Below are 72,089 nucleotides of genomic sequence, written 5' to 3' on the forward strand. Positions count from 1 at the left end.
TAACTTAATAATAAACCTCAAACTTCATTATACATTTCAAAGGATTACGTCCTACATTGCCTTTTGGCATTAACACAGGCTACTTTCTCTCCTCACGCACACAGACAGATCTAATTTTTCTATCTCGTAGAGTGGATATTGCTGTATGAGCACATTTTTTGTCTTGGGGTGGATAGCATTTTTCCAGCTCAGTGCAAGTGCTGTGAATGCCCATGTCTCAGCACTGTAGCATGACTGCAAGCTATTGTTCAAGGTCAAACTGATTATTCCCACTGGGAAGCATCTGTCCCATCAGAGACCAACCATGTGCATGCGTGTACAACATTAAGAGCAGAGAGAACAATGAGAAGGAGGCTTGGATACTGGTGGCTCTTTAATCATGTCTTTATTAGAGCTGTTTGCTTATACTGTACTTTGGGTTAGGGATAAGGGATAATCCCTAAAGGATTAAAATTTTACCTCTGTGCTAAGAACATGAATTCATTGTGCATTCAAGTCATCTTGGAAAGTTCATAATTGTGAGTTGTGAAGTCACAATTATGACATTAGATGTGTTCAACTCACTTTGGTCAGAGCTAAATGGAGATGTAGCAATTTCTATGTAAAACTCAACAAGATTTTTATCTACAAAATTATGAATAAAGAATGCACATCAGGTGTGTGTTTTATTAAATTTATGAAGGTGTACATTGAATTGTTAAATATTCTATTGTGATTGTAGAATACTGTGGTGTTTTGTGCATGCAAACTTAAAATAGTGTTATTGTAAATGAAAACAAATATAATAATTAAATTAATTTTAACACATTTGCCATTGATACAGATGCTGCATCCATAGCGTCCAACGTTTTCTTTACCTGCCCTAAAGAAAGAAAATCCAGTGTTTCCCATGACTAAAACATTAAAAAATTTAAGTTTTGAACCATAGAATGTAAAAAAATTGGACAATGCATCTCTACTTCCTTCCACAGAAAAATGAAGCCAAAATATCCCAGGTATGGCTGCTGTCATCTTGCCCCAATGGCATCATTTGGAGCCCAAGTCTCACAGAAGTGATCATTAGCTGGAGGTGCAGTATTAAAGTCCAGCCCAAACTCTTCAGACCCAGTCACAAAAACAGAAAGAAGAAAAATGTCACAAAAAAACAAACACTTGAATACACATCAGCATGATAATAACAACCTGAAATGATGGGAACCATCTTTGGCAAAATTTTATTTGAAATGTAATTTTTTATTTGTATTTATTTATTTTTTTATTGCCTGCCGAATTTCACCATACAAACATAGGCGCTAAATGTGACCAAACCTTGACCAACCCAAAGAAACTGCATAGCAGAACAACCCTCAACCCACAAGCATCTTTGCCTTAGAATTGAATCAAAATAACATGTCTTAGGAGGCCTACTATTCAGAACAGCCTTTGGAAAATGCCCATAATGACTGACTGAATATACAGTACTATTTGTCACACTATATGTTTTGGAGCACTGCATATATATAATGAGGCCCAGGTGTATGTCACATCATACAGGCCCATGAGATCACCTTGTGCATGCCTGGGGGAAACTGTTCCAGCTAAAGATGAACATGCTGGTTTGATAACAGAAAACACATTTCTATACGCACTATATGTGTATCTCATCACTGTTGTGGCACTTGTCATCTTGACCTCAAGCTACTGTATAAGCATATAATGACTGTGGTGGTCAGAGGCCTGATCTAAGATTTATGGGGAAAGAATCATTCAAGGGAAAGAAAAGAAGCAAATTATGATTGCTGCTTTTTAACTCACCTCAAGCATTTTATTTCTGTAAAATAAAACAGCACATGCTTGCTTGGGAGATGAGTTGGTTTGACAGCTCAGGTTCCTTTTTAATAAGAACAATTAACCTATTACCATAATTTCCCAGTGATGAGTTGATAATTCTACACTTTCAGGATAAAGTGTAGGCTATATATATAGCCTACACTTTATCCTGAGATCAATTTCATTTTGACTGGAGGGGTTTGTGTTTTGAGAATGATTCATGTAAATTAGGGTTGAAAATTTGTTTCACCTTTATTATACCAGCAATAATAGGGCCTCATAACATAGATGATCATCTAGTATTAGAGGTAATGCGTGGGCAAACAAGACGATATTCCTACAATTAGGAGGCTTGCAGAGCAAATCCGACTTAGATTTTTTAATTTCTCTTGTGGAATCATTTGTATAGCGTGGGTGAACAGAGAGGAAGATTATTGTCAAATTGCTTAATAACAACATGAGGCTCAGAGCAAATTTCTTATCATCGATAATTAAAACAACAAAACTGATCTAGCTTTCATCTGTATTAAATATGTGGTGCATGTACTGAGTCAAGTATCATACATTTTGACATTTTACAGTTTATTTCAATGTAGGCTTTCTTCAGCATCCAAATGATTCTAAAAAAAAATCCTATGCTATGAGATTTCAGGAGTAAAAATTCTATATTTTCGTTTTTTTTCAAGGATTTAATCTTATAGCACAAAACAAAGAATGACCTTTCTTACCTTGAATCAAATTGAATTAAATCAACATAGATCAAAGAGAGTGGAACTCAATTGAATAAAACAAAAAGAATAAATAAATAAAAGACTCTTGTGCTTCTTATTTTCACGGCACCCAACAATAATAGTCTACTGATAGATTAGTAATGCTTTTTTCTAATACATGTTTATAAAAATGACTTAAATGTCCTAATTGAACTTTGGCTTAATCCTGGTGTAGGCTAAAACCCTTTCGACCCCCTGTAATAATTCTGCAGGGGGTCGAAATTGGGCACAACACCGGGCCTAGCAGACGTTTGCTGTGGGAGACGCTTTAATTCCACATTATTAGACTGAGCTGCCACCTGCTGGACTGATATCACGTACACATGAGGGGAAAAAATGCCCAGGTTTTCAACTTTAAAAATGATAATCATTTGCTTGATTATATAATTATTATTTCTGAACTGTCACTTTGTCTCTCAGTGTTTTTTAAAGACTTAATTGCCGCTGAATTGTTTTTTTTTTTTCATAAATATATATCTAAATGAATGATTTCTCTAACAATCACAGTTCTTCCAGGCCAGTAGATGGCAGTAATGAAGTCAAAGAGATGCGAGTGTTACACAGGATTCGTAATTTTGAACCGGATCTTTTTGATGTTCCATTAGAGCCGATTCGTAAAGTAAGGGCGTCTATGATAGTATTAGAATCGAAAAGTACGAGACGAAGTGGAAAAACGCAGATACAACATTTGACAAGAAAATTATTTAAAACACATGGAAAATGCAGAGGACATACATAGGGACTTTTGAGCGAATCATGTTGAGCACGTTCACTGTAACGATTCGCCTAAAGGAGCCGAATCGCAAAACGATTCTGATTCCAATTGCAACTGCAGAACGCACACAACAACACCAACTTCATAAGATATGAAACACCAGTGATATTTACCAGAGCGCAAACCAGAAGGTTTTCACTGATGTGATGTTGTGTGTCAAACACTGACACTTTTTAAAATCTGCATACCAACGGCATAAACAGTAAGTGCATTTAAATGTGCAGTTTTTCTTTTGTATGTGCTGCATGTGATGTTTTAAGTAAGCTCTTTCTTGGTCGTATGATGTGTTATAATAATATCACATGAGGTTGTTCTATGTCATTGTATCGATTTGTCTGCAAAATATAAATCTCATAAATCTATCATTTATTTAAAATCCCTCAACCTGTCGATAAACGTAAAATAACAGATTCTCATAGACTATAGTGCATTTCATGTATTCATATACCGTGGTATTTTAATGCCATATTATCCACAAAAAAACCCTATATAGTATTGTTGTTATTACACCTACATCTTTCAAGTAAGGTCACACTTTTACCCATGATTAGTCTCTACAGTAACAAACTGTCTGAAGGGTTGTGTCTGTTTTTAGTTTTAAAGCAGTGTAAAATGTCGAAGTATTTTGTTGGACTTTGATCTCTATCTTGTAAGAGTAGAGATATATACAGTTGGGGTCAAATTTTTACATACACTTTGCAGTATCTGCAAAATGTTAATTATTTTACCAAAATAAAAGCAAAACTCATGTAAATTTATAGTTAGTACTGACCTGAAAAAGATGTTCAGATGTTTACAGTCCATAAGAGAAAAGTCCACAAGAGATAATAGTAGCTGAATTTATAAAAATGAATCCAGTCATTTTCAAACGGACACTGATGATCCAGAAGGAAATATCCCTAAATATCTTTTTATTTTTTTTACTGCCCTTTAGAAGCTACAGAAGATATACTTAAATGTTATCCAGAAGACAAAATAAGTCAAATAAATAAATAAAAAATGTACCCTGATCTTTAAACTCAAAATGTTTTCACCTCCAGGCTCTTAATGTATTGTTTCCTTCTGGATCATCAGTGAGCATTTGATTCTTTAGTAATAGTTATATTTGAGTCCCTCGGTTGTCCTCAGTGATCTCAAAATCATACAGTCATTTTTGGAAGGGGTACAAACACGTGAAAGATGCTGGAAAACCAAAGAATTTGTGGGACCTGAAAGATTTTTCTGAAGAACGGCAGGCAGTTTAACTGTTCAGGACAAACATGGGACTCATGAACAACTGTCACAAAACAAAACAAAAACTGTGGATCATCCAGGTAACAACACCGTATTAAGAATTGAGCATATGTAAACTTTTCAAAGTTTAATTTTTATTAATTCAGCTATTATTTTCTCTTGAAGACTACTGTATATGTAAACGTCTTTTATGTGAATGAAATATCTTATTCAGGCCAATACTAAATAAAAAATACCATGCATTTTGTATGATCCCTCTTATTTTGGTGAAATTAACATTTGCAGTTACTGCATAGTGTATGTAAAATTTTGACCCCAACTGTAGCTTGTCTGTGAATCTAATGCTGAGCTGCTCCATGCAGTTACAGAACATTTGGGCTTCGTCTCAGAACTTGGGAGCTCCCTACAAATATAGCAATTCTGGACAACTGCACATTTGCAAATAGGAGGAGAGCTGAATATTCCTTGGTAGTTTTCCCTCAAATGTTCTTGATTAAAAGACATGTTTTATGAATTAAAAAAAACTTTGTTTGTGAATGCTTGCTTTTTTAAAACTTTGGAAAAAGAGAAAACATCATGAGTCTTTTTTAGCTGAAGAGGTACAGAATGATAATTGGTCTCATTTCCTCTCCAACAGGATGCTTTCTCCAAACTTGCCCACTTCCCTCTCTAGTTCTTCCCCATATCTGCAGTTTCATGTACTTTAGAAAGTTTTCAACTCTGTGTGACATTTGTCACGTGACTTCCAGTGGGATTTAATATTGGCAAATACATCATCCTTATAACTGTGTCCTATAGGGGCTGAAACTGCTGAGAATCCTGCTGATGCATGTAATGTTTTCTTGTTTAGTTTTTATCATTGAGCTGAAAAATTTTCTTAACTGATTCTTAACAGAAGTGTGACGTGACATGTGGCCAAGTATGGTGACCCATAATCGGAATTAGTGCTCTGCATCTATCCCGTCCTCAGTGCACACACACAGCAGTGAACACACACACACACACACCCGGAGCAGTGGACAGCCATTTATGCTGCAGTGCCCGGGGAGCAGTTGGGGTTCGGTGCCTTGCTCAAAGACACCTGTGGTGGCTGGTACGAGACTCGAACCTGCAACCTTTGGGTTATGAGTCTGTGACTATTATTCTGATTTGATAGTATCAATTATACTATCAAATACTTTATTCTGAAATTAGTCTGAATCTTTTATGCTCACCAAGGTTGCATGTATTTGAAAAAAAGTAGTAAAACAGTAATATTGTGAAATAATATTAAACAACTTTCTATTTTAATATTTTTTAAAAACATAATTAATTCCTTTGGTGGAAAAAGCTGAATTTTCAGCATCATTAGTCTCAGTCTCAGTTTCATTAATTTTTTAAAGCACAATTAAAAACGACCACATTTGACCAATGTGCTGTAAAATGTATAATAATTTTTTTATTCGATATTTACCGTAATCTATTTAACTCTCACTTAAAGTTAATATTTTACAGGCTCTCTAATAATTCAGTTACACTGTTAAATGTAATCTTTTATGAAGCTAAGGTCAAAAGGAAATATTGTATTGTACAACTGTGGATTATAATTATAACGCCCAGTTTCACTTGTTGCATTTAAAATGATTGATTTAAATTAATTACATCATTGTATAGAACGTAATAGAAACCAAGCTAATATAAAATAAAATAAATGGCCAGTATAATTCAAGCAACAGTGCTTCTTTGAGAGGTATGAATTAGTCTGATTGCACAAACAAGTTATAAGATTTCATTCTTAGGGTTAGAAGATGTTGTTGCCTTAGTAAATACTCTTAATTATCTTCTTTTTTCTTCATAACCTTAAGTTTGAAATGGTGTCGTACAAGAGACTCACCCCTGAGGAAGTACATTTCTCAGGAGCTGCATTATTGGATGCTGATGAGTCGACGGACACCGATCTGAAGGAAGAACACCCAGAACTGCCCCTGCTGCCCCAGAGTCCTCGCTGCTCCATCACTATTGCCCTGCTGACCTTTGGAGGACTTATTGTGGTTCTCTCTGGTGTCTGGCTGCTTGGAACTATATTTTGGTTACATAAGCCACCCTCCACAGAACCTCATAGGCCCCCTCTTCCAGCTGTGGCTAGAAGCCCAAACGGGGCGTGGTTGCAGCCAGAGTCCTGCTCGCAGATACCAGAAGCTTGGAGGTTTGACTGTTATCCAGAGAGAGGTGTGGTGGTCACAGAGGAGATGTGCCATGCTCGAAACTGCTGCTTCATACAGCACTCACAGGCTAAGACATCAGGACGGAATGGAGTGCCCTGGTGTTTCTACACACCTGACTATCCGTCCTACGAGTTGGTGTCAATTACTAACACTGAGATTGGGAAGGCTGGAAAACTGCTTCGGAACAAAAAAACGTATTATCCTAAAGACATAGATGCACTGCAGCTGGAGGTGCTGTATGAGGAGGACAACAGACTGCATGTGAAGGTGGGAGAACTTTTGGTCTTCCTGTTTCTGGCTGGTTAGGCTCGCCATCTCTATTTATCAAGCAAAATGTGTTCAAAACATTATTTATTCATTACTGTTGACGTCAAAGTCCTGAATACAAAATATATATATATATATATTTTCGTTGGTAAAATTATCCGTTAACATTTATTTACATCACAGACCTCTAGAATTAAATTAGATCTCTGACAAAAAAGGCAAGGCAAGTTTTTTTTATATACCACATTTTGTACACAATGGTAATTCAAAGTGCTTCACATAAAAGAAAGTAAAATAATCATAAAAAATTATAATATTCACAAAAATAAAACAGGGAATTTAAAAACTTTGAAAATTATTTAAAAGTTGATTTAAAATGAATTTTAGACAGTACAGTCATTTTGGATATATATATATATATATATATATATATATATATATATATATATATATATATATATATATAAATATTGTGAAATATATTATTACAATTCAAACAAACTATTTTCTATTTTTGTATTCCTGTATCATGTACAGATAACAGATCCGGCTGAAAAGAGGTATGAGGTGCCTATAGATGTTCCTGTGGTTCAGAAAAGAGCATCATCAAACCCCTCTTACACTGTAGACTTCATCAAAGAACCCTTTGGGCTGATCGTCAAGAGAGCACAAACAGGAGCTGTACTGTAAGTACTGTTTATTTTCAACTAAAATGAAAACACAGACCTGTTAAAAAAAATAAAAATGGAATGATTTAGTTTCTTTTACCATTAGAAGTGATCACCAGTAAACTCTTTGTATCAGTATTGAATTATTAACATCTGTTCATTTGCCATCAGGCTGAATACATCCATAGCTCCTCTCTTCTACGCGGATCAGTTTCTGCAGATGTCCACATCATTACCATCTCGTTTCATATATGGACTGGGTGAACATCGCTCCAACTTTCTGCATGACGTCCAGTGGAACACTCTCACTATGTGGGCTCGAGACGTCCCACCCATGGTACCTTGACATTTGTCTTCTGACGTATGAATCTGTCAGTTCTGTTTCAAATCTAATAACAAGCCTTAAAGAAATGGTTCATGCAAAAATACATTTTCTGAAAATGTGCTCATCCTCTGATCATCTAACATAGAAGTGTTTGTTATTTCATTGGAACAGATTTTGGAAAAATTTAGCATTACATGACTTGCTTACCAATGGATCCACTGCAATGAATGGGTGCCATCAGAATGATAGTCAAAACAGCTGATAAAAACATCACAATATTCCACAAGTAATCCACATGGCTGCAGCCCATCAATTCCTGTCTTGTGAAGTGAAAAGCTGCTTGTTTGTAAGAGACAAAAACAACAAAAAGATGATTTTAACTTCAATCCATTGTTTCTGGCCAAAATACAAGTCCATAATCCACTATTATGCATTGTCCAGGGAAAAAGTCCATCCCCTTGTTGTCCTCTCACATTATAATCCAGCTACATAGTTGTTTAGAAATGTTTTAGACTGTATTTGCTTGTAAATGGTGCTTAGCCTGTGTATATTTCTCTCTTGATTCAGAAAGATTACTTTTTCTCTGGAGGAAGCCATTTTATGGATAGGGGACTCATATTTAAGCCAGAAACAATGGATTTGAAGTAAAAATACTTAATAATGGATTAAAAACAAACACGTCGTAGACATTAATAGATGGACTGCAGTGTTGTGGATTGCTTATGGATTATTTTAATGTTTTTGTCAGCTGTTTGAACTCTCATTCTGACGGCACCCATTTACTGCAGAGGATCCATTGGTGAGCATATTACATTGTACATTATAACTTGACCCCCTTAAAAGCACTTCGAGCATCATTCCAGATTAATATATGTTCCAGATCGCACTGAATGTTCTGCGTTTGTTCATTATCGGTTCTTTCAGGAGCTGACCAACCTCTATGGCGTCCATCCCTTTTATGTTTCCATGGAATCTGATGGAATGGCACATGGGTTTTTCATGCTCAACAGCAATGCAATGGGTAGGCTCACACATATGCACATGTGATTCTAAATTGACATTGAGGTGAATGTGCATTTCATATTCTTCCAATGCAAACCATGTACCACTTCACAAGCAATGAATCTCAGTTTAAATAGTATAGACCTGCTTTGACTGAACTAGGTTGCATGTTATTTTTGCTCTGAGCCTTGTTTGATTTGTCATGTTCATGATAAGCCTTGTATTTGATCATGATAATACACCCAATTATAAGATTAATATTTTGTGTTGTCAGGGACATTCATGTCTATGTTCTTATCAAGAATAATCATATCAGCTTCACATCAGCTTCCTACACGATACTTTGAACTATTAGTTGTGTTAATTTGTAAACCTTTATGAAACACTATTTCTATATATCTAAATGAAACTGCTTTTCGAAAAAAGAAAAATGGCAGAGCAGAATTTTATACCTTATTGATCGGATTGTTGTATCGTTGTTGTTTGCTAATACCTGCGACTCGAGTTACTATATACTATTTATGTATTTATTTATACATTCTTTGTAATTATATTTTTCAATTTACCATATTTGTAAATACTTCATGGCATTACAGTGGTGCATGTCTGAAAAAATGCTATTAAAATGCTAAATAGGGTATTAAACAATGGTAATGCCGCCTTATACTTTTGTAAGTATGTGCTGTCTGAACTTAGTAATGACTTGTGTAAATAATCTTTGTAGATGTGGCTCTGCAGCCTGCTCCTGCTATCACCTGGCGTATGATTGGTGGGATCCTTGACTTTTACATTTTCCTAGGCCCGGATCCCAGCTCTGTGATTGCTCAGTACTTGGATGTTGTAGGTCAGCAAGCATCATGAGCAGTATTTGATAAGTATTTATGACATGAGGTTCATGAACTAATCATTGTATATTTTCTTTTTCACAGGGAAGCCTGCAATGCCCATCTACTGGGCTCTGGGCTATCATCTCTGCCGATGGGGCTACAAGTCAAGTGACAAAACCTGGAATGTTGTAAAAGAAATGCGTAATTTTGGGATACCTCAGGTACTGTAGTTCTTAGATTGGTTGGAATTTTAACTCTTCAGTTGTAACCCTCCAGATTTACGCTTTCGACAGACATCAAGAAAAATGATTAAATTAATTCAGCATGGAAAATGCAAAAAATGTCAAATGCAAAACATGGAAAATTAGCTAAAACTATTAACTAGTTTTGTTTTCAGTAATTGTAATAAAGCTTAAATAAAATAATATATTATAAAAAAATTTTTTTTAATGTTTCCTTGGCTACTAACTGAAAAAAAATAAGTTGAAGTATTAATTTTTTTTTTTTTTAAATAAAAATACAGTAATGCTATATTCTCACATATATGACATGACAAAAGCACATACAATTATTAGAATTGAAACTAAAATTAAAATAAATAAATCTAATCAAAACTATACGTACTGTAATAGTAAATAAATAATAGTAGTATATAACTCAATCAGCAATGCTTGTTTACCCCCAAAGCAAACACTGAGCTGTTGTGATGAACCACAGAAAAACACTGACTTGGCATTATGCATTTAGCATAAGGAATAGAAAGCTTTGCACTAACTGCAAATTGTTCAAATAGCAAACTGATTTTTTTCTGTCTTTCAGGATGTTCAGTGGAATGACATTGACTACATGGATCATGCTTTAGATTTCACTTATGACACTATGAACTTTTCCACCCTTCCTGACCTTGTGAAAGACCTTCATAGACATGATCAACACTACGTCATGATCCTGGTACACACGCACTTTGACACAATTACACAAGAATCATTTGTGAAATGAATGAACTACCCCTGTAGGTACTCTTCCAGAACACCTAAATGGTCTTGAAAGGTAACTGACTTCATACATCCACTAATAATCTCCTTGACACCAGTTCGTTGTCATTGCTCCAAAAAAAAAAAAAAAAAAAAAATTTGTTTCACGCTCAAACGATAGCTCTTGCATCTTTTGTTAGAAGATGCCAGTTGGTTTAATATGTGATGACATTCATTCATGTTCAGTGTGGCCTAAATAATTTTTGGAGACTGTTAATAGATTTATTTATAAATTAAAAATCAAAATGAGAGGAGCTCCTATGTTCTATGGGTTTATAAAATATGTTTCCCCTGCAAAATATCCATTTGACACACTTCCTCTTTTGGCTCTCGTCTTTTTTGTGGAGCAGTAGAATCACACTGACAGTCATGAGGCCGATTTGGCAACTGAATGTTTCACATGACTGCAGTTGAAACCCTCACTGAAGCGTTTGGATGTGTCACTGGATTTACTGTAGCTGAAGTGTGCTTGATGTAAACTGCAGCTTGTGTGTTTGTCTCTTTTGCACTTCCTCATCAGGATCCCGGAATCAGTAACTCTCAGCCTTCTGGCTCCTACTGGCCATTTGATGAGGGGAAGAAGAGGGGCATCTTCATCAATGATTCGAATGGAGACATCCTTACTGGGAAGGTACACTTAAGTATATAAATTATTATATTAATTACTATATTAATTACTATATAATTACTATATTATATTATAAGTATACAATTAAATATATATTTGTCTTATGCTTACCAAGACTGCATTTATTTGATCAAAAATACAGTAATAGTAGTAATATTGTAAAATATAATTAAAATGTAAAGCTATAGGTGTTTGAATATATTTAAAACTGTAATTTATTTCTGTGATGGAAAACTTTTGTTTTCAGTGTCACATGATCCTTCAGAAATCATTTTAATATGATTTGAAACTAAATATTTTGTAACATTTCTTAATTTCTTTTCTATCACCTTTGACAATTTAATGTGGAATTGTTAAATAAAGGTATTAATTTGTGAAATTACTATAAATTTGATCATGGCTGGCATGTAAACCGTGGCTTCGCAACCAATAATAAACTTGTGTAATTCTGCAATAGATGTCAGTATATAAGTAATAATTAATATTATTATACATTTGTTATGTGACTGAGACTTGACTGCAGGTGCTTTTTTTTTTTCTTAGGTCTGGCCAGGACTCACGGCCTTTCCAGATTTCTCCAATCCAGACACACATGAATGGTGGTACCAGAATCTGAAGAGTTTCCATGAAAAAGTGCCTTTTGATGGCGTGTGGATTGTAAGTTGTGCATTTGCATTGTTGCCTATTTGACGGTTTTTATTTGCAGCTACCCAAGCATTGATCATGTTCTCTTCTTTATTTCTCTCCCCCAAGGACATGAATGAACCATCTAATTTTTTTGATGGATCACTGAATGGCTGTCCTGAGAATGAACTGGAAAATCCTCCATACACCCCAGGTATCAGTGTAGTAGCTATTATGTGGAGATCTAATTGTGCCTGCTATGTTTATTCCAACGATGAGACATGGTATTGTCTGCTGTAGGGATTCTGGGTGGGACATTAAAGGCCAAAACTGTGTGTGCATCTGCACGTCAGAAAATCTCCACTCACTACAACATACACAGTCTGTATGGACTCATGGAAGCTAAGGCAACTGAAAGGTACACTCAAACATACAATACACAGACATTACTGTTCAAAAGTTTGGGGTCAGTATTTTTTTAATGCTTTGAAATTAATACTTTTATTCAGCAAGGATGCATTGAATTGATCGAAAGTGACAAAGACATTTATAATGGTTATAATGGTAGTTAGTTTGACATTTGACATTCATAATTTTTTTTTTTTTTTGCCAATTAAACTCTTTGTGGCTGTTATGTTTTGAGCCCAAACTAACTCAGATTGTCATAATTATATGCCCTTTACGTTGCACAAGGCTTAATTTCTAGTAGGGCTGCTCCGATCACGATCGGCTGATCATTAATGCGCATCTTGTCATTAAAGCCGGTTCTCTAATCAGCGGTAAATTCCCTCAGGTGTGTGATTTCACATAGAGCAGCTGTTACTACACGGAGCCATTGTTAACTGAGAAGATGCGCAAATAAACGCTGAAAATGAAGTGGATTTGCGAATCTTCTCAGTTAACAATGGCTCTGTGTAGTAACAGCTGCTCTATGTGAAATCACACACCTGAGGGAATTTACCGCTGATTAGAGAACCGGCTTTACTGACGAGATGCGCATAACGATCGGCCGATCGTGATCGGAGCAGCCCTAATTTCTAGGGCGGAAAATTGTAAACAATTAACCATTTAAATTAATTAAACAATTTAACTATGTGACATTATATTATAAAACCAAAACTTAAATGTTCAGATAAACATCCCTGTTATTGCACAAAGTTCCGTTTTTTTAATTACCGTTTTATGCGTTTTATAATAATTTTAAAATGTTTAATGTATGCAATAATATAAATACATTAAACGACAACACCATTTGATCTAAAGGTATCAAACCAACTGTAAAATATACAGAATATTATTCAGTATAATGCACAAGGCTTAGTTTTTCAGATTATGCCTTTATTGTTTTTATATACAGTATTGAATCCATATTTTTCAATAGTTTTATATACTGTACCCACTTAAATTAATGAAACTGACACCGTTGGAGATAAAGGTATCAAACCAACTGTAATATATTCAGAATATTATTCTTTATAAAAAACTCTATATATTGGTTTTTAAGATTATGCTTTTATTGATTTTATTTTGTTTTATTTTAGTAAAGGATCCTGCAAGCACTTTAATTTATCCCCCTTTACTCATTTTTACTGCACAAAAAGTGGTTTAATAACTTTGAATGTTACAGGGACTGATTATTACAAATGCAGATTCCACTGTGTTCTGGTTAAAGCATTTTTATTTATTTATTTATTGCTAAGGTTTATATGTGGTGGTGTTCTTAATGACAGCTTTCCTTAACAATATATACTATTCCTAATATAAGAAATATCCCAATATATCACATTGCTTACATTATCGCAGTGCATCGCAATATATTGTATTGCAACCCCTGTATCGTGATACGTATCAAATCGCTAGATTCTTGGCAATACACAGCCCTAATAGTTATGAAGAAATGATGCATTAAAAATTAACGCACTCTTCATTTAATGCACCTGCCCCAGACCTACAAAAGTCATTTAATGTTTCATACAGTTGATTGGCAGCACATCATTGTCCGTTTTAGATACATTTTTAACAAAAATATTACAACCGTTTAAATGAATGAAAGTCTCAGTGACTTTGTTAATCGTTAAGACATTTGCTGCCACCTACTTGCAGTTTAAACATTTATTTCATAATTCTGTAAATAAAAAACAATTAAATGAATCAATTTTTAATTCTTTCATAGTTTACTCGCCAACATGTTGTTTCAAATCTGTATGATTTTTTTTTTTTCGACCTAAATTAAGATATTTTGAAGAATGCTGTTAACTAAACTGTTTTGTATTCCATTGGCTTCCATTGTATGGACAAAATAAATTCCTCAAATTATCTTCTTTCATGTTCTACAGTTTGTGTTAGGCCATTGTAGTAAAATAGGTTTGTGTAATAAATTCTGTTGAATCAAGTAAAATATTTCCGTCTAAAGCTACTTTTCACAATGACTATTTGAACTGTTGCCACTAAAATTTTAAGCAGCACAATTGTTTTCAACTGTAATAATAAGAAAAGTTTCTTGAGTATTAAATCGGCACATTAAAATGATTTCTGAATTCTAGAAATACATTTCCATCACAGGAAAAAAACGAAAACGGTTACTTTCAATTGTAAATTTTTTTTTACAATATTACTGTTTTAAATATAATATAAAAAAATATATATATAATTTTCAAAGTAAAAAAAAAAAAACAGTCTTACACTTTCTGGTTATCAAATGTTAGTGGATCACGTCCATCTGTCTCTCTCAGTGCTTTGAGGAAGATCACAGATAAGCGTCCCTTCGTCATTTCCCGCTCTACGTTTCCCAGTCAGGGCAAGTATTCAGGCCACTGGCTCGGAGACAACAGGAGCCAATGGAAAGACCTGGCCACATCCATACCAGGTATAAACACACACACCTGTGCTCTGCTGAGGTCAGAGTTAGTCCCATAGAGTTTTGTATTTACTACAGCTACACTAACCACTTTCTTCCTCTTTCCCAGGTATGCTGACATTTAACATCCTGGGCATTCCTCTTATTGGGGCAGACATCTGTGGCTTTGGAGGCAGCACTACAGAAGAACTGTGTGTCCGATGGACCCAGCTTGGAGCTTTCTACCCCTTTTCAAGAAATCACAACTCCATAGATGAACAGGTGAACTTTCTTCCATCTGTCCTAAACACTCTTACTACAGCTGTTCAGTAATATTTTTTAGCTCTTAATGCTGAAATATGTGCTGTTTTAGAGCCTCTGTATGTTTTTTTATTATTATTATTATCCCATCTGTCAGTTGTTTTGGTAGTACAATATTGTTTTTATAATGTTTTTGTGTGTGTGTGTGTGTGTGTCTGTGTGTGTGTGTGTGTGTGTGTGTGTGTGTGTGTGTGTGTGTGTTTCAAAGACACTTTTCTGAATTAACAGTTTTGTCTTTTCACCACAGGATCAGGAACCAACTGCATTTAGTCCTGCAGCTCGAATAGCAATGAAAGAAGTCATCCTCCTGCGTTATTCCCTGTTCCCACATCTCTACACACTCTTCCATCATGCACACATCAGTGGACAGACAGTCGCCACACCACTGCTCTTCCAGTAAGATGAACACGAAACCTGACTATATGCAAATTTAAATTTTAAGGAATCATTTACTCCCAAACTTGAATGCGTAATCTAGTAGCATATATATATATATACTTTTTTGTGCTGTGTTTAAGGTTCCCAAACGATGAGAAGACATATGGGATAGATAAACAGTTCCTATGGGGAAAGAGTTTGCTGGTCACACCGGTTTTGGAGGCAGGGCAAGATCATGTTGTAGGATATTTCCCTAAAGGTCTCTGGTACGATTTCCACACCGTAAGTCACATCTCTCTGGAATCCTTCTGAGAAACTCACAATTCTCTTACTTTAGAGTCTCTTACAATATTCATATTCATTTGTCTCATATTTAGGGTGACACATTGTTAAGCAGTGGAGAAGAAATCAATCTTAAGGCTCCAATAGACAAAATCAACCTACATCTCAGAGAGGGTTCCATCATACCTACACAGGTGACAGAGACAGAGCACATTATATACATACTCATACATTATGTAACGGATATTTTTATGTATATAAGTATATATATATATATATATATATATATATATATATATATATATATATATATATATATATATATATATATATTTTAGTGCTGTCAATCGATTAAAAACTTTAACTAGATTAATCACACATTTTTTCTGTGATTAATCGCAATTAATCGCAATAAAAAAAGAAATGTTTTTGTACGTTTTTAATATATTTTTTAATGTAATAATTTAAGTTAATCAAATTAATGTAGAAACAACATAAAGACAGTATATTTTAAATACTTGTTTAAATGGCATCTTTTTATGAATGAAGGCCAGTATTACTGATATTAATACAGCTACTGATTTATTTATTTTTTTTACATTTATTATTAGGCTTCAAAAATATAACAGTTTTTAATTTAAGTAAACTTAAAACAATGCTAACATAAACCCATAATAAATGTCATGTTTACTCCTGCCCTTCCTGTCTTAACAGTTAGTTATCAAAGTTATATGCAGTCTGCACTGCATAAACTATAAATTAAATAGTTAATCCTTATTAAAGCTACAAAAGTTATTTAGTCAAGAGCTGCGAGTCATTTTCTCTGTTCCCTTTGTTCTTTAACTTTACTGACAGGAAGCTTTATTGACTGCTGTCCCTTTAAGAGCAGACAGACACGCGGATCTCACCGTTTATCTACTGTCTATGGATCTCGGCTCATTCTCTCACAACTCTTTTTGTTCATTTTAGACTTTATATAAATCATTTAAGATTGCTCTTATGAGGATAATCGACAAAACTGGCACTTTGGGATGTTTATTGTTAGTTCAAGCGCTTAAGAGAACTGAATTCTGGCGCCCTGTCTATGCATTGTGTGTGTGTGTGTGTGTGTGTGTGTACGTGTGTATGTGTCACATAAGGGCATTCACAGACAGCACATTCCCTTTTGTCTTGCCGCGCTTGAAATGTTTAAAAGCATTTAAATGAATAAGAGCGCGATCATATAATGTAAAGCTAGCCAACGGATGGCAGAAAATACAGATGCTGCGTTAATTGCGTTAAATATTTTGACACGTTAAACCAGACAAAAATTAATCGCATGCGTTTACGCGTTAACGTTGACAGCACTAATATATATATATACAGGTCCTTCTCAAAAAATTTGCATATTGTGATAAAGTTCATTATTTTCCATAATTTTATGATAAAAATTAAACTTTCATATATTTTAGATTCAATGCACACCAACTGAAATATTTCAGGTCTTTTATTGTTTTAATACTGATGATTTTGGCATACAGCTCATGAAAACCCAAAATTCTTATCTCAAAAAATTAGCATATCATGAAAAGGTTCTCTAAACGAGCTATTAACCTAATCATCTGAATCAACTAATTAACTCTAAACACCTGCAAAAGATTCCTGAGGCTTTTAAAAACTCCCAGCCTGGTTCATTACTCAAAACCGCAATCATGGGTAAGACTGCTGACCAGAAGGCCATCATTGACACCCTCAAGCAAGAGGGTAAGACACAGAAAGAAATTTCTGAACGAATAGGCTGTTCCCAGAGTGCTGTATCAAGGCACCTCAGTGGGAAGTCTGTGGGAAGGAAAAAGTGTGGCAAAAAACGCTGCACAATGAGAAGAGGTGACCGGACCTTAGGAAGATTGTGGAGAAGGACCGATTCCAGACCTTGGGGGACCTGCGGAAGCAGTGGACTGAGTCTGGAGTAGAAACATCCAGAGCCACCGTGCACAGGCGTGTGCAGGAAATGGGCTACAGGTGCCGCATTCCCCAGGTCAAGCCACTTTTGAACCAGAAACAGCGGCAGAAGCGCCTGGGCTACAGAGAAGCAGCACTGGACTTTTGGACAAATTTTGCATGTCATTCGGAAATCAAGGTGCCAGAGTCTGGAGGAAGACTGGGGAGAAGGAAATGCCAAAATGCCTGAAGTCCAGTGTCAAGTACCCACAGTCAGTGATGGTTTGGGGTGCCATGTCAGCTGTTTGTGTTTGTCCACTGTGTTTTATCAAGGGCAGGGTCAATGCAGCTAGCTATCAGGAGATTTTGGAGCACTTCATGCTTCCATCTGCTGAAAAGCTTTATGGAGATGAAGATTTCATTTTTCAGCACGACCTGGCACCTGCTCACAGTGCCAAAACCACTGGTAAATGGTTTACTGACCATGGTACTACTGTGCTCAATTGGCCTGCCAACTCTCCTGACCTGAACCCCATAGAGAATCCGTGGGATATTGTGAAGAGAAAGTTGAGAGACGCAAGACCCAACACTCTGGATGAGCTTAAGGCCGCTATCGAAGCATCCTGGGCCTCCATAACACCTCAGCAGTGCCACAGGCTGATTGCCTCCATGCCACGCCGCATTGAAGCAGTCATTTCTGCAAAAGGATTCCCGACCAAGTATTGAGTGCATAACTGAACATAATTATTTGAAGGTTGACTTTTTTTTTTTTTTTATTAAAAACACTTTTCTTTTATTGGTCGGATGAAATATGCTACTTTTTTGAGATAGGAATTTTGGGTTTTCATGAGCTGTATGCCAAAATCATCAGTATTAAAACAATAAAAGACCTGAAATATTTCAGTTGGTGTGCAATGAATCTAAAATATATGAAAGTTTAATTTTTATCATTACATTATGGAAAATAATGAACTTTATCACAATATGCTAATTTTTTGAGAAGGACCTGTGTATATATATATATATATATATATATATATAAGTAATTTCTGTATCATTTTATATTATATATACACGTGTATATATATGTATATATAATATACACACACACAATAATAGTTTTGTGAGCTCTGGCGGAGAAGAACATTTTCAGCAAATAATACAAACACACACACACAGTAAGTAAGATATATTTATAGTCTAATGTAATAATAGAGCTATAATTATAGGGCAAACTTTGTTATTCAGATGACATTAACTTTTTGGTAGCATTTGCACATATGCATGTGTATATACCGTCTGATCACTTCTGTCTGTTGCCTTGTTTATTTGAAATTGTTTGTGTTTCAGAGACCTAACACCACCCTGTGGGTGAGCAGCGGTCAGCCCCTTAATCTGATTGTGAGTCTGAGTGAGGACGGCCTGGCCAAGGGTGATTTATTTTGGGATGATGGAGAGACCATTGACACTTACGAGAAAGATCAGTATGCTTACATCTATTTCACAGTAGAACAGGTACAGAAAATGCACAATTTACATCTACTGCAATAAACCAGCATGCTTTTGTTTTCAAAGGGGACATCAGATGCATATTTCCCACAATTATTTGGGGTCTTCATGAAATGTCTGTAACACACTTTTGTTAAAATTCCTCAGTGGTCATGTGAAACAACACCCTTTTTGACTGTCAAAAACAGCTGTGATCACAGCGATCCATTTCAGTGCATGTCTCTTTAAATGATAATGAGCTACTGCTCACCCCACCCCTCTCTTCTGTTTTTCGTGTATTCGGTGGTGGGTTACCATCAAAAATAAAACTAATCCTCTGGCTTTGGTGTCGGGAGAAAATGAAGACTTATGTTCATTTTTACATCCAAATACAAAAAACCTAAATTGCTTATGAGACATTGTCGCTACAGAAGAAAATGGCAGACAGTGTACTACTGGCTGAGGGTGGAAATATGCTAATTAGGGACAGTCCATGAGTCCTGCGCAGGGTCTGAGCAGTTTGACATCATCGTGCACAGAAAATCAAAACCGCTTGATAATAGAGACTGTTTAGGTTTTTTGGGGGGATTAAAAAAAAGGAGTAAATTGATTTTTATCATTGTAATGTGGTTGTTCCCACACACTGCTAAGACAGATTTACATGCAAACACCATGTAAAAGTGAATTTTGCATCTGATGTCCCTTTTAATAAGCATTAATTTGATCCGTATACTATTGGCATGTTATAAAATGATATTTACATCACCTCTGTTAAATCTTTTAATTATTATTCAGTTTATACCCATTTTTATCCAAAAGTATTTTATTAAATGTAACACTTGCTTGTTCTTAAATGTTTCTCTAAATGATCCTGATGTCAACTACTTTGGATAATTTGCATTAGTTATTACCCTGCCTGATATCAGGGATGATGACTATAATCTTCTTTATTTATAATCTCCAGAATACGATGACATCAGAGGTGCTGCATAATCATGAAGAGGCTGCTTACATCACCGTGGAGACCGTTTCCTTTTATGGGGTGAAGGTGGAGCCAGAAAACGTAACTGTGAATTCACAAGAGGCAGCGTTCTCTTACCGTGACAATCAGGTAATACAGTATACTTTAATATTGTTTTAGGAGTGATGGTTTTATACATTTTGTTATCAGGTGAATATTGAAATGTTCCCAGTAAGTTAGAAGGATAAACACTTTCATTCGCAGTCCTCTGAAACAAGCTTTCAATTAGCAGTGGTATCGATCATGATTTTATTTTTTATTTTAAAAAATAAATAGTTAAATACAGTAATCTAAGTACCAAAAAAAAAAAAAAATTTGTTTATGCAAAATGAAATATTTTTCTTGTCTTATGCCCATCTAGGTGCTGACAGTAACAGACTTGGGTCTGAACCTCAGTCGTAACTTCACAATCAACTGGATGTAAATGTGAAAGTCATCACCACTATTTCAAAATTGTAAGTTGCTGCAGAAATCATGACCGTAACATCCCGAATGACTTCATCTCAGTACTTGCACAATGGTGGTTCTGGTTCCAACCTGAAATCAAATATAAACCAGAAAGGATAAGACAGATTATTGATTGTATGTTGAATGTTTGTATTATTGACCCAGTGGTGGTCAGTTGCACTCAAGAGGGAGCAAAACCGAAGGGAAGAATTTTGTTTTTTGATTAATTTAGTTTGTTCTGTTATTGGGTAGATATATATATTTTACCTGCTGTTATTATTACTGCCTTTTATTGCTGACACTTCTTAAGATTGATTCTTCTGACACTCTTTTAAACCTTTTACTGGTGAATAAAGCTTTTCATCTTAAAGTTCATAATGGTTTACACTAAGCCATACCACCAAAAAGGAGGCAAGTTCAAGTTGATTTTGAGTATCTTAAAATAAAATTTTTGTAGTGATGCAGTGCACCATCAGATCCTGCTGAAATCATAACCTTAAAGATTCTTTCAAATTAAGTTGATCATTATTATTTTGATTTGCATATGTGTATATATATATATTGTTTACTAGCATGTTTTACAGGACATTCTGATGCTGCAGGAATGCATGTTTGAGCTTTAGTTTCCATGTACTGACAGGCTTGTAATTTAAATGATCCGATATGTTCAGCCAATCCAAATGTGACAGAAATAGTTTTCGTTCTCATGTATGATTTGTTTTATCGTCCAAAGTGAGTAGTTCTAAAAATTAATAGCCATGAAAATATAACACAAGTAAATCGATGTACATTATTCATCATGGCTTGAAAAGGCTGATGAAGGTAATCTCCTACCACATGCTGTTGATATTAACATTTATATCATAACATGGTGCCTTATAGTTCATCAAAGATGTGATTCAACATTCAGTGGCTTTACTGTGAATGTATAAAACCCTCCTTTCAAAACACTGGGCTTCTTTACAACTTATGAAAACATTCAAATGTATAGATTTGTGTGCCTGAAACTTAATCTAAATAAGGCTTCTTTCCTTTAAATGACCCTGAACAAACTGCTGTACAGTATTTCACAAGAGTTACAGGGTAGTGTGCAATAAAGATTTGAAGTGTTCTTCTTTTTTCTTGTGTTTTTATTTTGACTTAAGGCAGTGATATGCCAACTAGCAATCACTTAGAAACGGTTCAGTATATAAAGAAAACACCAAGAAAACCCTAGAAACATGCTAAAACAACTCTGAACACCCTAGCATTAAGCAAAATGTGTTTCTGTCTTTAAAAAACATTTAATAAACCTGTTTTTGTTGTTTTAAGAAGCACTGTTATAAAACCTGTGCTGATAGTAACACGGCTTCCTCTGGGAGTGTATCTACACGTCTGAACCTTCAGCTTTCATCTCACACTGACACAAGACCTGTTTGAAGATCAAGGCCAGACTTGTGCTTCTGCGTCCAGCATGATATGACAACAAGCTGAAAGCCATATTTTTTATGGGAACACTCCCATATTTCTGTACGGGCCAAGAAATCAAGAAGAAGAAGAAGAGAGACGAATAAAGATAGAATTATGTATGGGGCAGGAAGAATTTCTTGATTAGTGACCGACGTCACTGACCGTATTAACTAGGCAATTAAAAATGATGAAGCTTTAAGAACATCCTGCATGTAGAAAAGTGCTTTTTAAAAAAGCCCCAAAACACATCCTTCCTCTGCCAAGAGATTTCATTTATTTACAACAGAGCCATCATAATTATCTTCAAAACATCCCAAAATACAGCAAACCTAGATAAGACATAATTACTAGAGTGCAAATGTGTTTTTGACAAGTTTATGAATATGAAAAATGTCAAAGCTAGATTCTGTTATTATCCACTTGATTCCTCTTGTAATATTCTGCAGTGAGAAAACATCTGATTCACAAAAGGACTGTTAAAAGACCAATAAACACCCTTCAGCTCGACGCTTTACGTCCCACAATAATAAATGACAATTAGAAAATATGACTTACCCATATGAAGATTTGTTAGCTCTTTACGGTTTTATTTGTGTACGGTGAAAAATATACTGTTCAGAAGTTTGAAGTCAGTAATGCTTTTTATGTTTCTGAAAGAAGTCTCTTATGCTCTATTATATTATATTATATAATAAAGAAATCTTACTGACCCCAAACAGTAGTATATCTGTAAATCCGATAGTTGCAGTTACAATTATATATTACTGGGAAAATATCAAAAATAAGTAAAATAAAATTAGGTGCCAAATAGTCAAATATAATCTAAAAATTACAAAATACCTAAAAGTAGCGAGTTGCATTTTAAGGTCCAGCAACTATGCTTGTTATTGAAGTCTCTGTTTTATGACTCCAAAAACCTAATTTCAATAAAATCAGCTCTGACTGCATAAAGTATTCATAAAGTAAGTTTGCTCTTGAAAGGAACCAAACCTATCAAATGCATAGTAATAAACTTAATGAAAAACACGGTGTACAGTGTGGAATAAAAAAAAAAAGGACTCAACTTCTGGAATATAGCATAATTTAATTCACAGTAAGAGATACAGTGAGATACAATGTAGCTCCAGCTAATTAGAAGTTATTTATTTGTATTGTGTTTATCTCACAATAAAATAATGTCTATTTTGGCTATAAAAACATAATTGCTTTAATTTTAGCCTAGAAGAAAACAGTAACACAATATCACATACTCCCTCTCATTCTCTGTGCATACTGTATTGATTGCTTCCAGATGTTACATCCTCTCACTCTGGCATTGCCTTGCCTTTTGTCAAGCTGCCAAAGATGAGACATTATACCACGAATGGTTGTCTTTAAGTCAGTTTGTCAGTCCATGATAAGGTAACTCACAGGGTTTTGGGGAAGCAGAAATATTGTCACACACAAATACATTCAGTTCAAGTTTGTTAGAAATGGCTCAGTCACACCACATGCTCTTTTAATGAGTTAAATCTCTTGGCAAGCAATCTCAGCATTTCCAAACAAAATTAATTTATTGTTTATCTTAATGTACCAATGAAGAAAAAAGTATGTGTGGTCTGCTACAAGCTATTAATAAAGAACAAGGAACCAACCGTTTTTATACACATTTCAAAATTGTCATACATTACACATGCACACACACACACACAAAGCCATAGGCTTATTTTGTGTGTATGTGTGCGTGCGCGTGCGTGTATATATATATATATATATATATATATATATATATATATATATATTTATATACAGGTGCTGGTCAAATAATTCTTTCAAGTTTCATGGACAAAATGTATTGTCTGTACCACCAATCCCCCAAGAATCAAAGGGAAATGTGAATTAAAAGATTGGCAGAGTCCTAAGTGTAAGGTGGGTGGCCTCATCACACAGAGCAGTGAAGGCAGTGTGGACAATGCATGAGGCGTTTTATGCTCATTTCTGCAAAGCCAGTCATGATGCTGAACGCAGTGCAAATGAGAGATGCATGTTTCAGGGTCTTGCAACAAAGCTCTCATCAGGGGACTTTATAAAGAACATGGGTCTCATGCTTGATGCTTTGGAGGAGCTTAAAGATTTATCGGAAAGTTTGCAGTCAAGGAACATATCGTTATCTCGAGCTGTGCACCTGGTTGAGAGAGAAGTTGATACTTTTTTAGCCAGACAACACAACCCTGGACCATACTATAGACAGGCAGCTGAAGCAGCGGAGACTGGAACATTTTATGGGGTAACACTGCAAAAGGACCCTAGGGTAAAACCAGTTGATCCTAAAAAATGTTATGAAGCTTTGGCTGAAAGTGTGCGCTCAAGAATGGTGACTGAAAGTGAAAAGTCACTTTTTGACAAAATTTATATTCTTGTGCCAGAATTTTGGCCATCACCGTTGCCAGTGTTTTATGGAGAGGATGAGATAAGAGAGCTACAGTATGTGACCTTTTTGACATCAGCTTTTCTGGTGTCAGACAGAGATTCAGAGATTTCAAAGAGCATCCAGAAATTGAAGGGCTGCAAAAACTGCAGCAGGCAGTGAAATCACTTACTGTTAGCAGTGCTGACTGTGAAAGGGGATTCTCTGAAATGAACATCACAATAACACCTCTAAGAGCTCAACTAAAAATCCAAAAGTTGTCAGCACTGATGTTCATTTCTTTTTTTGGGCCAAAGTAAATAAGTATTGTGATACTTGGTGCCACAGTGACACTCTTGTCCCAAAAATTATTCCTATACCACGATACTCAATATGTTGTTCTACGGCGAGTAATTTTTCCCTGTTGCACCTACACAAACTTTGAGGGTTTCCCCACCTGCCAAATCCCATATATATATATATATATATATATATATATATATATATATATATATATATATAAACCATCAGGTACAGGGTTGCCAGGTTATCACAACAAAACCCGCCCAATTGCTGCTCAAAACTAGCACAATTATTTGGGCTGACCAGAACGAAAACGAAATCCTCCGGACAAATCACGTTCTGGGGGGGTAAAATTAGCACTTTTGGCGTTCCAAATAACACGGTTTTGGTGTCGCTTCAACCCGCGGCAACAGTGTTACAGTAACCCAATTCCTCGGGAAAACGACTTGGCTACACTGATCAGGAAGCATATACGACAGTTTTTCTAAGGAAAGTCTTTAAAAACATTTACCTTAAAACTCCACCCATGAAGACGTCATAACTCTTGCCTGGAGTTTCAGGGCTTTCTCAACCTCAGCTGACGGTGAGATCACTTGGTGTGGGTGAGCGTGGAAGCGTGGTTTTGGTTTAAAGCACTAGTCCCGGCTTGAATCGCATTTGCACCATGGCTGCTGTGAAGGCGCTTCAACAGTGGTGCAAAATCCAGTGTGACGGATACCGGGACGTGTCGATCACCAACATGACCACATCTTTCCGGGACGGTCTGGCTTTCTGCGCTCTGATTCACAAACACAGACCGGACTTGATGTAAGTAACAACCCCCAAACTACAGCACGAGAGCGCGGCTCGGAGCTGCATTGTGCTCAGAAACGAACAGCTTCTCTGATCTGAACTTTGGAAGAAAGTTTAAATACTCAACATTCAGACGTAGAGATTGTTTACACTTTATAGCTCGTTTCAGAATTTCTACCATTTAGAACTGAGGTTCAAAACGAAAGACATTTTTGACCGTAGGACGAGGACATTAGATCTTTTAGTAGCCTACTTAAGAACTTGGAGAGCATAGGATGGTATCAGTAAAAGTTTCATAGGCTACTGAAGAAATACTACGAGAACATTAGAACTTTTTAGAGTGAAGAATTTTATAACTTAGAACAAAAAGTGTAAAAGTTTAGAAGTTAGGAAGAAAACGTTGATACGTTTGTAAGGTGAGGTGAGTTAAAATGAGACCATCAAATGTTTATTTGCCTGCTTTATGACTTATAAGAATAACATTTTTTTTTTTAAATTTAGGAACAGAACAGTATAACATTGTTATAATAAAACTTTATTTTGTATGAATATATGAATAATAATATATTGACCAAGAAATTCGAACTAGAAGTTACATGAGGAAGATTTTGGGCAACAGATTTAGTGCTTGAAATACTCCAAATTAAACCAATAACACCATGACTTCGACATTATTGGTTTCTAATTGAACACCTGGAACTTGAGTGTTGACCAGTCTATTATGTTGACATCACAGGCTACATGCTTGTGTTTGTATTCCTGTAAAATTTACATTGTTAATATTTGACGTGGGGAAATCCCTTTTCAGTTTTCTCTCATTGTTTGCTCTCTTGCAGAGATTTTGATTCTTTGAGCAAGGAAAATATCTATGAAAACAATAAACTGGTAAGATTGTTCACTTTATAAAATGATCTCTTTGCTAACTTTTAGGCCTGTCACTCCTTTCTATAGGTGCCATCTCCATGACATTTTGAATTTTGTTTATCCATTTGGTTGTAATTTGAGTTTTTGGTTTTTATGGTTTATATCATACAGTAACTCTCAAAAATAGTTAACCACAGAATTTCCCCCTTATGACAAATTTCTTAGAGGTAAAACAAAACAAAAAAAGTTCTTTAGAGTAGTATTTTGATTTATGGGTTGTTTAAAGCATTCATACATACTTTTTTTTCCTTTTAAAGATAAAAAGTTATCTGTGTAATGTGAAAAAATGCTCTCCTTGGCCTTAGCTTGTAAGTTTTTGGTCCTTTATTTCAGGACAATAGAGCAACACAACTGAATCTGCTTAAAGTTTTCTGGGAAATGGCTTCATTCCGTAAAGATCACAACCCCATCATGTTAACAGTTAGCAAGTTTCCTAGACCTCTCAACAGAGCTATTTGACCTATGTGTGGTTGACCAGGGTTCAGATGTGAGACAGCAGCAAACTCGAGGCCTATTCTAGTGGTTTCTTCTGTTTTTGCAACAGCTGAGTCACATGTTGTGCTGTTGTAGGCCATTAGAAATCATCATCTGCACACTCTTACGTTTCTGTTTCCACCGAAAAGGAATGCTGTCCAAAAGGGCCTTGTTGTGAAAGAGCGCATAGAAAAGCATATTGAAAAGTGCTGCCAAAGAAATTCTTAGAGCTTTGTGAGCTTGTAAGGATAGCTCTCTTTCCAAACAGAGCTAGTGTGAAAATTAAAGTGTTAAGATAAAGTAATGCATGGTTTACTGGATGGAAAATCATCACAAATGACATTTTATTTGCCCAACAACTGTTTATCATTATAACACTGAACTATACATGAGCTAAAAGCTGATGTAGCGACACATCCACACCATTATGAATGGAGTAATACTGATCAGACATCCTACAATGAAAAAAAAAACATTCTCACTTTTGCACCTTGTAGATATCAAACATTTCTTGAAAATCTGGAATGATATTTTCAGGTCTAGGACTCCAATTTCAAGATTTTCAAAAACTCATTCAGGAAATCCTCTTATTGTTCTGCAACACAGATGTTCCAGAGATATTGTACACACATTTACTGAAACGCCTTTATTGCTGAGTGCTAAACCACTCTTGTATAATTCTTATTGTCCCTCACATTAACTTATTTTTAAATGTATTTATTTAATTTTTAACCAGGCTTTCGAGGTTGCAGAGAAGGAGTTGGGTATACCTGCCTTGCTGGATGCTGAAGACATGGTTGCTCTAAAAGTGCCCGATCGCCTCAGCATTCTGACCTATGTGTCCCAGTACTACAATTATTTCCATGGACGCTCTCCTAGTAAGACAAATATCAGTGCTGTCACCGCATATAGCTGTTATCCACCAATTCATAAAAGTTATAATTGTTATCAGACATATGGATATCCAGAGGCCATAAAACAAAACAGAATCTTGTTCAAATCTATGTTAAAAAGATATTGCATAAATAAAGGATAATATAAATGGTAGTATAATGTGAAACCAGCAAAGTGTAGTAAACTACATTCTTGGAAATCCACTTGGACATTTTTTTTTTGTGAATGTGCAGTTGGAGGTATGGGAGGGATTAAAAGACCAGCTGAAGAGACTAATGAAGCGCCATCTGAGAAGAAGAACCAACCTATCACAGCTAAAGTTTCTGCTTCACCTAAACCAGCCACAGAGAACGTGACGACTAAACCAGCAAATGATATTAAGGTACACTACACTACTCTTCTGAGCACACATAGGAAATTTGGCAGTTCTGTGTTACTTGTGGAGTGTGTGTAATGCAAACTCACGGATAGATAACAAACCTTGTCTTAGGTTACATAATTCTAATATGATAACTTATGGTAAATATAGTTTTAGACGTATCCTAAATTGAGTTTTTTTTTTTTTTGCACAGTGTTTCATGAGTAACTGATCTTTTTGTTTCTTTGGTTTTATTTCCAGAGACAAGTTTTGACTGAACGTGCCAATAAATCTACTCTGAGCAGCAGATGTAGTGTGTGCAACCAGCATGTTCACCTTGTGCAGCGCCACCTAGTGGATGGGAAACTGTACCACAGGAACTGCTTTAAGTAAGTACATTTATTTATTTATTTATTTAGTTTTGATCCATTGACCCTTTTGTTCATTTGTTTTTAACATAAAAAAAATATTTAATTGAAATTAAATTATTAATTCATTAACTGGTAAAAAACATTTCCATACTACTGGTCAAAACTTGTAGATAATTAATACATTTTTAATTATTTTTTTTTTTTACGAAGTTAATTATGCTCACCTAGGCTCCAAGTCTTATTTGAACACAAATACAATAAAAACAGTTATATTATGAAATTATTAAATTTTATTATACTTTTATTATACTGTACAAAAGTGACAGTAAAGACATTTATGTTACACAAGATTTCTATTTCTTTCTCAATTTTCTATTCATCAAAGAATCCAGAAGAAATTCCAGAAAAATATTAAACAGCTAAAACAGTTTTCAACATTAATAATAATAATAATTGAATAGTTGTGCACCAATAATAATTGATATAGTAATAATAATACTAATAATTGAATAACTGAGCATGAGAGACTGAAGTAATGGTCGCTGAACACTCAGCTTTGTCATCACAGGAATAGATTACATTTTTAAAACATATTAAAATAGGACACATTTGTTTAAATTATAGCAATATTTCACAATGTAACAGTTTTTACTGTATATTTAATCAAATACATGCAGCCTTGGTTAGCACAAGAGACATTTAAAAAAAAGTATTTTTAAAAAGTATTATTATTCCAAACTTTTGACAGGTAATGTGTACAGTACGTAAATGAACCAGTGGACCAGTGGATCATGGATACAATGTTTGAATTGACATAATAATGATTTAATTTGAGCAGTTTTATTTGGGAAACATTTTTGTAATAGCTGCCTGTTTGTAAATTCCTTTAATTGTTTGCTGTATATGCCAACTATAAAAGAGTTGTTGTTGTTGTTGTTTTCTTTTTGTCACCTGATTATTTAGCATAATACCAGTGAATAATAGCAATGAAAAGTTTTTGCTCTGTCAAGAAGGGAGTAAAGATCAGCATCCATCTCTTGATGTTTTGGAAGGCATTTACACTTTTCATGATCAGATAGTTATTCAGTGTAAATACCCCTTTAGACGTATTTTTTTCTGACTGGTTTGTTAGTTACGATCTATCTATTCAACAGATGCAAAGAGTGTTCCACTATTCTTCTCTCTGGCACCTACAAGCCTGGAAAGGTAGCAGGCTCTTTTATCTGCAAGACACACACAAGCATAGAAAAGCCTCTGACGGCCCTGACCACACACATCACAGTGGCTCCACCAAAAACACCGTCCACTTTTATTAGCAAGATGGACCAGAATGCATCAGGTGGAGGTACTGGAAAAGCTGGTTTAAAACCTAGCACATCTAAACATGGTTGGCTGGCCAATACTAGTGACCGTACACCCACCCGTGAGTTACCTGTCATACACACTCCAGCAGTTCAGCACACGCCAGCACCAAAAACAACTCCAGCACCAGAGACTGCAAACGTGAAAACCTCCTTTAGCTCCAGAATGCCCACAGAGTCTCTTAAACCTGTGTACAGTGTACAGAAGAACCAAGAAGCCAAAAAGAGGTGAATATCTTTCAGTTCAGTATTCTGATATTTTATTGGTACAGTGTTGTTATGGTTAACTAAAACTCTTAAAAAAAAAAAAAAAAAGTAGGAATGTTATCTTGGACAACAAACTGAAATGAATAAGTTTAAGTTAAAGCTAAAATAAAAAAAAAAGCTATATAAATATATATGAAAAATGATAATAAGCACACAATAAAATACAAAGTACACACACATATATATATATATATATAAAACATATCTCTCAGACTTATGTAGTGTATTTCAAAGATTGTTTTTAATGCAAGGTATGTACCATGTCAGCTAATTAATCTTTTATTTTATTGGTATGGCTCAAAATGGGACATATTGGCTAATACTGAATAGCGCATTTTCATTTCCCTGGTTTTAGTTTCTCTTTGCTGTCATCCAGTGCATATTTAAAGTTAATATTTCCGAACTTTAACAATTTAATAACACTACAGAATTCAAAATGAATATCCATTTTTCATACTGTACATTAATGTTGTGATGCCTAAATTCACTGTGTCATTTAAACCGACTGATTTTAGTTTTTAATGTTTTTATATTATCGATTTTTTGTTTAAATGTATTTTTATTTTGAAATTGTTTTTTGTTAATTTATATTATTGTTGTTGTTGTTATTTATTTATAAATTTATTTAGACCAAGTTAAATTTTAATTTTAGCCTTTATGGTGATCAACCATAACAAGACATTGACTAGAACCTTTAAGGTTTTTTTTTTTTCTTTAATAGATTCTTTGAGTCTAGCAGCAATCCCAGCAGTGCTGTGCCTGCCAGTAAGAACACCTCATCATACACCTCAACTATATCTGTTAGTACAGCAAGTGTTAAAACTCCTACACCAGAAAGCACAATACCTAGAGTCCCTGCAGGAGCCACAGCTGCTAAAGGTAGAGTCCTGCTGCGGGTGGGAGACTGGGCAAAAACACAGGACTCGGAAAAAGAGAAGGAGAATGCAAAGGAGAAAGCCAAAGCTGTGATCGGGAAGATGGTGATGGAGGAAAGGAAAAACAACAGCTCGTCTCAGAGTCTAGCTGGGCTGAAAGCAAATAACAGGTGAGTTACATTCACCTGCTTCGAGTGCATTACATAGTTGGCAATTATTTTATAACTTGTTTTTACAGGGTGGAGGTGTACATGGGTCATAAATGAAGCCGATATATAGCCTTTATGTAATCAAGGCTGTTGTGTTGTTTAAATTCATGGTTAAAGATACAGGTTGTAGGACCTGCCACTAGAGGGCGTGCTATCAAAACAATAACAATCGCGTGGTTTGATGACGCTAAGAAAGAGCGTGGAACGATGGGATTTGTTGTCTTCTACCCAACCACTGATGGCCATCAATCAGACGGAAAGATAAATCATGATTTAACGCGAGTTCAATGATTTGCGCGAGTAGATTACATACAAAGTCAATGCAAAGACGCAATCAGACTATGGATCAAACGCATCCTCGCACGGGTCTAGAGACGCGATGCCCCGCGTTTGGCGTGTATGCCCCATAATACTAATCTTGTTGATCGTTATAATAGCATACATTTTCTGTAAAGATACGAATCAAAACAACTCACCTGTCAAGTAAAACACGAGCGAGATCGGCATCTCTTTCTAGTTGAAGTTTGTCGCGAAGCTACTTCCGCATTTGTCCGCGACACTGTTGTCAGGTGGTTTCTACGTCGGTAAAGGCGGTAACAAAGGGTAACTAACATCATTGAAAGGCGACTCCACTGCCCCGTGTCACTGTTTAGAATGGGAATTTTCATGATTTACAAGTAGTTGAAAACATAAGAGATTGTTAGTAATCAGCTGGACAAAATATATAACACCTAGTGGTTTTTGGATATTTTACTGCAAATATCTTACAAATTGTACCTTTAAGTGTTTGTAGACATGTTTGTGTATAAATGCACATGCATCATTAACACAATCTCCTCTCGTGTTGGTTTCCATAGTAATGTTTCCCCTGTGGAATCGGGTGCTAAAGGCCCCTCGGGTAAGGTGCGTCTCAAAGCACTTGATACCAGTGTGGAACCTACTGCTCCCACTGCTTCAGCACCATCCTGGATCAAAGATAAAACCTTATCCAGACCTGCGAGCACGCTGCCGTCCAACAGCAAGGGTAAGGAAGACAAACTCACATATTTACTGCCACCTGCTACCTTAGGTTTTTAATGTAGATGAGTTCAACATCAGAATAAACAGCTTTGGTTGGTTATTAAACAACAAAATCTCTTTGTGGCATGTGGTGGACTTCTGAAATGAGAAGCAAAATCCCCCTCTCTGTGTTAGAATATTATTATTATTATCATAAATTCTTGCTTACTTATTTGATTGAGGTTTATGGTAAAATTAGGATAAGTTTAAGATAAATAGTGTTCCATTTAACTGGAAACTCAAACATTCCAATATGTTCATATTTTAGTAAGTTTATACTTGAATTTTTTTTGCATCAAAATATCATCAAGGTTATACAGTTTAATTTGTTTTTGACATTGCTTTAATAATAGCTACAATTATAAACAGTGAAATTTATTTAATTTATTGCTAAAAATGTTATTCTAAGACCCAAATGTCTACACAGTCCGTTTATGAATGAATTTTTAAAATTGTATTATTATTATTGTAATTTCAGAAAACAGTGCCGCTCCATCTGACTGGAGGTCCATGCTCAAGCCTGTGAAGTAAGTTGTGCTAGTTTCTGTTGTCTTTTTTCAAATGAAACCTGCTTTGGATCTTTACTAATAATTTCTTGTACTTTAATATTTTTTTAATCAGACAGCTGAAACCTTTTGTGACATGTTCTTTCTCAGTAAAATAATTTAATAAGTTCTTTGCTAACCACCAATCATCCCTCTCTTCATTGATTAATCCCATTGATGTCACCTCTGATTCAACAATGAGGCTTGAGTTTAAGTCTAAGACACTAGCTGCATTTTGGATTGGAGTGGAGAAAGATTTCCCACTGCTAGGTAAAAGAGCTCTGGCCAAACTCCTTCCATTTGCCACGTCTTACCTATGTGAGATAGGTTTTTCTGCTGTGGCCTCCATCAAGACTAAATACAGATCAAAGCTGGACATTGAAAATGAACTAAGAGTAGCAGTCTCACAGCTGCAACCCCGATTTGAGAAGATCTGCAGCATGAAGCAAGCCCACACCAGTCACTGAAAAGATGTGGACATTAAGGTGCAGTTTTTGCAGAGTTAAATGTTCAGGATTTTGTTATTTTCTTCAGAGAGCTGGTAAAGTGTAAAAGGCCACTTTCATGCAGGAATGGAGTTTATAAGAAGATGTGTTGAAAGCCATGAACACCATTACATGGTAAAATTTTATGATACATGATGCAGTGTCACTTTTAATAATTGTGAAGGTGATTTGTCTTTTTTTTTTTTTGTTTTGTTCAGGAAGAAGTTGCCATTTTGTATGACTTACAATGTTAAGTAAAGTCCAGTGGAGTTTAGAAACAAATGATTTGTATGTTTGTGTCAGTGTGGGGGGGCTCGAAAATATTCTTATCTTCAGAAAGTGGGGCCCTGCAGAAAACGTTTGGGAACCACTGGATTAACCGGTTTGCCAGATGGTCTGTCCCTCCCAGTCCTTCATGCTCTTATGTGATTCTAAACCCTCTGCGCTCAATAAGACCAGTAGTGGGTCGTATCTGAAAGTCCCTAGAGCAATAGAGCTCAGTGCACACGCAATTCCCCCATGAAGATCTTTCATCTGCATCTACCCCTTTAACTTGCCTCAACCTTCTTAACTTTCACCTGTCAGAGGTGAGAGAAGTGATGCAAAACGTTTAATTGCTCAGAAACAAAACAAAAAAAGTTCAATATCTTTTGATCTCTTTTCCTTTTTATTAGAACTGTCGGTTCAACAGAAAGCACTGGCTCACCCTCAAAGAGGCCGGAAGCAGTTTCCTCTCCACGGACACCAGGTCCTGGGATCTCTCAGACATCTGTCCCAGCACCATCTACCACGAACATCTTCATTAGCATCAACTCGCCTAGAGCCCCCTCTCCTAGACCCCCCTCTCCTAGAGCTCCTTCTCCTAGAGCTCCTTCTTCTAGAGCTCCTTCTCCTAGAGCTCCTTCTCCTAGCCTAATGCAAAACGAGCCTAAACCTAGTGGTAAGATCTTAGGAAAATGTGTAGAAATGGGCTTGTTGTTCATTTTTTTTTTTCAGCAATGATCAAAAACATTTTTTTAGATAACTTTGCAAAAATAATGAGGCAAAATTGTACTAATTAAGTTTATTATATACCTTTTTCAAAAAAAATATTTTTACTATTGTTTATATGCTATTATAGAATTTTGAATCAAACGGAGATATAAAAATATGCAGTAAGCTTTCATTTTTAAATACATTTAAAAAAAGTTTTTTTTAATAATTTTTTGACATTTTAGGACTTCAAACTATTTAATTCACCTGAATATTTCTGATTTCTATGTTTGTTTGTTGTTATGTCTAATATTTGTTTTTAGCTTTATTTCAGTTACCAAAAAAAATATATATATATATTTTTTAACAATAATGACACTGCTAAAAACTAGTACAATTTTGCTTCTCATGTAAATATATTTTGATTTGATGTTGAAATGTTACTGTGATACAATATCAAGATGCTGATTAAGGATTTGATTTTTCCACTATATGATTACCATTTTTTACACATCAGGTTATAAACATAGTCCGAAATTATCATGATACAATTTCCAAAAACTGTGGTAATGCCAAAACTTTACTTTATGTAAGAAGTGTCAGGTACAGTCAAACATGAGTTACAATAAAAGAAACACTGCATGCAGTAGATTTGTTTCTCCATTTCATCAGTCTGTCTTTCTTCCAGACTCCAGCAGTGGCAGCAGTGTATCTCCTGTTAGTCCCTCAGGGACTGAAACTCACAAATTGTACAAGGTGTGTATCAAAACAATAATTATATGTGTTATCTGCTCTTGTGCATTTCCGTCTTCACTGATGTGTGTGAGTGTTCAGGGATTACTTTCTCAAGGGGCCTATTTAGACTGTTTTGGAGAGTCAAAGGACCTTTGGGACACCGTTATCTTTAAATAGACTGTTAGAATCAAAATAGAGGGACTTCAAAGTAAGCCCAGACTTGTGAACCATCTTTTCATTCCTCAGATTGACTAGAAAAGCTTGAAAGGAATACATAAACCAATGAGGATCTGTACAAAGTCATTTGTGCAGAGAGTTTACGTTTGACATATTGTGTGTCTGCTTTAGCCGGGTTATATTCCCAAGGATGACATTCAAAAAGAACTGAAGGAAGTTGAGAAGAATATGAATGAGTTGGAGAAAAGAGGGGTAGAGCTGGAAAAACAACTCCGACAGTGTGATGAGGGTCTGTACACACACACACACACACACACACACACTTCTAAAAAAAAATACAAAATAAAAAACAGCTTAATTAAAACAGGAAAACTTTTTACCATCCCCTTTATTTTGCCAAATAAATGTATGCATATTATGAATAGTACAATTTACAACTTTGACATTTTGATAAAAAAACATGTATGTATATATATATCATAAAATTGTTTACTTTTTTAATAAAATATTTGAAATTTTTCTAAAATCTTAAAAAAAAAAAAAAAAAAAAAAAATATATATATATATATATATATATAATATATATTTTTTAGCTCATTCAACTTTTTTAAACTCATTGCCATGCCTAAATGAAACTGTTGATCATCATAACTGTACACTAATAAATTCAGAATTGGAGGATGTTTTAAAAAGTGGTTTAAGCATTATTTAAGCTTGCATAGTAAAATAAGTAAGCATTCCAAGACTAGATGTCGTCCTCTGGTGCTCCAGCAGATGGAGACAAATATTAAAAATGTAGATTCTCAACTCTTAACTTGTTAGCCTCACTAATGCAATTATGTTTAAAGGAATCTTGCATTTCTTGTTTTTTATTCAGAAGGAGAAGATGACACATTAATGAATGACTTAATGGTGGACTGGTTTACCCTCATCAGAAACAAACAGGTCTACCTGAGACGCGAATCCGAGCTTGTGTACATGTATGTGTAAACTCCTGAATTACTGGAATGCTTATAGTGAATATCTTATATATTTCTAAATGTGCATTAATTGGTTTTGTTATCTGTTATGACAGTGCCAAGACACAAGATCTGGAGGAAGAGCAACCCAGTGTTGAGGCCGAACTCAGGAAACTGATGGACAAACCAGGTTGAAAAAGTCAAGCATCATTTTGTTTGTGTAATGCAATGATACTTTTCGGGCTCACTGTATCAGTGTATGATAATGAAGCTAGACTGTTACAACTAACAGATTAAATGATTTGATTTCTTCAAGAGATCTACGTTTGTTTAAAAGCTTAAACGCTTTATTTCGCTTTTTTGTAAGATTCTAATCTAGCTTTAAAGTGCTGTTTCTATCTTGCAGAGCATCTGAGGACATCTTGGGATCGTAAACGAGAGGTAGAGCTGATGTCCAAACTTGTGGAGATTGTGAATGATCGGAATGCCATACTGGAGGGGCTGGATGAAGACAGACTGAGGTGTGCAACACATGTCATATCCTATCATACTTGCCCAAACATCCTTGGTTACATCAGCAGAAGAGTTGAAAGTTACTACATTGTGATGAAAAGATAATCGTAACTTTAAGCGATATATATTTATTTGTTTATTATAAGATGCACATTATGACCAGGCACATTCATTAAAGTAAATGGGGCATTGATTAAATGGAGAATTAATTTATTCTGTATTTTGTATTTTTATTTGTATTAATTTTGTTTAATTTCGTTCATTCATTTATAGGGAGGAAGAGGAGGACGAGCAGCTGAATAGGATGATGCAGAATCTTGGTTAGTATTATTACATATGTACTATGATTATGTATGCATAAATAGCATCAGAACTTGATAATTAAACTGTTTTGCAGAATTTTCCATATAAGCTTTTGAAAACTGTGCAAAAGAGATAGTTAACCTTTAAAAATAAATCATATTTGTGTGATTTTAACATTAATTGTATTTCCTGTAAAAAAAAAAAAAAAAGGTTTTTCAAAAAATACGACCGTTTCTTTTTTAAAACAAATTACATTTCCCTAGCTAGAAACCGATTACTGTGTACCAGCTGGCTCTGATTTTAAAGAGGCAGAAATTTGCAGCCAACTCTATTTATTATGGCCCATTGAATGTCTGTTGGATGATTCAAAATGAACATTCCTTCCTTTTTGCAAATAATAAGAGGCTGGCAACAGAGAGACGGTTGTTTATTGTCACCATTTGTTCACTGATGGCACAGAGGATTATTATTGTTAAGGTTTAGTGTCTGTTTCTAGTCAACATACTAATATAAACTGATACATTTGGTTTATAATTGTAAAGCTGATTGCAATTGATTTTTTAATCAAGGGCAACATTTTAGTTAAGGCATTGGCATCTAAAGTGCTAAATACAGAAAGCTCTGAAAGTCTTCTAATAAAAATAGCAATAATTGCATAATATTGTTTGTACTTTCAACCAAGCAGTTCAGAGGTTCGACAGGTCAGGCTGTTTTTATTTTATTATCTCTGATGTTGAAACAAAATTTTTCTTTTTGGAATAACTGACCACCTGTGCAACTGTCCGTCAACAGTCTCAAAGTGCTATGAATCTTGGGAGTAATTGCTCCATGTATGTTTATATATATTTCATGATTTGAAAGGCCAAACAGGAAAAGTTTTGCAACCCACTAATGGAAACCATACATATCTAGCCTTGGCTAATGATCTGCCTGCTTTTTCAATGCTAAAATGAGTTAGAATAAAATGTATAATTTATCAACCCAATTAAACTAATCCATACATGTAGGCAAAAGTCATAACCATTTGCAATTCATGACATAAAAACTTTTAATGATGCTCAGTGGTCACCATTAGTAAATGACCTCTTGGTTTCCCTTGAAATGAACAATACTGTATGTACCTTGCAGCTAAGTATATGTTTTGCTCTACCATTTGCAGATAAGAAGAAAAAAAAAGGAAGGAGAAAATCCACATCCCGGTGGTTTAGTTTTAAAAGTAAACGGGCGTCCGCAGAAGACTGATCCTTATGGAGGATATATGTGTGTGTGTGTGTGTTTGTGTGTTATGTCCTGGACCGAATGTTTTCTGGTACAGTTTGAGGTCAGATCACTAAATCTAAATTGCAATTATGCAGCCTTCTACAAATGGTATTTTTTTATGAAATCACATCATTATGTATTTTCACGCTCCTATTTTTGCACATTTTTCATCTGTCTCCCCATCTCCCCTCTTTGTGGGTGTGATTGATGCATTTGATAGCAAATGTTTTGCACTTGAATCCTTTGTATAATGTCAATCGTATCTCTCAGTCAGTGTTTCATTAGGGAATTGGACAGTGTTGAGAGAAAGGTCTTAAAGTCATATTGATTCATATTGGATCAAAGCTGAAAATGGACATGGGTTAAGGTCCGACCTAAACTGTAAGTAAGTAAGTAAGTAAGCTTTATTTCTATAGCACTTTTCACAGACAATGGAGTCACAAAGTGCTTCACAGAGTTAAAAATATACACATAACATAAATGCACATACAATACAAAATTACACATATACAGTATATGTGCCACAATAAAAAAAAGAAAACATAAAACTAGTTAAAAGCTTGTCTAAAAAGATGTGTCTTTAGGTGCTTTTTAAAAATTTCTACAGAGTCCAAAGCTCTCAAGTCTAATGGAAGAGCGTTCCAGAGCCTTGGAGCCACCACGCAAAAAGCGCGGTCACCTCTCGTTTTTAAACGTGTTCTAGGAACAGTTAAAAGATCTTGACCCGAAGACCTCAAAGAACGGCCTGAAGTGTAGGCATGAAGTATATCCTGGATATACGCCGGAGCTTGATTATGCAAGGCTCTAAAAGTAATGGTTAAAATTTTAAATTGCACTCTAAAACTAACTGGAAGCCAGTGAAGAGCCTTGAGTATAGGTTTAATGTGAGATCTTCTTTTGGTCTTTGTTAAAAGTCTAGCAGCAGCATTCTGAACTACTTGCAATTTGTCCATGGAGGAATTGTTTAAACAAGTGTACAATACATTGCAGTAGTCAAGACGAGATGAAATAAAAGCATGAACAAGCATCTCCATCTCATTATTAGAAACTACAGATCTGATTTTAGCGATATTCCTGAGATGGAAAAAACAGGAACGAACCACAGATTTAACATGACTGTTAAAACACATAGATCTATCAAAAATGACACCTAGGTTTCGCACAGCATTACATTCTGAGGGTGATAGAGCCCCAATGGCCAGTTTAATCTTGGGAAAAATGTTGTCAGGAGCAAAAATCAGCACCTCAGTTTTATCTTGGTTTAGCTGCAAAAAATTGTCTGCCATCCAATTGTTGATGGAGGCTAGGCAGTTATGCAACAAGGACAGTTTGTCTAGTCTATCAGAGTTAAAAGAAAAATATAATTGAATATCATCTGCATAGCAGTGATATGATATTTCTCCAAAGCTACTAATAATCTTCCCAAGAGGAAGCATATACAGGCTGAACAACAGAGGGCCAAGCACAGACCCTTGGGGCACACCACAGGACAAAGGAGCAGAATCTGACATATATTTCCCTACGGACACCGAAAAACTCCTGTCGGAGAGATAGGAGGAAAACCAGTCCAGAGCTGACCCAGTAATTCCCACAGTTTTTTTCAGTCTATCTATCAGAGTGCAGTGATCGACAGTGTCAAACGCTGCACTGAGGTCTAAGAGAACCAGCACAGAGCATTTACCCCCATCAGCAGCCATCAAAATATCATTTGAGACCCTAAGAAGGGCTGTTTCAGTTGAGTGTTTTTTTCGAAACCCAGACTGAAATTTGTCAAAGATATTGTGCGCATTTAAAACATTATTCAGCTGGTTCGCCACAACCTTTTCTAAAATTTTAGAAATAAATGGCAATTTGGAAATAGGCCTATAATTTTTAAAAGTAGCTGCATCAAGATTGTTCTTTTTCAAGATAGGCTGAACAACAGCATGTTTAAAACAATTAGGTACCTTGCCCAATTGAAGAGACAAATTTAAAATTGAGACCAAACATGGGCCAAGATGATTCATGGATTTTAAAAACAGAGATGCGGGTAAGATATCTACCGGGCTTTGTGAAGGTCTCATCGTGCCCACTAATTTAATTATTTCTTTCAGCGTAATGGGGCAGAAAGAGTCCAGTATTGAAGGTCTTTGATAATCAGTTAGACCTATATGATGGTTTGCTGATGGAACCAAGCTTGCTCTGACAGCTCTAACCTTATCCACAAAGTGAGACAAAAAGTGGTTGCAGTCACCATTTGAAAACACAGGGACAATACATGAGCCAGGAGAAACAATATTATTAATAGTTTCAAAAAGAGCCTTAGGTTTTTTCTTACATGCAGATATCAAATTAGTAAAATAAGAGGCTCTAGCCTCTTTAATCATTTCATGCAAGTTAATAAAAAGATCTTTAAGATACACGCGATGGACTTGTAGCTGAGTCGCTTTCCATAAGCGCTCGGTTTTCCGGCAAACACGTCTTAAACTACGAATGGCTTCATTCATCCACGGTGATGTATTAACGGCTGCTATTTCTCTAGTTTTAAAAGGTGCCACTTTGTCCAACAGCAGGGTACAGTGATCATTAAAAGCCTGTGCACAGGTGTCTACATCGGTTGAAATAAGAACAGAGCTTGAATCAAAAGCGGCAGAAAATTTCTCAATAGTACGCTGAGTGATCAATCGTGAGCAGGTCTCTCGTTTAACAGGGAGAGGATCCTCATCACAAACAAGTTCAAATAAAATGCATTTGTGGTCACTAACAAATACATCTTCAATACTGATGTTATTAATATTAACGCCATGAGAAAAGACAAGATCGAGCGTATGCCCTTTGCTGTGCGTAGGGCCAGAGACATGCTGAATGAAATTAAACGATTCAGTAATATTTACAAATTCAGACGCAGTTTTACACAAAGGATCATCTACATGTATATTAAAATCGCCAGCAATAATCACTCTGTCAAGCTTAATAACAGATGATAGGAAGTCAGAAAACTCAGTAAGAAAAGTAGACACTGGTCCAGGTGGCCGGTAAACCACGATGCAGTAAACTGAATTAGAGCGACCAACCTTAGTCATCTGTAGTTCAAACGAAGAGTACGCGTCAGCTCTCATTGACTGGCAGATAAAACGCTTTTTAAAAACCACAGCAAGGCCTCCACCCCGACCAGTGAGTCTTGGCGAGCTAATAAATTCACAGTCCATCGGGCAAAGCTCATTCAGGTGATAATATTCCATATCCCGTTGCCAAGTCTCCGTAAGCAACAAGAAGTCCATGGCTTTGGACGTAAATAAATCGCTGAGTAGGAGAGATTTGTTTGCAATTGAACGCGCATTTATAAGGCCCATCCTGAGCGGTGCAGGAACAACCGAAGCAGTACAACAGGCTCGCGTCAGCGACCTCAGATGCTCCAAGCACACACCGCGTCCAGATGCGACGTCGAAACTTCTCCGGCACCCTGGAACCAGAACCACAGGGACACCAGGGAAAACCGAAAGAAGGCATGAAGGTCTGGAGTCATAGTTGAAAATCCTCAATTTGAAAAGTTTTTTCAAATGAGTCTGTCTCCCTGCCCTTTTTCCTCGCTTTCTCCTCCGTTTAATTGTAGATCGTATTAGGCCCTCTCCATGTCGCGTGCAGTCAGATCCAGTCGGACGCGCGAATGGGGCTGCGTCAATACCATTCCAGATAACGTTATATCCATTATATCCGTTGCTGCGCTCCACCAAGGAAGATCGGATTAGCAGCAGTGTTTGGCGATCATACACCCATGCAGTAGACACAACTTTTGTTGACAAACTTAGTAGTAGTATGGCACAAAAAACAAACAAAATAACTCGGGACAAACATCCAGCCGCGGAGGCAAAGCCAAACACAGGCGCCATCGAACCGGAGCAAAACCTACTATCTTAACCTGTATTCACTCTTTGACACTTGACTTTTTACTAAGTATTTTTAATTGAGAATATCACTCATTTTTGCTGAAAACTTTTCTATATCAGTCATTTTAATTCTGTATTATCCTAGCACACCTCTATCTCAGCAGCAGGGGGCAGACAGTGACTGATTTCAGCCATAGGACACTAAGCCATCTCAACAACCTGTGAGAGAACTGATTTAATAGGGTCTGTTTACACCCTTTCTCTGCCGAAGTACTTTTTAGTCTCTTTTTCCTTCCATCAGCAAAGCACAAATTTGTTTGCATACTTTTGTTTCACCAGAATTGCTGTGTAAGCACTACAAATAACTGTAATGAATACAAAAAAAAAACTTTAGGTGTAATTTATTTTCGCCAGGACAGCAAATCTGAGCCTCTGTTATTTAAAAATAAGTGAAATCCCACCTTTCATAATTTTCATATAATGGTAAAATGCATTTTAATTGTAATATAGTTTTATACATATAAAATACATAATATATCGGTTTTAATTTACCACACTAAGATTTTCAAAACTGTTTTTGGAAAGTCTTTTAAGCAAAATATTTTAAAACATCACGAATACAGTAAACCAGTAATAATTTGAAATATTGTTGCATTTTAAAATAATTGTTTTCTATTTTAAAATGTAACATTCCTATGATGGAAAAGCTGATTTTCATAATTTCTTATCAATGTTGCTGCTTAACATTTTTGCGGAAATCAAGATTTTTCAGAATTCTTTGAATTGAAAGTTCAGAAGAACAGCATTTATTTGAAAGTTGTTGTTTTTTACAGCAACATTAACGTTTTTACTTTTATCATCATAATGTGTCTTTGCTCAATAAAAGTAAAAAAAAAAATTCTTACTGACCACAAACCTATGAACTATATGTGTATGTGAACACTGGAAGGAAAAGGCTTCTCCTTTGTGTAAAATAACAGGCTTTTTAGCTCTTCATGTCTCCTGTATGGATGATCCGACTATATTGACACTGCATTAAAACGCCTGAACAACTCTTGGAAAACACCTAGCATCTTTAAATAAACACCTGAATCTTTAAATAAACTGAATGCTTGGACTTCTTTTGGAGATTCTCTATGAAACTGACTACACATTATGTCTTAGTATATTTACCTGAACAAGATTTATCTTAATAATGTATGTTAGCATTTGTGTGTCTTGAAGCGTGTGTTTACAGGATTCTAATGCATACAAATTTATTCCCATTCTGTCTCTGTTTGGCTTTGTCAAAAATCTGCTGCGAAACATATTATAGAGCATGTGAGACCACAAGAATAGGAATGCTAACATATGCTAATGTACAGTCGTGGCCAAACGTTTTTAGAATTACATAAATATTGGAAATTAGAAAAGTTGCTGCTTAAGTTTTTATAATAGCAATTTGCATATACTCCAGCATGTTATGAAGAGTGATCAGATGAATTGCATAGTCCTTCTTTGCCATGAAAATGAACTTAATCCCAAAAAAACCTTTCCACTGCATTTCATTGCTGTCATTAAAGGACCTTCTGAGATCATTTCAGTAATCGTCTTGTTAACTCAGGTGAGAATGTTGACGAGCACAAGGCTGGAGATCATTATGTCAGGCTGATTGGGTTAGAATGGCAGACTTGACATGTTAAAAGGAGGGTGATGCTTGAAATCATTGTTCTTCCATTGTTAACCATGGTGACCTGCAAAGAAATGCGTGCAGCCATCATTGCGTTGCATAAAAATAGCTTCACAGGCAAGGATATTGTGGCTACTTAGATTGCACCTAAATCAACAATTTATAGGATCATCAAGAACTTCAAGGAAAGAGGTTCAATTCTTGTAAAGAAGGCTTCAGGGCGTCCAAGAAAGTCCAGCAAGTGCCAGGATCGTCTCCTAAAGAGGATTCAGCTGCGGGATCGGAGTGACACCAGTGCAGAGCTTGCTCAGGAATGGCAGCAGGCAGGTGTGAGCGCATCTGCACGCACAGTGAGGCCAAGACTTTTGGAAGATGGCCTGGTGTCAAGAAGGGCAGCAAAGAAGCCACTTCTCTCCAAAAAAAAACATCAGGGACAGATTGATCTTCTGCAGAAAGTATAGTGAATGGACTGCTGAGGACTGGGGCAAAGTCATATTCTCCGATGAAGCCCCTTTCCGATTGTTTGGGGCATCTGGAAAAAGGCTTGTCCGGAGAAGAAAAGGTGAGTGCTACCATCAGTCCTGTGTCATTCCAACAGTAAAGCATCCTGACACCATTCATGTGTGGGGTTGCTTCTCATCCAAGGGAGTGGGCTCACTCACAATTCTGCCCAAAAACACAGCCATGAATAAAGAAGAATCCCATTGAGAACTTGTGGTCAATCCTCAAGAGGCGGGTGGACAAACAAAAACCCACTAATTCTGACAAACTCCAAGAAGTGATTATGAAAGAATGGGTTGCTATCAGTCAGGATTTGGCCCAGAAGTTGTCTGAGAGCATGCCCAGTCGAATTGCAGAGGTCCTGAAAAAGAAGGGCCAACACTGCAAATACTGACTCTTTGCATAAATGTCATGTAATTGTCGATAAAAGCCTTTGTAATGTATGAAGTGCTTGTAATTATATTTCAGTACATCACAGAAACAACTGAAACAAAGATCTAAAAGCAGTTTAGCAGCAAACTTTTTGAAAACTAATATTTATGTAATTCTCAAAACTTTTGGCCAAGACTGTGTTGACACTGTCAGCGCTGATATGGTGAGTGGATTACCTGTGTTTCCTTCCATCTGATCCACTGAAAGTGTCCACAACCGAACCGAGGACATCCCATTGAGCTTTACTGCTTTTGACATGCATTTATGCTAAGAGTGTTTGTTTGTTGCTGCTTGAATCATGGGATGAATTGGCTATAGGTTTGCTTAAAGGGATAGTTCACCCAAAAATGAAAACTAGCCCATGATTTACTCATCCTCAAGCCATCCTAGGTGTGTGTAACTTTCTTCTTTCTTCCTGCAAGCAGGGCCAGAGCCAGGGTTTTAAATTTACAGAGGTTGATAGATTTTTTGGGGCTTCAAAGTCTCGACCACCATTCACTGCCATTATAAAGCTTGGAAGAGCAGGACACGCGTTTATAATAAAGAGAACGTCATCATCGTTTATTGGTGTGAACGGGCCTTTAAAAATAGAAAATCTAGATATTTTTTTTTAATTCTGACATTTACACACTCTCATGTTGTTCCAGAACTGCATGAGTATTAATTCTTCTGGTGAACACAAAAAAAGATGTTTAGCAGAATATTCAAGCTGCTCTTTTCCATATAGTGAATGTAAATGATGAACAGTTGTTCTTAAGCCCCAAAAAAATAAAATAAATGAACTTTCAGTTTTGAGATTGAAAGCTTTGAGAGATTTTAAATCTACAAGAAAGTGGAAGATTTTTAGTTTATATTGATATAATAATAAACATTTATGTCCCTTTTATGGCTCTTTTTGTCATCTTCAGAGTTTTGATGTTTTCAGTTTATGCAGTTTTATGACTTGTAATTTTATGAACACTTTTATCTTGGAGGCTTTGTTTTAAAGACATAATAGAGAATTTCTCTGCAGGTGATTCATTTCAAAACACTGGACAGATACGTGTAATTGCTTGCTTTCAGTAGGTTCACTGTGCTGAGTGTAATTTATCGTCATAAATGATCTAGGATAAACGAATATAAGCATACACACATATGCATGTAAGGTGGAATATAAGCCCCTCATTGTGTGTGGGGAGATTTCTGGGAAAGACATTAGAGATGGAAAAGCTATCTACACTGACCTGGAGAGACAGCCCGTGTCAGACTCAACTACCATGTGCAGAGCTCCGCAAAAATACACACACACACAGCTTCACGAGTGCACACACATAGTGAGTCAGGTTTGAACTAAAAACTATCAATTACACAAATTTCACGTTATATTGGATGGCTCATTAAAACAGTAAACACCCATGAAGGGTTGTGAGAGTTTCCGAGCATGCAGCGATAGAAATAACCAGTTTTGAATATAAGAGTTAACTGATGAGAGAGCGGAGTGGCTATGGCTGATATATACAACACTGTGCAGAACCCGAATTTTGATTCTATATTTAAGGAATTGTTCCCCAAAACTGAAAATGTGCTGAAAAATAAGGACAATCCAAAAAGTAGATGAGTTTGTTTCTTCATCGGAACAGATTTGGAGAAATAGCATTGCATCACTTGCTCAACAATTGTTCCTTTACAGCATAAATATAAAATAAAATATAATAAATATATTTATATTAAATAAAAACAAATCAGCAAAAAACTCCTTAATTGTGGTAAAAGTAGATCTCTTAAATATTTACAAGCTGTTGTTGCTATTGCTGTAAGAGAAAAAGACAATATTTCCACAGCTGAAGTCACTTCATACTGAAAACACAAATAAAAAGTCATTACTGGAAATAAACAGATCTTCATAGTCTTGCATATTTGATTGCACTCTTCTTTCTGTACCATTACTGAATGGCTTTTGTTCTCTGTTATGATGTTTGCACACATTCTCTATTTAAAATTAAATTAAATTACATTACATTTATGCATTTAGCAGTCGCTTTTATCCAAAGCGACTTACAGTGCATTCAGGCTATCAATTTTTTTATGTGTTTCCGGGGGATCGAACCCCCGACCTTGCGTTTGCTTGCTTGCTAACACAATGCTCTACCACTTGAGCTACAGGAACATGAACTATTTTAATTTTTACAGGTTTAATTTAGCTCACAACAACCAATGCAATTACTTCTGACTTTGTAAATGAAGCTAGTAAGAGTTTGGCAAAAATATACTTCATATTCAGTGATACTGATTTCATTATTACGTTTTGTTGTTTATTGGACAACCTAGATGTGAAGACGTCCTAATCTCTTTCATGTGGTAAAAGAAAAAAAAATCTTCCGTGTGGTTTCGCAGAGAAAACGCTGAAGTAGCACAATGCCAGTGTCTTGAACAAATCATAAAAGCAAACAACTTTTAAGGGGAAAAACTAGAACTGTCTTGTTGTCAGAGGTGTGGCCAAACTTTGATTTGTTGAACATTATCATTTCCAATTTTCCCCCTCATCTTTCCTGTAATTCTTGCACACTCTTTTAAGTGGTGAGAAGGCCCAAAAGTACTAATAAAAACTACATTTTCTGAAGAAAATTAAAGTTGTGGTTGCAAAAGGTTGTTATGGATTGTTGCTTGAGTGTTGCTACTGCAGGGGATTGCTAGGGAGTTCTCAGTGGTTGGTTGGGAGTTATGGATCATTTTGTTGGGCATTGCTAGGTGGTTGCTGGGGTGCTTGGGTAGAGTTAAGTTGTAAGCAGGCCCAATTCAAAAGTCCACCAAATCCACAATTTTTTATTTCCCATTTTATCAGCTGAAAATCATAAGTCTGAGTGCATAGGTAATGGCTGATCCTAAACACTTATAGGTTTGAGGAGGGCTGCATCATCCATCAAAAAAAAAACATCACTATATGTCTTAGTGCGAATATAAAAAAAAAATATATATATATATTTTTAAATCACAATAGAAAGTCATAAATCATTAAAAAAAAACACAATTAGATCACCCCCCCCCCCCACCCAACCCCCAATAACAAATTGTGCAGTCCTAGTTCAGGGTTTCATTCATGTCAGTAGAAAACACCAGTTACTGTATAAACTCTAGTTATAATTAATGAATTTGTCTACACTCAAAAACTGAAAGCATATACTGTCACTCATTTATTGTTGACGGTGTACATGACTATCTTCTTGAAAAAAGCCATTTTCTGTAGATATGGAGATTTGTGAGTGTGTGTGTGTGTGTGTGTGTGTGTGTGTGTGTGTGTGTGTGGTGTGGGCAAGAGCACAGCATTTCGCTCAGCTGCACTTGGTCTCTCTGAGGCAGCTGACATCATTGTAGGATATGGAAGAGAGTGAGACAAGTTAAATTATCTCACCTTTTGGAAGCTATTAGAGTTTGGCAAAAAAAAAACTTTAAAATATAATATACCCTATGATACTCACTTTCTACTCACACATGTTATGTGTGTGTGTGTGTGTGTGTGTGTGTGTGTGTGTAGGCTCTGTTGTGTAATTCAAAGCGGTTCTGCTTTTTCAATCCAAAAGGTTGTGAATCATCCCCATTGACGCCAGTGTCAGAGTACATGAACAGTTTGTCATTTGTCTCTCTCTGTCGCTCACACGTATATAGACTGTCCAAAGCGCTAACTCAAAATCATGGTGAAGAAGGATCGGTTGCCAAGCCTAACATGGCACTGGTATAATTATCGCTTAAAAGACGTGTGTGTTTGTGCGCAAACTGACGTCAGTAGCAAGTTTCTCTCTTGGTATTTTTGTTTTGTGTGTGACTGGATGTTGTGGCTCACGTGCGGTTTCATCCAGTACTTTGCAGTCTGTCTGTATGAACGCAGGCGACTGTGACCTGCTGCCGACATGAGAAGCCAGGTCTGAATTTGGCCCTGTCCATCATCGTGACTATTATTCTCTGCTGACATTTATTTCTTTATGACTAAACATCTCCCAAAAACACACACTGGCGTCACCACACCAACAAGGCCAGGCCCAAAATGTGACAACCTATTCAAGAGTTATTCCATCCTGTATTATTCCAGTTTATGATGTATTGTCCCATAATTCTGCAAAATATTGAAAAGAAATGAAAATATGTCAGAGTTTTTCCAGTAGTCATATTAATTTGAATGAAGCTGATTGTCCTGTTTCGGGGAGATTTAACATGCTCATGGCAGGTTATAGTCAAAATTTGGAAGAAAGTTACTCTTTTTACTCTAAACTGCAAGCTAATAAGAAAAAGAAGCTGGACTGTAAGTAATTCAGCCACAAATGTCACCCTCTCGTTCCAAACCTGCATTACTTTATTTCTTCTGCAGAACACAAAATAAGATATTTTGATGAATGTTGGTAACCAAACTGTTAAAAAATAAATAAATAAAATTCCAGGCTTTATACAGGTTTTCAGTGACATGAGAATTAATAAATTACAACAGAAGATTTTGGGGTTAACTATCTCTTTAAGGGTGTTGTAATTTACAATTTAATCAGAGACTGATTCATCTGTTTTGAATAAACTGACTGAATTCATCCTAATTTATTTAAATAAGTCAAAAACATACTGATGAATTAAATATTCATCTATAAAGAAAACATAAAATGCTAGGGAATTGAATCTGTGAATCTTTTTGTATCATCTTAATTGTCAAGAAATGTCCGAACAAACCGATACACTATTGGATCAGACATTTCAATGCTAAAGTAGAGAGCACCATTTAGGGCAAACCGATTCACTTGAATGAATCAAAAGGTTAAATGCTGCACAGGGCAGTTTAGAACAAAACTGATTCATTTAAATGAATCTGAGTTTCCTATGCTACAAATGAGACTTTCTTTTTTCAGACGAATCAAATCAGCGTTATATAAAAAATTGTCCAAGCCTTTCAATGTGGGTAAGCGGGTGTTGGTTGTAAACAGTTCAGAAGACATGAAATAAAGTGTGCGCATCCGTAATAGAACATGACTCTGGGGGGTGAATAAACGCCCCCTGTGGCGAATCCATGCATTTTTGTAAGATTAATATCCATATTTCAAATGTAGTAAACACTTTTTTCTCACTTCTGCTGACTGTTATATGCAGAAGCAGTTCCAGCGCATGACGTAAGATGTCGACTTTGCATTATTAGCGACAAATGCGGAGACAAAACAAAAAACGCCGTTGATGAATTAGAAGCACAAAATGAAGAAAAGTGTTGCCAGATTTCAATATAAGCCAAGAGGAGACTGGTTTTCCTTTGCTAAAGTAAGGAAACTGTGGCACATTTTATTACGGATGCATGCACTTTAAATCATATCTTCTGAACTTTTGACAACCAACACTTACCCACATTGAAGGCTTGGAGGGGCCAGGACAATTTTTTATATAACTCTGATTGTATTCGTCTGAAAGAAGAAAGTCACATACACCTAGAATGCTCTTAGTGTAAGTAAAATACAGGCTAATTTTCATTTTTGGGTGAACTAATCCTCTAAGGACAAACTGATGTGATTTGGCCTTGCGATTAGATTAGATTAGATTAGATCCACTGCTAATAGTTTGAAGTGGACAAGAACAAGAAGTTTCTACGGAATTGATCAAGTCCATCAGTTTTTGTTATGGGAGGAGTGCCTTTGATACGGCATATAAACGAATATAATTTGTTTAATGTTTTTTTATAAATGTCCTTTTCTTTTCATTTCATTATTTTATGATAAATTTATTTATTAATATGCATGTGTCAGGGCTGTCATTTCACACAGAAATGTTAAAAAAAATCTTTAAAGACAGGAGACGCAGTGCTGCCGAATGGTGATGTCAAGGTTTTAAAGGTTGAACTTGTCGTGCTTCATGCTCAAAACAATTAAAAAGCCGTGAAATATAGTGCAAAAACGCTGTGTGAACCGGCTTCTATGGTAAAAGATTATACATTGAAGGACTGATTGATTCTAATAGAGCGATTCCTTTAACATCGTTGGGCAGGCCAAAAAAAAAAAAAAAAACGTACAGACCTACACATACTGACTTCCGACTGTCCATTCATTTCTCGTATATCCCATCTATCCTCATTACCTCCTCTCTCATTTTCTTCCCCTTTATTTTTCTCCTCTCATCACACACATCCTCTCCTCTTTCTCCTCTTGCATTCCGTCGTCTCTTTTCTAAGCTAACCTGATTTCAGTCCATGTAGCCTGCACAGATAAAGACAGATCCTACTCCGTTTAGTGGATTAGATAGTTAATCATAGTATATATATTACTCTCTGTTGGCTTGCCATTGAAGAAGAGACACCTTTCTCAGCCAAAGCACATTAGATGGCCTAATCAGATCTCCCCTCCCTCTATTACAAATTGAATGATATAATATTCCTCAGTTTTCAATATTAAAAAAGCCCCTGACCTTTTAGTTTTGCTTCTCCAACGGGCGTGTAGAACTTCATCATGCCCCTATTATAGAATTAGCTGATATCTGAGCTTCCCATTCCAGCATGTCTTCATGGCATGTAAGCTTCCTCTAAGGCTGGCTGATTGAATTTGAGGGAGGCTATACCAACCACTTAAAGATTTCTGCATGCTCCTGATTGATTATGCCCTTATCGTATCATCTTGCCTGGGGTTGTTTGATAGGCCTGCTCTCCATACGTCTCACACTCTCTCCCTCTCTTCACAAATAATTTTTCATCTTTTTTATGCCTTCCAGGCATGTTTCTGACCTATTTCTCATGGTCTGTATGAGAGACTCCATCAGCAATGGATAGCTTGTATCCTCTCATATAACCTAGAAAAGTTACCTTGTGACCAAGAGTTATGAATGGCTAGTTATGGAAGGATAATTAGAGATCAAATAATAAGATACTGCGTATCTATGGGAATGCACTATCTCTGGTAGTTTAGATCCGGCCATAAAATGGCCCAGTTTCTAACAACGCCCAGATAGTTATGTTGATTATTAGATAATGGGACTTCAGAGTTTCGTACATTGGAAAAGCTGACTAGGGATTATTCAAGAGTATTAAACATCAGTGCGTGACTCTTACTGCATGTTATGTGCTTCAGGGCATGTCAAGCTCTCAAATTAGTGATCCACCAAAATACATTTTTTTATCAAAACCTAAAAAGTTTTAATTTACCCAAAACTCCTTAAAGCACCTAGAACACCCTAGCAACCACATAGCAACATACTAACAAACATATAATAACACATGATAGGTAAAAAATTGATAGCCTGAATGCACTGTAATTCGCTTTGCATAAAAGCATCTGCTAAATGCATAAATTTAATTTAAATTTAATTTAATATAGCAATGTTTTGCACTGGTAAGAATCTAGTTCATAACATTTTGAAGGCTTTACCTTTATGTCAACCTTGAGAGCATGTGTGTGTTTGGTCATGAACTCATCAGTGACCGGGGTGTGTAATGTGGTGTGAATTTTGCATGTACCTGCATGTGCATGCATGTGTGCATTTCATGGGGTTGAGACAGACCCTCTCTCCTTGCCTCAGCCCAGGCGTTAATTAGTACACAGATAATCCAAAACCCACTCAGCATGTGAACAGACCGATTTGGAGCCTGCCACTACAAGCACACACAGGTACACACCTTAAACACACACACATGTAGACTTAGAAAACAGCTCTAGTCTGATTATTTCTAATCTAATACATAGTCTGATTATTTGAATGATACTTTTTATTGTGTTTTGTAGGAACACTGGGTTGTGTTCAGCAGACTTATCGTGAAAAGTTCACTAATTTTCTATCTGGTCTTGTACTGGCTTAAAGTCAACTTGGAAATGACAATCATAGTCCATCTTACTTATGTAAGGTTATATAGCCTATTTCAGAGTGAAACAGGACTGATGTCTACTTCTAAGGAGGCTTTTTGACCAGGTTGCAGAGGATAAAGATCAAGTTGTCTCTTGTGAATGTGCTAATCCTTGAATATGCTGTTTCACTGAGAAATACATTTGATTAATTGCACTATACCATTTAAAAGTTGGGAGTCAGTAAGATTTCATAATGTTTGTGAAAGAAGTCTTTTATGCTCACCAAAGCTACATTTATTTGATCAAAAATATTGTTAAAATAGGCAAGTAAAACTACTGAGAAATATTATTACAACAATTTAATATAACCTTTTTAAATTTGAAAATGTTCTTTGTTCCAGCATCATTACTCCAGTCTTTAGTGTCACACGATCCTTCAGAAATCATTCTAATATGCCGATTTGCTGCTCAGTATAAATTTCTTATTAGTATATGTTGAAAACAGTTGGGCTGCTTAATATTTATGTGGAAACTGTGATACTTTTTTCTCTTTACTGTCACTTTTGAGCAGCTTAATGCATTCTTGCTGAATAAAAATATTCATTTCTTTGAGAAAAAATAAATCTGGCTGACTTCAAAGTTTAATGAGCAAAATGAGTTGCAGCTGCCAGTTCACATCGACTTAGAAAGGCTGCATTACCTACAACAGTAGCCTAAAAGTGTGCCTAAATAGCTGTTTAGCTGTTGGTTAACCGTAAATTTGGTTTTTAGAGGCAGAGCAAGTCATTATATATATATATATATATATATATATATATATATATATACATATATTTTTTTTTTTTTTTTTTTGTAGATGGATGAATCATGCACAATAAGACCACAACCATGTATTGATAAAGTACAATGACTTTAATAAGATGTGGCAGGATGATAGAAAGGTAATGGAGAGAGGTCAGAGCGGAATAAGAAAACAGTAGTGAATTATAGGACCTTTCAAACTCACCGGCCAAGTTACACACAGTGATTCGGATGCATAATGAATGAATGAGGCATAATTCATTCCACCGTTTGGACAGTGATTATTATAGCAGATAGACTTAACTGCTTTAACTAAAACAGCTTCCTCTTATAAATGGATCGTTTAGTCCACTTCGTTTTCATTAAACAAAGACTGTTCCAAAACATAGTGAGCTAGGTAATATTTTAAGGCATATAAGTTAAATATGCTTGGTAATATTTTGTTACATTTTTGAAAGAAGTTCTTTTTAACATGACTGTTTTCTATTTTAATATATTAAAAAATATTAAATACAGTATATTAAAAAATATTTTTGGAAAAGCTGCTTTTTTAGCAATATTGCTGATGTATTACAGTATTGCATGCAATTTTGTTTAGCACATTTTGATAGTAGAAAATGTAATGTGCACAGTGTACATACAGAATACTAATTAATAGTATGTTGTACACCATCAGTCTACTCAAAAGCTCTCTATCAATTAGACTAGTTAGCTAAAGAGCAAATAAGAAGTGTATAAAATGCAATCTTAGCAAGATTTTCAGCAATCTTAGTTTATATGATCACACCATGTGGTCAAAGGTTATTCTTTGTTGCCCTTTTGAAATAACAGTATCAACGCATGAATAGTAAGCCCCTTATCTGTGCCCATCTTTATCGCCGCCACAGATCTAATGACAAAAACAATTACCCACCCAGCCACTACAGCCAAATTATGTCACACACACAACCAGTCTCTGACACACATTGCTGACACTCATGATGTATACACACACAATTCACGGTGCCATCCCGGCCTTAATGAAGTCCTCTGAGTTTAATTAAGTAGCTAAATTATCAGCAGTAATGTTAGCATTAATTATGCCAAATTACAGCACCGGAGAGGCAGAGGGTGAGAGAAAACGAGGGAGGAAAATGTCAATTCAGCTCAGCTCACCTGCAGGGTGAATGTGAGATTGATGGGAGGAGAGTGTGGGGAAAGGAAATGTTGGTGTAGTAACGTCACTTTAAATACAGGAACAGCTAACGTAAAAATGTCAAAGTCTATATGAAGTATATAAATGGCATAGGACCCTAACAACATCATTTTTTGGCAGTACTATGGTATAGTGATAGTATCACATTTTAATAATATGGTACTTAAGATATACCATGGCAGTAAAAAAAAAAAATAATAATAATAAAAAATATATATATATACCATTGTGCATCTTTAAGTACAAAAGCAAATGTAAAAGTTGAAGTCATGGTTTTTCCAATTGATTCCTTTATTGCACCTTTATGTGGTCTTGCTGCAGTAAATCATAATTTTACGCATATGTTTTAGAAGGGTATGCATACTTATGAATATACTTTGCACATTAAAAATGTAAACAACAGTTTTATGTAAATATAATGCATGATACTTGCAATAAATTATCAACACAGGCCTTGTGCGAACAGACTGTGTGTGTGTTTCTGCCCGCCCTGACTGTGAATGTCACAGTTCTTTATCTCATAAATGCTCCCTCTGCGGACAGCCTCAAATGCTGCATTATTAAATTATGAATATTAATAAAAATCAGACATGAAAAAGGTAATAATTCTGGTGGCGCACAGAAATAATGAACCTAATTTTGATAAATGGGGTGATAGCACAGCAGCAGAATATGGAGGCGAATTTATCTTAATTAATATCGCAGACCTGAACACTGTAGGTAAATGGGACCGCTGGGGCTGGGAGCAGTCGATGGAGCACACACACACTCGTCTGTCAACATACATTTTTCATTTCCATGCACAGTACATAAAAATGATAAAGGTGCTAAAGTAAAAGACTTTGTTGGTACCTTGCATGTTTGACAATACGAATGTGATGCATGTGTTTTAAAGAGATAGTTTTCCCAAAAATGAAAAGTCTGTCATGATTACTCACCCTCAAGGTGTTCATAGCTGGCTTTCTTTTTTCTGTGGAACACAAAAGGAGATATTTTAAAGAATGGACTGGTTGCTTTTTACATCCAGTGTAAATCCAATATAATTTATCCAATTTTAGTGAAAGCTCATTAAGCATTCAGGCTTCAGAAAAGAAACAGAAAAGCATCATAAGAGCATTATAAAAGTAGTCCTTTTGACGATATTTCAAGATTTCTGAAGTCATACAATAACTATAATAATGTGTGATAGTAAAATAATATAATAATTATGTGTGATAAACAAATTGATGTTGAAGTTGGTGCATTCATGGGAGTTCAAAGTAGAATAGATTTTTGATTCATTAATATTTTGAGTCAGATTTTTTTAATGAGCTGTTTAATCTGGTTCATAAAACCAGTCTGAAAGATTCATTCATGAAATGGACTGATCTGGTTCTCAGGTTCGGCTCAACAATTCGTTTGCAACAATTAATAGCCCACTGAATAGAAAGATCATCAGTAATTTAGGTAACACTTTAGTTTAGGGACCAATTCTTCTCACTATTAACCAGTTGACTTTTAGCATGCATATTACTATATTGGCTGTTTAAAAAAAAAGAGTCTAAAGTGAAATGACTACAGAGTATCCATTTATTAGAAAGTGGGACAAATGTAGTCAGAATAAATTAATTAATCAGATGCTTTTAATTGATTCGTTTGGAGTCCTGGCGTGTTGCATGATTATGCTCAAGTTTTTAATTACGAATATAGATGAGATGATGCTGTTTAATTAGTCTGGCCGGCGAATGAGCTTTCACACTATTTGCCGTAATTAGCATTTTGAGCATGCATGTGCAAATGCATGTACGTGTTTGCACTGCTGCACACAAGTCTGTGGTTTGCATGCTTAGTCTAGCAGTCAGTTTATTTCAGTGTGTTGTTTTTTGTGAGTGTGTGTGTCCATAGCCTGATAAAGGAAGTGGTCATCTCATGGGGGCAGACATGTTGAGATCGCATGACCAGCTGAACATCTCGGTTACGTATGTAACCCTCATTCCCTGATGGAGGGAACGGAGACATTATGTCGAACGACATATGGGGTCTCACTTGGGAGGCCAATCATCTCTGAGTTTAAGAGAAAACGCCAATGAAAATTGGCTAGTGGATTTAACATACCTGAGCCACTCCCCATGCCCACAGGTATAAATAGGCAGCAGATGCATCCAAACACTAGGTTTTATGGTGAGGAGCCGAGAATGTGTCCCGGCAACAGCGAATGGTTCAAGGTTGTGACATGGGGACATAACATCTCCATTCCGTCCATCAGGGAACGAGGGTTACGTACGTAACCGAGACATTCCCTATCTGTCGGTCACTACGACATATGGGGTCCTTTGGAAAACACCACAACCTGATCACCGCCACAACCCTGTGAGGCTGCAATTGTCGGCAAGCTGTGGCGTGCTACAAAAGCTACGCTTATGGTCGTAACCTTCCCAAAGCCCCAGCGCAAATTCACTGACCTTGGTACCGAAGGGGCCAAAGGGTGAGTACATCGCTGCTGGAGAAGGCCTTGCTGCTGTTCCGCCCACACAAAGTTAGTGGAAGGGATTTCAACCTTCGGAGAAAAATTGCTTCAAATCTTCCCTATTTGTTCTTACAGCTTGGCAAGACATTGGGGAAGCGAGCCTTAGGAAAAAGGTCGCTACGGAGACCACATCTTACCCGTAGGGAGGTGGCATGTGGAGATACTGATTTGGACTGACTCAGGGGGCAGTACTACATATGAAATGGGTCTCTGAGGCAGGTCCTACCTTAGAGTAGGGATGGAACAGCTGCCAGAAGAGACTGACAGAGCAGGTCTGTCAAGGGAAGACACGGGTTTGCCAAGAGGGAAACCTTACTGTGTTCACCACCTTGTCTCGGAAGGGAGTGGTGGGAACCTTGGGCACGTATACAGGCCGGGGTCTCAGGACAACGTGAGAGTAGGACAGCTCGAACACAAGGCACTCTTCACTTACCAAAAATGCTTGGAGGTCCCCGACCCTCTTGATGGAAGTGAGCGCGACCAGGAGCGCTGTCTTGAGAGACAGGAACTTAAGCTCGACTGAATCCAGCGGCTCAAAGGGACCCCTCTAAAGTCCAGCCAGAACAATAGAGAGGTCCCAGGAGGGAATCAGGGATGTCCTAGGAGGATTTAACCTTCTGGCACTCCTCAGGAACCTAACGATCAGGTCATGCCTCCCCAGGGACCGGCGATCCACTGCATCATGGTAGGCTGCAATGGCAGCCACATACACTTTTAAGGTGGAGGGTGACAGCCTACGCTCCAACCTTCTTGCAGGAAAGAAACCACCACTCTGACCAAGCATCTCCGGGTGTTTTCTTGGTGAGAAGAACACTAATTCGTGAACAAACTCCACTTCAGAGCATAGGCCCGCCTCGTAGAGGGGCTCTAGCCTGAGTGATACTGTCTACTACCTCAGGTGGCAGATCACTTAGGTCTGCCACGTCCCATCCAGAAGCCAAACATGGAGGTTCCAAAGATCTAGACGCGGGTGCCAAATGGTGCCAAGCCCCTGAGAGAGGAGGTCCCTCCTCAGGGGGATGCGCCAGGAAGGGGCTGTCACACGGAGCATGAGTTCCAAAAACCAGGTCCGGGTGAGCCAGTAAGGTGCAACCAACAGGACCTGTTCCTCCCTGACCTTGCACAGTGTCTGTGCGAGCAGGCTCGCTGGCGGAAACGCATACTTGCATAGAGCCCGAGGCCAGTTGTGTGCCAGTGCATCCGTGCCCAGGGGGGCCTGGGACAGGGAATAGTACAGCTGGCAGTGGGAGGACTCTACCCACCTAAACAGGTCTACCTGGGCTTCCCCGAATCGACTCCAGACCAGCTGGACCATCTGGGGATGGAGTCGCCCTTGCAAGGGGAAAGTGAGCTGTCGTGAGAGCGCATCGGCTGCATGATTGAGCTCCACCGGGATGTGGATAGCGCGATTTGACTTGAGTCGCGTCTGACTCGAGAGGAGGAGATGGCGGGCGAGTTGAGATATGCGGCATGATCGTAGACTGCCCTGTTGGTTCATGTACGAAACAGCCGCAGTGTTGTCCATGTGCGGACCAACACGTGCTTGTCCAGCAACACCGGTCAAAACCGTCGTAAAGCTAGACTCACTGCCAGCAACTCCAGACAGTTGATGTGCCAAAGCTGTTGAGGTCCTGTCCAGGACCCTGAAGCTGCCTGCCCTTTGCATGTCGTGCCCCACCACATGTTGGAGGCATCTGTTGTGACAACCACAGCTGCGGATGCCATATGCCCCAGGAGCTTCTGAAAGCGTTTCAGTGGTACTACCAACTCAGGCAGTTCAGCACTTACTTGGCATGCTCGCTGGTGAGACGTGCAATCATACTCACCAAGTCTAACTCCATACCGAGATAAGAGATTCTCTGTGCAGGGGAGAGCTTGCTCTTCTCCCGGTTGACCTGAAGCCCCAACTGACTAAGGTGCCGGAGCACGAAGTCCCTGTGATCGCACAACTCCTCTCGGGACCGGGCCATAATGAGCCAGTCGTTGAGATAGTTGAGGATCCTGATGCCCACTTCCCAGAGTGGGGCAAGGGCGCCCTCCGCGACCTTCGTGAGGACATGGGGGGACAGGGAGAGCCCGAAGGGGAGGCCTTGTACTGCCATGCCTGACCCTCGAATGCAAACCGCAATAACAGTCTGTGGCGAGGGAGGATCGAGAAAATCAGTCGGATCGAGCAAACCAGTCCTGGGACTGAACACATTTGATAATGCGTTTCTGTGTCAACATCTTGAACGGGAGCTTGTGCAATGCCCAATTCAAGACTCGCAGATCCAGGATAGGTCGAAGGCCACTGCCTGAGAGGCTTTGCATCTCCGAATCGCGACCTCTTGACCGCTGGCGAAAGGGAGTGTCGTGAGTTAGAATGAGGAGACAGTGCATCACTCATCGTCAACCCACGAGCCTTGCAACTCGGAGGAAAGGGAAACTGCTTTTTCATTGAAAAAGTGGGTGACGCCGGGCCATTGGACGAGCGGCGGAACAGAAAGAAACGTAAACTGAAGATTTTCCACCCGGCCCTCCTCCGGGGGAAGGAGTGGCGCTGTCTCCGCCAGCTTCTGAAGAGCAGTCTCCCACATCCCCGAGTTGCCCGTGTCAGGGCCGCTTAGTTGTCTTCCTCGAGGACTTAGCAGCCGGAAGTGACACGGGGGGCGCAGCTCTACTGCGTGGGGCTCGACGTGCTGGCCTCGAAAAACTCTCAGCACGGGTGGAGCTGGTGTGGAGGATGCGGGGGGTGCGCAGGCTGAGGCGCTGTCAGCGATGGGATGGGGGCAACTGGAGGATCACGTCAGGGCAAGATGTGCTGTATGGCCTCCTGCATCAACCTCGGGTTGGTTCTACCCTTGTGCATTTGCTTTGCTGTTGTCAGAGAACAGGAAACGACCGCATCCAGAAGGACATGGACGAAACGGCTTCTTTAAAAAGACTCGAATCGTCCGTGATGTGCTCTTTTAGGAAATCTGTTCTTTTACTTGGAGTGCCATGGGAATCGCTGAAAGGGACACTGCTGTTCGCGCCGTACCGCCAACCAGAACAGCTTCCCGACACACATCTATACCCGTGGGCAGGGGGAGTGGCTCAGGTATGTTAAATCCACTATCCAGTTTTTATTGGCGTTTTCTCTTAAACTCAGAGATGATTGGCCTCCCAAGTGAGACACCATATGTCGTTCGACATAACTCGTAGTGACCGATAGATAGGGAACCCTGGAGTTGGCCATCTTACCTCAGGGTTCTCACTTTAAAGTCTGTGTAAAGACAACTCCCCTAACACTGTAATACCTGATTGCATTAGCATGAGTGATTTGCCCACTCAATCAAGAGTTACTGTCATTATCGTTATTACAGCCTATAGTTTGCTAGCTAGCTATGCCTTCATCACGTGAATGCATATTACCTGGTTGCGATAATTTACAAAACAGCTTGGTCTCTTTATTTTAATTTTCTAAAAACAATTATATGAAGAAAAGGTGGAATAATTTTATGAAGAGCAATCTGATGGAGAGCTGTGGATCACCACCAACACCTGCCTCTGCATTGAACATTTTTCACTGGATAGTATTACAAACTTTCATCAGAAACAAATGGGATTCACTGATTGTCAGCTGTTACTTGTAAATCCAATTAAGCTGGAGGGAGCATCCATTCAAGTTGTAGCGATATTTGACTTTTCAGAGAGGCAGCAGCTTTCCTGCAAGTGGTTAAGCTTTTTATAGTCCAGTGATTTTAATAAAAATTTACATTTTTGGAATAAATATATTAGTTATTTAAAATTGTAGTAATATTTCACAATGTTACAGTTTGTATTGTATTTTTGATCAAAGAAATTCAACCTTGGTGAGCAAAAGACTTCTTTCAAAAAACATTTAAAAAAATCCTAACTTTTAAAATCTTAAAAACTAAATCTTAACTTTTGAAATGGTACATGACAATCCAAGGTACTTCAAAGAATATTATGGTATTATAATCATAATATTATAATACGTATTATTAATCATGGCAGTACCGTAATATTGTCTCTGTAAAAAATAATAGTAATACTGTGGTACTTTTTAGTTCATGTTATTTAATTTAATAAATAATTTTGCTGTTGTAACACAATTGCTAAGCATTTATATCAGTCAGTTCTCCTATATTGTCCTTCAGGACCTAATCAGAAGTTGCACTGTGTCTATCTAAAAGAGTTTCACCCTATACTTTTCTGTCTGTCAGAGCTTGCAGTGGAATCAGGCCCCTCAGTGAGCCAACCAATCATCCCAAGTGCTATCTATTCCATGCCTTTCAATGCAGGGGAAAGGTGTTAAACACACCGTTCAAACATCCTGTTCCAAAAATCCATGAACGTATGTTCTGAGAGAATCAATTGTGTGTGTGTTTGCCGTGTGTGCTAAGTAATCTGGTGTGTCTGGTTTTCTTGTGATCCTAAAATGTGTCCATTTGATTTACAATTATGCTGTGTGTGTGTGTGTGTGTGTGTGTGTATTCATTCACATCTCAAAGCAAAGGAAAAATTACTTACACTCATTCAAGGTTTGAAACACACACAAAGCATTTCATACTTTCTGTGGAGGACATTTTCCATGTGTTTACAAACGGATCAGACTTGGACATCTTCTATTTGATAAGGTACTTTTTTAAAGAAAGGTACTTTTTTTTTCAAATGCCGTACTGTACAGCAAAATTCAGTGGAGCAAATTATATCCATATAGGAGATTTTCAGGCCCTGGAAGGCATTTTATGTATCTAAAAGTTTTTCCAGAGTTTTCAGGTATGCTGTGTTTGTTTCATCCTAAAACGGATTAGAGTTTGGACCGGTGGGATTATAGGATGAAAAAAGAGTGCTTGAAGATGAGAACAATGAGAAGAAAAGCCATCATCAGACTGATTTAATTTAAGTCCCCTTTTAAAGAAATTCAGAACAATGCTCCCAGTATAGCAATTGTATGTTAATGATGAGCTTCTTGGCTGTTGTGTGTGTGTGTGTGTGTGTGTGTGTGTGTGTGTGTGTGTGTGTGTGTGTGTGTGTGTGTGTGTGTGTGTGTATGTGTTTGCGCAAGATACTCTTGTCGAACATGAAACATCTTGTTGAATATCCTCAGTGTTGTGATAACCTCATTATGTCCGTTTAATACATCCTCTGAAAGCATTCTGGTTTCAGAAGCGTCAGAATTAGGGTGACTAATATCAGTCTTGTTGCACAGAAACAAAGTGTAATTGTTTGGAAATCCTCGCTTTGGCCTGGAAATGGAGGGTCACACCACTCGCAGTTCTTTCTTTTGCAACTTGAAAGGTTCTTTTATAGGTTCCTGAAGGGAATGTTTTTTCAGATTTATTTCTTTCCTGGCCAAAAAACAGGATGAAGTAATTAACAAGCAATAAGAGACTCCTGGCCAGGGAAATGCGTAAGCCTGCTATTGTTCGTAGGGCATTTACATGGATTTACTGTATGAATATTGCAAGTTGAGTGTGTGTTAAATTTGTCCATTTTCTTCACATTGTTATTCTAAATGTTCTAATTTTGTAGCAGCCATTCAAAAAGCTTTTTTGTATTTAAACAAATTTTCATACAGTACAGCTTAACTCAAAGCCTTTCACAGCATTAAAGTGTTTGTGTTGAATGATGCTAGTATGGATGAACAAACACAACAATCAAACAAACTAGGACAACTTATGAGACAGTGTGTAAATTATTACATATGGGAAAATGGCAGCAGATTAAGGTTTAACCGAATTTCACTAGTTGTTTCTATGAAGTAGCTTATACAAAACCTTTAAAATTTACTATAGTTATCAATGTAAAAAATGACCGTGAATTTAACAGTAAAAGGTTAAATGGTTAACGGTAAGTTCTGTAAATGCATTTTGAACTTCTACTTATTGTCACGGCTTATGCTGCTGGAAGAAACACGGAGCCGAAGGATAAACGAAACAAGGCTTTATTAAATCCAACATAGGCATTTATCCAAACATGGATCTCAGAGGAAGACAGGTCAGTAGCAAGTAACTGGTAACTGGTGGCAAGTGGCAAGTGACTGGTGACTGGTAGACCCGACAAAACTGAACTGAAAGGACAAGGATTAAGTACAAGGGATAATAGGGAAAACACAGGTGGATGGAATCACTAAATTAACCGGGAAATAGAACACATGGGGAAATGAATAGACACACCTGGGAACTAATCAAACCACACACGGAAGACAGAAACTGGGTCACAGGGGCAAAAACACACAAAATGAGTCCAGGTATATGACAGTACTCCCCCCTCCCGGTAGGTGCGTCCTCGCACCGTAGAAACAACAAAGGGAGGCGTGGGTGGGAACTTGGGAGGAGGTTCCGGTGGAGGACAGCCTCCCAGGAGGGGGCCAGCAGACAGGGACCACGGAAGGAGGAGCCAGGGAGGAGACAGGAGGGATCTGGAGCAGGAGGCACCCAGCAGGGCCCAGGCCACAGCCATAACGGCCCAAGGTGGGGCCGACGGTGGAAGGAGACATGGAGGAGGAATGGTCGCCGACTCCAGGGACTCGACCCACGGCAACGGAGCAAGTGGAGGAGGAGCCCGAGGCGGAGACGGAGAGTCGAAGAGTCAGGGTGACGGGGAGGAGCCGGAGGTCCTAGGCGGAACAAATGGCTCTGGTGACTGACGCGGCGATGTGGATCCGGAAGGCCGCGGTGAGACCAGAGTGACAGAGGACTGAGGTGTAGCCGAGGGGATGAAGGAGCCTGACGGAGCCGGAGGGACGGAGGGATGAGGCGAAGCCGGAGGAGTGGAGTCCCGAGGCATAGGATGGACGACGCTAGACCAAGGGGGAGCCGGAGGGACGAGGGAGCCAGGCAGAGCATGTGGACTGCCGGGCCACGGCGGAGAGGAAGGAGCTAGGAGCCATGGTGGAGCCGACGGGTCAACGGGCCGAGGCGGAGTCCAGGCCTCAGAGGCTGGAGGCGGAGGTGAGGGAGACGCCGACCAAGGCGTCGCTGGAGGATGGCGGTCCCGCTGAGCTCGCACCACAATGATGGTAGGCTGAGGGCGAGCAGAGGGGCAGCCAGACGACAGCGGAGGAGGAGGCAGGAGTGGGTGGGAGGGTGGGAATTTCGGAGGAGCAGGCACTGGAGTGAGCTCTGGGGCTGGAGCCCTTCCTGGGCTTAACGGGGGATCAGGAGCCCTTCCTGGGCTTAACGGGGGATCAGGAGCCGGTCCTGGGCTTAACGGGGGATCAGGAGCCGGTCCTGGGCTTAACGGGGGATCAGGAGCCCGTCCTGGGCTTAACGGGGGATCAGGAGCCCGTCCTGGGTTTACGGGGGATCAGGAGCCCGTCCTGGGCTTAACGGGGGATCAGGAGCCCGTCCTGGGCTTAACGGGGATCAGGAGCCCGTCCTGGGCTTAACGGAGGGTCAGGAGCCCGTCCTGGGCTTAACGGAGGGTCAGGAGCCCATCCTGGACTTAACGGAGGGTCAGGAGCCCGTCCTGGGCTCAACGGAGGATCAGGAGCCCGTTCTGGGCTTAAAGGAGGATCTGGCATAGGTGAATTGACAACCCCCTCATTTTGACCCATTTGGCGCTCCACATTTTGCTCCCTCGTGGTGGGCAGTGTCGCCGGCTCTCGCACCTGGTCTGACGGGTTGCTCTCTGGCTCTCCATCATCGGTGGGCTCGGGCTTATGCCCCGTACCGTGGGGAGATTGTAGACTGGGCTCTGGGTCCAGAGTGGACCTGGCGAGATCCTCCATTGGGCAGACCGTGAGAGGTGACCCATTTCTCATCATATTCCACTCTACGAACGCGGCGAAGTCCTCCCGAGGACAACAAAACGGAGGAGAAAACTCGTAGTTTTATACTTTTTAGGTCGGGTCTTCTGTCACGGCTTACGCTGCTGGAAGGAACACGGAGCCGAAGGATAAACGAAACAAGGCTTTATTAAATCCAACATAGGCATTTATCCAAACATGGATCTCAGAGGAAGACACAGGTCAGTAGCAAGTAAATGGTAACTGGTGGCAAGTGGCAAGTGACTGGTGGCAAGTAACTGGTGACTGGTAGACCCGACAAAACTGAACTGAAAGGACAAGGATTAAGTACAAGGGATAATAGGGAAAACACAGGTGGATGGAATCACTAAATTAACCGGGAAATAGAACACATGGGGAAATGAACAGACACACCTGGGAACTAATCAAACCACACACGGAAGACAGAAACTGGGTCACAGGTATATGACACTTATGTTGTCCTTTTTTAGTTAAAAGCCTGAAAGTCTGTCGTTAATACAAGTTCAAGATATTTTCACGTCTTGTTTTATGACATGAAATACTTATCCATGCATGATTTCTTAAAGCTTATATTTGTCTTTTATAGGACTCCTATGGAAGCTTGTTTTTGCAAACAAAAATAAAAGCTTAAATTTTGAGTTCAAAACAATTCACAATCACAATTACCATTTTCTTTTGTGTGTGTGTATGTTTTATCCTATTGCAGAAATGGGCTTCCTCCAGAGGCTGTTATGGACATTATATGTCATTATGCCGAACATGTAAATTCATACTCACTAGTGTGCTTTCACAGCCTCATTGTTTTCATAATTGCGTTCTTGCAAACTGCAACTTACAGGTTTTAGATCCTGATGATGCTATGCAACCACGGTATAATCCTGTATTGCCTAACTTTAGCTTTTTACTCAATTGCATTTAGTCATCAGAATTTTTTTCATTTGTTCAAAAAGTTGTTCATTAGTGAAAATTATCATGATGAACCAAAGATTAATTTATCATCATCATAACCCAATTTCCTGCTTAACATAGGCTTATTTTCTGCAACTATACAAAAGCCAACTCAATAATACTGTTGGCTTTTTGTAAAAGAAAACAGGGTGATGCAAACTATAGTGATTAACTACAAAAATGTCATCCTTCCGGCACTAAATTAGTGCATCATGGTACTGCATGTTTAAAATAATATACCAGAGGTACTCAGATCCTTCTGGTGTGTTTTTCGATGCATGGATTTTATTTATTTATTTATTTATTTATTTTTTTTTTAGGGTAATATACAGCCCTCAATACTTCAATACAGCCCTATTAGCAACTCGTAAAAAAAAATAATAATAAAAATAAATAAATCATAAATGCGAATAGCATGAATGTAATCCAGATGTACTACATTTGTCATGTTGTCATTCTCATATGACCTGTCAGCATCAGTTGGGTAACTTCACTGCCATTCAGAAATCGTTCTCCTTGGCCTCATGGAATAGTAAAGTGTCCTGTGCAGACTTTTCACCTACTGGTTTATGACTACTGTTAATTCAGACATGTAACTGTTCATTTACTGGTTTTCGCCTGATGTTATAGGGAAGTATGCAATTTTTGATGCAGCCATTGTCTTACTACATGCCAAAGGTATGTTCTGTACTTGCAATGAACATACTTCGAATAGTAGACATACTGGGATGCAGTGATTGAGATTTCTCAAATTCATTGAAACCATCTATTCTCTCTCTCTCTCTCTCTCTCTCTCTCTCTCTCTCTCTCTCTCTCTCTCTTACTCTCTCTCTCTCTCTCTCAGTAATTAAGCTTTTAATTGCAAAGTGTCTTTTGATTAGCTTTGGGGGATGGAGACAGCCTGAGCTTTGTGTACATTTTAGATCCATTTACAGCAGATGACACACACACACACACACACACACACTCAAGAATCGTTTTGAGAAGCTGAAGCTAATTCTCTCTGTCTGAACCCATTACAGAATTAATTTAATTTAGAGTGAGCTGCCATTAGCTCATTAACACATCTAATTAATTCATTGACAGCACTATTAAGATGTCTCTTTTGAAATTGGCATCTGGTGTGTGCGTCTGCGTACTGTGTGTGTGTGTGTGTGTGTGTGTGTGTGTGTGTGTGTGTGTGTGTGTGTGTGTGTGTGTGTGTGTGTGTGTGTGTGTGTGACGTTTGGCAGAAGAGGTTAAGATCACAGATCAGGTGACAAAATATGGAGAGTGAGAAGGTGGAAATGAAAAATGTCATTGATGAATCTAATTTTCTCTCATTAATACGAAGTAGAAGAACTTACTAATAATAAAAGTATTTAATGTCTATTTGGTAAGTAATTAAATTTTTTTTATGTTTTATTTTTTATTTATTTTTTTTATTTTTATACACGTCAGTTTGTTATATGTATTTGCTTCAAAACGCACACCGAGAGCTAAGTTTAACTGGAAAAACTGAAAAGCATCTGTAGGAAGCGAGTGTATGTATGTGTGTGTGTGTGTGAATCTGCTGCTCTCCGCTATCTGCTATAGTGATAGCAGGAGCGATATCACCACGGCGATATCAGCACATTTTACTATATCTACTTCTTGTCCCTGTTCAGTGTGACTGTGATCTCGTTCTGCCCCGTGTTTGCGAGTGCCAAAATCGTACAGGGTGCAGCAGTGTTTTCAGTTACTGATACTGTGTAAAGGAAAATTTTGATTGGTCCAAGTCAATCATAGCTCAGGAGACTCAATGTTATGAGATATGTTTCACTTGAGTATCAACTTTCTGTTTCTGCTAATATTCCTTATATATATATATATATAAAGGATTTATTAAAGAATGATGAAAAAATATATCACGTTTAAAAAAAAACATTTATATATATATATATATATATATATATATATATATATATATATATATATATGAAGAGTTCAGATGCAAAAGCCTCTAAGTGCCATCTGAAATTTTCATCTAAAATTAGGATTTTTATCAAGCTCCTATGCTTAGAGTCATTTTACTTTAATTGCAATGTGCAGGTCCTTTTCCAGGCTATTAAAGTAAAATAACTGAACATAAATATAGGAGCCACATAAAAATCTGAATTTCAGATGAAATATATATATATATATATATATATATATATATATATATATATATATATTATGTGTGTATATAATATTTGAGTAACAAGAAGCAGCACCAAAAATGGTTTTGCTCACATACACAAACACAGATGAATATTCTAAATCAGTCTTGACTAACTAGAAACATGTGCATTATGTGCTTGTCTAGAGTATGTTTTTAGCCATAAATAAAAGTCTCAGTTTGTCTCCATTTAATTTCAGTACTGTCTAGAAACAACATTTAGTTTTTTTTCTTTCCTCTTCTGTTACTATAATTCATAGATATTTTGTAATTATCTGATTTATTTATGCATATTTTGTAAATATTACCTGTTAATTGCTTTGAGTTATAACACCATAATTTAACATGGTGTCATCTATCAAATATTTTGATATTAACACAATAATAACATCATCCTGATAAAAGGTTTGATTAATGTCTTGTGCAATTGGTGGATGTGTTCTCACATTCACTTCACTTCATTCTCAGCTCTCACTCGTACCAGCTTTAGCTGTTTGCTTTTTTCTGCAAGACAGGATTTTCAGCACTGTGCGTTTCTCAAACATCTGTCTGAATCATGAAAAACAAAGCTTTGACTAATAGGTGTCAAATTGTTTTTAAACATGCAATAAAAAAACTGCTTATCAGCTTACCAGATGTTTTATCAAACATTTTTGGGCTGAGATGTGTAAATTATGTAAATTGGGTGTGTTGAACACAGAGTAAAATGTGCAAATTGACAAAATACCACCCAAGCTTATTGTGCCTGAGAATGTTTAGACTTCACATAGTAAATGTTCATCACTCTTTTACATTTTTGACTTGCTTCCATATTCCATATGTACACAGCAGCACCACATATATTTTATATATCTGAAAAAAAATGATACCACAATAATAGACTAAAATATATTTAAAATTATATTATATATATACAAAAAAACTTCAGGGCCAGCAGCAAAAGGAAATAGAGAAGAAATAATTTGGAATGTGTTTGTTTTGTCTGAATACTGTGCAAATACTGTGGTTTTTAAATAGTGTAATCATGCTGTTAAATCAAAGAACTATGGTACAAAATATCTTCAGACTGAGTTACACTAACAAAAGGTACCAAAAGCTATTTTTTACAAATTTATCATGACTTTATTATTATTATTTGTTTTAAGTAGCATATCCCAATTAAATACAATAGCCCATAAATATAAGAATCAGAATTCTGTACAGTATGAGAGCACCATTGTATTACTATATACCATGGTACTGTTACTATACACTTTGTAAGCAGTATGACAGTAAAACCCAATGCTGACCATCTAATTTAATCTGCTGTATTAGTATAAATACAAACTTATAGTACAGCATCAGCTAGTGTAAACATTCAGCAGCTGAAAAACAGACCCTTAATCTGTGGTTTCTGTGGTCCTGTGACCAAAGAAGGACAAATAATGAACAAAGAAGGTGTGATCTTTGGTGTGTGTGTGTGTGTGTGTGTGTATTTATATGTATGTACGCTCGGACTGTTCTGCCTGTTTAGCACTTCATTAAACATCTCCTTCAGAGAAACATGAAGACTCCGGGGAACATCTCTCTCTCTCTCTTTCACTCACTCTCACTCTCTCGTTTTCTCTCGCACACTGCAGCTGTAGTAATTAACCCCTCTCCCTCTTGGGTCTCATTAGTGGAAAGAAGCCCCGGTTAAAGCTGCATATGGAAGCAATTAAATCAGACATACCCTGAATCAACATCTTTGTCTGTCTCTCTGGCTTATCCCAGCAAATGTTGTGGCAGGTTTGGAAATTCCCACTTTGATGCCCATTGATCTGATTTGTGTTCCATATTTTTTCCCTCTGTTTCATTAGAGGCCGGTCATGATTATGCCCCTTTAAGCAACTGTAATGAGGAGAAAAATATCTAGCCCCATATGTCAGAAGCCAATACATGCAATATCTGGTTTTAGAATATTTCACGTTTAACTCCAATGATCTATTTCTAAATTTACGTACTCTGTGGCTATTACTATGTCAGGATCTCAGTTGTTATTAGACAAAAAGTAATTCAGTTACCTCATGACAACTAAAATTATTTTATATCTTAGAAATGAAACGGGAACAAAATTATGTTACACTTAAAATCTATGAATGTCACTTCATAACAGTATCAAACCAAGTTGTGTCTACAATTAAATATCACTAGACCACTTCTTAGAACTTTGAGCCATTTTTGCATTTAATTACCTTTAAGCAAATTGTGTAACTATGTTTATTAGTAGACATTTGAAGTCTGTTCTCCTTAGGTTCATACAGGTGTCATAGCAGTGTATCTGAGAAATTGAATAATAGAATAATAGTAATAAATTAGCCATTGTCGACTATATGAATCATAAAATCACAAAATTGGCAAGTTTTTTGTTTAGAAATCGCCTTGAATTAGCCAAGTTTAGGTGCGGTCACTGAAAAATTTCCCATGCGAAATCCACGCAATCAGGATTTTCAACTGAGAGTGAAAGATTTCCAAGTTTTAAAGAGGTTCATATTGAAAAAAATATTTAAAATATTTTTTTATATTTAAAATTACTGCACCTTCCACTATTAAATCGATACACAGATATGGCTTTATTAGCACACTAAAATTAGCATAAAAATATCGAACTTGATACCCTGCCCTCAAAGAGAAGTCAATTTGAATAATTTCCTTTCCCAGGTATTAAGCAATTAGATGTGGTTTAAAATTCAGCTCTGATCCACAGAGAGGGTTTTAAGTCCAAAACGGTGCTCAGAGACTCAGAAAACCCTTTAGACTAATGAATGTGTTTTCATGTGTGTGTCTGGGTGCCTGGATACAAACAGCAACAAATCAAACAAGCTCTTCTCATCACTGCATCTGGAGGTACCAGTAAATGTTTTTATGATTAGAAATTCTCCAAGGAAGTAGTCTGGACCCGTCTCTGCACTCTTATATATCGCTTGGAATCTAAATAACTAAATAACTAGTAGCCTACATGTGTGCAGCCATTAAAAGCCGCAGCATATAAAATGTTTGACAAACAAAATCTTAAATGATTATTTAATGTATATGATTACTTCTGAAGGGTGTTTTATAAGTTATTTATAAGTTAGTTATATAGCCATGTGCCTCATTTACTTTACTACTGCACTTTCTTTAATCCTCTCTTCTTTTTGCTCTCAGATATGAGATATAAAAGGTTTACATAATTTATTGTGAAGCAGGGCTTGATGCATATTCCTTTATGCCATATCCCAACAGACTAAGAGATTAACCTAAGAATAGTGATATAGTTGCACTTCAATGTAAATTAACATGCAACATACATCAATTTTCATGTAACAGTGTACATTTGTACATACCAGGTATTTCATGAACACATAAATTTTATGTTCAAGAAAAAATTGTGTAGGTCTAAATATAAATAATACATGTTGGTGAAATGAAACTATATAAAATTATTGAAATTAGTTGACTGAAGAGTAGCCATGAATTACTATATGAAACCATAAATATATGTTGCACAATAGATAGACTTCAAATATTCTGAATATATTCTGAATATATAACCTTTTCCTGTCTGGTTTGAATAATATACTGTATGTAAAAAGTGTGCAGCAAAATTAGATTTAAATGGGATTATACATATGCTTGTGGTATAATACAAGCAAAGCACTCTCGTTTTCTTTTTCTTTTGTGTATGATCTGTTTTCTGACATTGTTCTCACCAAATCCCACTGGCAAACTTCTGACTCAAAGGCCCATGGGTAATAATGTTACCACACATGGCTTCCATGGTAGCGGCACAGGGGTCACAGCAGAGTGTGATGTCTAGAGGTGTGCTTATGGGGAGCATGATCATTAGGAAAACCACATCAGTGCTTTGTCTAAAGCACTCTTTGTACATACATCCTTACATTCGTTTTACTGCTGAATGGGCTCCATAATTGAAGCACTT

At 37.2% G+C, this 72,089-nt stretch overlaps 2 protein-coding genes across 2 annotated transcripts; both read left to right on the plus strand.

Moving 5' to 3' along the window:
- Positions 1 to 3,389: 3,389 nt before the first annotated feature.
- On the plus strand, positions 3,390 to 21,302 carry LOC132142328 (lysosomal alpha-glucosidase-like). The gene is made up of 20 exons (XM_059552123.1): positions 3,390 to 3,556; positions 6,432 to 7,058; positions 7,596 to 7,744; positions 7,898 to 8,063; positions 8,976 to 9,072; positions 9,778 to 9,897; positions 9,983 to 10,101; positions 10,700 to 10,831; positions 11,435 to 11,545; positions 12,086 to 12,199; positions 12,296 to 12,380; positions 12,467 to 12,584; positions 14,899 to 15,032; positions 15,133 to 15,284; positions 15,571 to 15,719; positions 15,842 to 15,983; positions 16,079 to 16,177; positions 19,254 to 19,418; positions 20,356 to 20,502; positions 20,774 to 21,302. Exons 2-20 carry the CDS (start codon positions 6,438 to 6,440, stop codon positions 20,834 to 20,836), a joined length of 2,883 nt encoding a protein of 960 aa, XP_059408106.1. The 5' UTR covers positions 3,390 to 3,556; positions 6,432 to 6,437; the 3' UTR covers positions 20,837 to 21,302.
- Positions 21,303 to 25,396: 4,094 nt separating this feature from the next.
- LOC132142330 (MICAL-like protein 2) lies at positions 25,397 to 38,636 on the plus strand. Its single transcript, XM_059552124.1, has 17 exons — positions 25,397 to 25,804; positions 26,626 to 26,671; positions 27,921 to 28,065; positions 28,315 to 28,463; positions 28,701 to 28,828; positions 29,965 to 30,399; positions 31,160 to 31,483; positions 32,380 to 32,546; positions 33,060 to 33,108; positions 34,286 to 34,551; positions 35,272 to 35,339; positions 35,667 to 35,784; positions 36,373 to 36,475; positions 36,571 to 36,644; positions 36,861 to 36,975; positions 37,241 to 37,287; positions 38,430 to 38,636. The coding sequence occupies exons 1-17, from the start codon at positions 25,662 to 25,664 to the stop codon at positions 38,510 to 38,512; spliced, it is 2,460 nt and encodes an 819-aa protein (XP_059408107.1). The 5' UTR covers positions 25,397 to 25,661; the 3' UTR covers positions 38,513 to 38,636.
- Positions 38,637 to 72,089: the final 33,453 nt, after the last annotated feature.

Source organism: Carassius carassius, chromosome 6, assembly GCF_963082965.1.
Source record: "Carassius carassius chromosome 6, fCarCar2.1, whole genome shotgun sequence".
NCBI lineage: Eukaryota > Metazoa > Chordata > Actinopteri > Cypriniformes > Cyprinidae > Carassius > Carassius carassius.

Coding starts and splice junctions, on each gene's coding strand:
- LOC132142328 (XM_059552123.1), top strand. CDS start 6,438: ATGGTGTCGTACAAGAGACTCACCCCTGAGGAAGTACATTTCTCAGGA. Junction 7,059..7,595: donor ACAACAGACTGCATGTGAAG/GTGGGAGAACTT, acceptor TATCATGTACAG/ATAACAGATCCGGCTGAAAA. Junction 11,546..12,085: donor GAGACATCCTTACTGGGAAG/GTACACTTAAGT, acceptor TTTTTTTCTTAG/GTCTGGCCAGGACTCACGGC.
- LOC132142330 (XM_059552124.1), top strand. CDS start 25,662: ATGGCTGCTGTGAAGGCGCTTCAACAGTGGTGCAAAATCCAGTGTGAC. Junction 28,829..29,964: donor TACCACAGGAACTGCTTTAA/GTAAGTACATTT, acceptor TCTATTCAACAG/ATGCAAAGAGTGTTCCACTA. Junction 36,976..37,240: donor CTGGATGAAGACAGACTGAG/GTGTGCAACACA, acceptor ATTCATTTATAG/GGAGGAAGAGGAGGACGAGC.